Below are 69925 nucleotides of genomic sequence, written 5' to 3' on the forward strand. Positions count from 1 at the left end.
TCCGGGTGGGGCCCACGTGATTTCCCCGTGGGTCCCACGTGATTTCCGGGTGGGGCCCACGTGATTTCCCCGTGGGGCCCACGTGATTTCCGGGTGGGTCCCACGTGATTTCCGGGTGGGCCCCACGTGATTTCCGGGTGGGGCCCACGTGATTTCCGGGTGGGGCCCACGTGATTTCCCCGTGGGGCCCACGTGATTTCCGGGTGGGGCCCACGTGATTTCCCCGTGGGGCCCACGTGATTTCCGGGTGGGGCCCACGTGATTTCCGGGTGGGGCCCACGTGATTTCCGGGTGGGGCCCACGTGATTTCCGGGTGGGGCCCACGTGATTTCCGGGTGGGGCCCATGTGATTTCCGGGTGGGGCCCACGTGATTTCCCCGTGGGGCCCACGTGATTTCCGGGTGGGGCCCACGTGATTTCCGGGTGGGGCCCACGTGATTTCCGGGTGGGGCCCACGTGATTTCCCCGTGGGGCCCACGTGATTTCCGGGTGGGGCCCACGTGATTTCCGGGTGGGGCCCACGTGATTTCCGGGTGGGGCCCACGTGATTTCCGGGTGGGGCCCACGTGATTTCCGGGTGGGGCCCACGTGATTTCCCCGTGGGTCCCACGTGATTTCCGGGTGGGGCCCACGTGATTTCCCCGTGGGGCCCACGTGATTTCCGGGTGGGGCCCACGTGATTTCCGGGTGGGGCCCACGTGATTTCCGGGTGGGGCCCACGTGATTTCCGGGTGGGGCCCACGTGATTTCCGGCTGGGGCCCACGTGATTTCCGGCTGGGGCCCACGTGATTACCGGGTGGGGCCCACGTGATTTCCGGGTAGGGCCCACGTGATTTCCCCGTGGGGCCCACGTGATTTCCGGGTGGGGCCCACGTGATTTCCGGGTGGGGCCCACGTGATTTCCGGGTGGGGCCCACGTGATTTCCCCGTGGGGCCCACGTGATTTCCGGGTGGGGCCCACGTGATTTCCCCGTGGGGCCCACGTGATTTCCGGGTGGGGCCCACGTGATTTCCGGGTGGGGCCCACGTGATTTCCGGGTGGGGCCCACGTGATTTCCGGGTGGGGCCCATGTGATTTCCGGGTGGGGCCCACGTGATTTCCCCGTGGGGCCCACGTGATTTCCGGGTGGGGCCCACGTGATTTCCGGGTGGGGCCCACGTGATTTCCCCGTGGGGCCCACGTGATTTTCGGGTGGGGCCCACTAGATTTCCGGGTGGGGCCCACGTGATTTCCGGGTGGGGCCCACGTGATTTCCGGGTGGGGCCCACGTGATTTCCGGGTGGGGCCCACGTGATTTCCCCGTGGGGCCCACGTGATTTCCGGGTGGGCTCCACGTGATTTCCGGGTGGGGCCCACGTGATTTCCCCGTGGGTCCCACGTGATTTCCGGGTGGGGCCCACGTGATTTCCCCGTGGGTCCCACGTGATTTCCGGCTGGGGCCCACGTGATTTCCGGGTGGGGCCCACGTGATTTCCGGGTGGGGCCCACGTGATTTCCCCGTGGGGCCCACGTGATTTCCGAGTGGGGCCCACGTGATTTCCCCGTGGGGCCCACGTGATTTCCGGGTGGGGCCCACGTGATTTCCCCGTGGGGCCCACGTGATTTCCGGGTGGGGCCCACGTGATTTCCGGGTGGGGCCCACGTGATTTCCGGCTGGGGCCCACGTGATTTCCGGGTGGGGCCCACGTGATTTCCGGGTGGGGCCCACGTGATTTCCGGGTGGGGCCCACGTGATTTCCGGGTGGGGCCCACGTGATTTCCCCGTGGGGCCCACGTGATTTCCCCGTGGGGCCCACGTGATTTCCGGGTGGGCCCCACGTGATTTCCGGGTGGGGCCCACGTGATTTCCCCGTGGGGCCCAAGTGATTTCCGGGTCGGGCCCACGTGATTTCCCCGTGGGTCCCACGTGATTTCCAGGTGGGGCCCACGTGATTTCCGGGTGGGGCCCACGTGAGTTCCGGGTGGGGCCCACGTGATTTCCGGGTGGGCCCCACTTTATTTCCGGGTGGAGCCCACGTGATTTCCCCGTGGGTCCCACGTGATTTCCGGGTGGGGCCCACGTGATTTACGGGTGGGGCCCACGTGATTTCCGGGTGGGGCCCACGTGATTTCCCCGTGGGGCCCACGTGATTTCCGGGTGGTGGCCCACGTGATTTCCCCGTGGGGCCCACGTGATTTCCGGGTGGGGCCCACGTGATTTCCGGGTGGGGCCCACGTGATTTCCGGCTGGGGCCCACGTGATTTCCGGGTGGGGCCCACGTGATTTCCGGGTGGGGCCCACGTGATTTCCGGGTGGGGCCCACGTGATTTCCGGGTGGGGCCCACGTGATTTCCCCGTGGGGCCCACGTGATTTCCGGGTGGGCCCCACGTGATTTCCGGGTGGGGCCCACGTGATTTCCCCGTGGGGCCCACGTGATTTCCGGGTGGGGCCCACGTGATTTCCGGGTGGGGCCCACGTGATTTCCGGGTGGGGCCCACGTGATTTCCGGGTGGGCCCCACATGATTTCCGGGTGGGGCCCACGTGATTTCCCCGTGGGTCCCACGTGATTTCCGGGTGGGGCCCACGTGATTTCCCCGTGTGGCCCACGTGATTTCCCCGTGGGGCCCACGTGATTTCCGGGTGGGGCCCACGTGATTTCCGGGTGGGGCCCACGTGATTTCCGGGTGGGGCCCACGTGATTTCCGGGTTGGGCCCACGTGATTTCCGGGTGGGGCCCACGTGATTTCCCCGTGGGGCCCACGTGATTTCCGGGTGGGCCCCACGTGATTTCCCCGTGGGGCCCACGTGATTTCCCCGTGGGGCCCACGTGATTTCCGGGTGGGGCCCACGTGATTTCCGGGTGGGGCCCACGTGATTTCCGGGTGGGGCCCACGTGATTTCCCCGTGGGGCCCACGTGATTTCCGGGTGGGCCCCACGTGATTTCCGGGTGGGCCCCACGTGATTTCCCCGTGGGTCCCACGTGATTTCCGGGTGGGGCCCACGTGATTTCCGGGTGGGGCCCACGTGATTTCCGGGTGGGGCCCACGTGATTTCCACGTGGGTCCCACGTGATTTCCGGGTGGGGCACACGTGATTTCCGGGTGGGGCCCACGTGATTTCCCCGTGGGGCCCACGTGATTTCCGGGTGGGGCCCACGTGATTTCCGGGTGGGGCCATCGTGATTTCCCCTGGGGGCCCACGTGATTTCCGGGTGGGGTCCACGTGATTTCCGGGTGGGGCCCACGTGATTTCCGGGTGGGGCCCACGTGATTTCCCCGTGGGTCCCACGTGATTTCCGGGTGGGCCCCACGTGATTTCCGGGTGGGGCCCACGTGATTTCCCCTTCGGTCCCACGTAGTTTCCGGGTGGGGCCCACGTGATTTCCCCGTGGGGCCCACGTGATTTCCCCTGGGGGCCCACGTGATTTCCGGGTGGGGCCCACGTGATTTCCGGGTGGGGCCCACGTGATTTCCGGGTGGGGCCCACGTGATTTCCGGGTGGGGCCCACGTGATTTCCCCGTGGGGCCCACGTGATTTCCGGGTGGGCCCCACGTGATTTCCGGGTGGGGCCCACGTGATTTCCCCGTGGGTGCCACGTGATTTCCGGGTGGGGCCCACGTGATTTCCGGGTGGGGCCCACGTGATTTCCGGGTGGGGCCCACGTGATTTCCGGGTGGGGCCCACGTGATTTCCGGGTGGGGCCCACGTGATTTCCCCGTGGGGCCCACGTGATTTCCGGGTGGGGCCCACGTGATTTCCCCGTGGGGCCCACGTGATTTCCGGGTGGGGCCGAGTTGATCCTCGGCGTGAAAGTCGAAGCAGTGCAGGGAAAACAGGTTCCTCTGGAAGGGACTGAGTCATCTGGGGGTCTCTGGGAATGGTGGCACGACCGTGGAGTTCCCCTTACCTTTCCTGTGGAGAGCGCCTCCTTTGAGATGCGACGGGAACTCCTGGAAATCTTTTCCGACCAAGCAGGGAAAGGATCCCTCATCTCGATCTACGAGTTGGAAACAGGGTTCCCCTGGATGTGGTCGGGTACCTCGTGCTATCTCTCGAGTGGAGACGGGTATGTTGGGGAACTTCTTGAGTTACAGCAAGGGTGTGAAGGAACTTTTGGAACTTCCAGAGGTTAGGTGTGATTAGCCTTGAGAAGCCTCAGCGGAAATGGTCCTCATCTCGCCTGGAGGGCAAAGACTCCTGGACATTCCCAAGTTGCGGCAGGTGCTCTCGACTTACGACGGGGACCTCAGTGACCCGCTCTGGTTGCCTCAGGAAAGGCCAGTCCCAATGCGAGTTGCTCGGGGGCCTCTCGGGATTCCTCTCCCTTCAATGTCGGGGCCTAAGACCTTGTGTGGAGTCGGGGCAGGAACCTGAGGATTCCTCTCCAGTGCTGAAATGGTTCTTGGGGTACTTCTGGAGTCTCCCCAGGGGAGTAAGTCCACGTCTCAAATGGGGCATGCACGTGCGCTTTCCTCCAGAAGTGTAGCAGCAGTGTCAGGCTTCCCGTCGCGTGGATCAAGGGATCTGTGGCTTTCCCTCGAGGCTTTCCCACGAGGCTTTCACAAGAGGCTTTCCCACAGGGCTGTCCCACGTGCCACCGTGGTGGGAGTCGATCCTCAGCGTGAAAGTCGAGGCAGTGGTGGGAAAAAAGGTTCCTCTGGAATGGAGTGAGACATCTGGGGGACTCTTGGAATGGTGCCGCGACCCTGTAGTTCCTCTCGCCTTTCCTGTGGAGAGAGCCTCCTCTTGAGATGCGACGGGAACTCCCAGAATTCTTTCCCTACCAAGCAGCGAAAGGTACCCTCATCTCGAGCTATGAGTCAGAAATGGGGCTCCTCTGGATGTGGGTGGGACCCTCGTGCTTCCTCTAGATTGGAGACGGGTATGTCGGGGAACTTCTTGAGTTGCTGCAAGGGTGTGAAGGACTTTTAGAAGTTCCAGAGGTTAGGTGTGCTTAGCCTCGAGAAGCCTCATCGGAAATGGGCCTCATTTCGCCTGGAGGGCCAAACCTCCTGGATTTTCTCGAGTTGCGGCAGGTGCTCTCGTCTTACAACGGGGACCTCAGGGACCCGCTCTGGTGGCCTCAGGACTGGCCAGTCCCCATTCGAATTGCTCGTCGGCCTCTCGGGATTCCTCTTCCGTCGATGCCGGGGCCTAGGACCTTGTGTAGACTCGGGGTTGGACCTGAGGATTCCTCTCCAGTGCTGACATGCATCTTGGGGTACTTCTGGAGTCTCCCGAGGGGAGTGAGTCCTCGTCTCGAGAGGGGGCATGCATGTTCGCTTTCCTTCTGACCTGTAGCAGCAGTGTCACGCTTCCTGTCGCATCTATCACGGGATCTGTGGCTTTTCCTCGAGGATTTCCCATGAAGCTTTCCCACGAGTTATTTCCACAGGGCTGTCCCACGTGCCAACGTGGTGGGAGTCGATCCTCGGCGTGAAAGTCGAGGCAGTGCAGGGAAAACAGGTTCCTCTGGTATGGACTGAGAAATCTGGGGAACTCTGGGAATGGTGGCACGACCCTGGAGTTCCTCTCGCCTTTCCTGTGAAGAGCACCTCCTCTTGAGATGCGACGGGAACGCCTGGAATTCTTTCCAGACCAAGTAGGGAAAGGATCCCTCATCTCGAGCTACGAGGCGGAAACGGGGCTCCTCTGGATGTGGATGGGACCCTCGTGCTTCCTTTAGAGTGGAGACGGGTATGTCGGGGACCTTCTTGAGTTGCAGCAAGGGTGTGAAGGACCTTTTGGAAGTTCCAGAGGTTTGGTGTGATTAGCCTCGAGAAGCCTCAGCGGAAATGGGCCTCATCTCGCCTGGAGGGCAAAATCTCCTGGATTTTCTCGAGTTCCGGCAGGTGCCCTCGACTTATGGCAGGGACCTCAGGGACCCGCTCTGGTGGACTCAGGAAAGGCCAGTCCCTATGCGAGTTGCTCGCGGGCCTCTCGGGATTTCTCTCCCTTCGATGCCCGGTGCTCAGACCTTTTGTGGAGTAGGGCACGGAACGTGAGGATTCCTCTCCAGTTCGGACATGGATATTGGGGTACCTCTGGAGTCTCCACCAGGGGAGTAAGTCGTCGTATCGAATGGGGGCATGCACTTTCGAATTCCACCCAAGCTGTAGCCGCAGTGTCACGCTTCCCATCGCCTGGATCAAGGGATCTGTGGCTTTCCCTCGAGGCTTTCCCACGAGGCTTTCCCACAGGGCTGTCCCACGTGCCACCGTGGTGGGAGTAGATCCTCGGCGTGAATGTCGAGGCAGTGCAGGGAAAACAGGTTCCTCTGGAATGGACTGAGACATCTGCGGGACTCTTGTAATGGTGGCACGATGCTGGAGTTCTTCTCGCCATTCGTGTGGAGACGCCTCCTCTTGAGATGGGACGGGAACGCCGGGAATTCTTTCCCGAACAAGCAGGGAATGGATCCCTCATCTCGAGCTTCGAGGCTCCTCTGGATGTGTTCGGGACCCTCGTGCTTCCTCTAGAGCGGAGACGGGGTTGTCGGGGAACTTCTTGAGTTGCAGCAAGGGTGTGAAGGACCTTTTGGAAGTTCCAGAGCTTAGATGTGATTAGCCTTGAGAAGCCTCAGCAGAAATGGGCCTCATCTCGCCTGGAGGGCAAAACCTCCTGGATTTTCTCGAGTTGCGGCAGGTGTTCTCGACTTACGACGGGGACCTCAGGGACCCGCTCTGGTGGCCTCAGGAAAGGCCAGTCCACATGCGAGTTGCTCGCGGGCCTCTCGGGATTCCTCTCCCTTCGATGCCAGGGCCTAAGACCTTGTGTGGAGTCGGGCCCGGAACCTGAGGATTCCTCTCCAGTGCTGACATGGATCTTGGGGTACGTCTGGAGTCTCCCCAGGGGAGTAAGTCCTCGTCTCGAATGGGGGCATGCACGTGCGCTTTCCTCCATAGCTGTAGCAGCAGTGTCACGCTTTCCATCTCCTGGATCAAGGTATCTGTGGCTTTCCCTGGAGGCTTTCCCACGAGGTTTTCCCACGAGGCTTTCCCACAGGGCTGTCCCACGTGCCAGCGTGGTGGGAGTCGATCCTCCGCGTGAAAGTCGAGGCAGTGCATGGAAAACAGGTTCCTCCGTAATGGACTGAGATATCTTTAGTACTATTGGAATGGTGGCACGACGCTGGAGTTCCTCTCACCTTTCCTGTGGAGAGCGCCTCCTCTTGAGATGCGACGGGAACGCCCAGAATTCTTTCCCGACCAAGCAGCGAAAGGATCCCTCATCTCGAGCTACGAGGCGGAAACGGGGCTCCTCTGGATGTGGGCGGGACCCTCGTGCTTCCTCTAGAGTGGAGACGGGGATGTCGGGGAACTTCTTGAGTTGCAGCAAGGGTGTGAAGGACCTTTTGGAAGTTCCAGAGCTTAGATGGGATTAGACTTGAGAAGCCTAAGCGGAAATGGGACTCATCTCGCCTGGAGGGCAAAATCTCCTGGATTTTTTCGAGTTGCGGCAGGGGCTCTCGAATTACGACGGGGACCTCAGGGACCCACTCTTGTGGCCTCAGGAAAGGCCACTCCCCATGCGAGTTGATTTGGGGCCTCTCAGGATTCCTCTACCTTCTATGTAGGGGCCTAAAACCTTGTGTGGAGTCGGGGCCGGGACCTGAGGATTCCTCTCCAGTGCTGACATGTACCTTGGAGTACTTCGAGAGTCTCCCCAGGGAAGTGAGTCCTCGTCTCCAGAGGAGGCATGCACGTGCGCTTTCCTTCCGAACTGTAGCAGCAGTGTCACGCTTCCCGTCCCGTCGATCATGGGATCTGTGGCTTTCCCTCGAGGATTTCCCACGAGGCTTTCCCCGAGGCTTTCCCACAGTGCTGTCCCACGATCCACCGTGGTGGGAGTCGATCCTCGGCGTGAAAGTCGAGGCAGTGCAGGGAAAAACGGTTCCTCTGGAATGGACTGAGACATCTGGAGGACTCGGAATGGTGGCGCGACCCTGGTGTTCCTCTCGCCTTTCCTTGGAGAGGGCCTCCTCTTGAGATGCAACGGGAACGCTGGGAATTCTTTCTGGACCAAGCAGGGAAAGGATCCCTCATCTCGAGCAACGAGGCAGAAACGGGGCTCCCCTGGATGTGGGCGGGACCTTCGTGCTTCCTCTAGAGTGAGACGGGTATGTCGGGGAACTTCTTGAGTTGCAGCAAGGGTGTGAAGGACCTTTTAGAAGTTCCAGAGTTTAGGTGTGATTAGCCTTGAGAAGACTCAACGGAAATGGGCCTCATCTGGCCTGGAGGGCAAAATCTCCTGGATTTTCTATAATTGTGGCAGGTGCTCACGACTTACGACGGGGACCTCAGGGACCCGCTCTGGTGGTCTCAAGAAAGGCAAGTCCCCATGCGAGTTGATCGGGGGCCTCTCGGGATTCCTCTACCTTCTATCCCGGGGCCTAGGACATTGTGTGGAGTCTGGGCCGGAACCTGAGGATTCCTCTCCAGTGCTGACATGGATCTTGGGGTACTTTTGGAGTCTCCCCAGGGGAGTAAGTCCTCGTCTCGAAAGGGGGCATGCTCGTGCACTTTTCTCCAGAGCGGTAGCAGCAATGTCACGTTTCCCGTCGCGTTGATCAAGGGATCTGTGGCTTTCCCTCGAGTCTTTCCCAGGCGGCTTTCCCACAGGGCTGTCCCACAGGGCTGTCCCACGTGCCACCGTGGTGGGAGTCGATCCTCGGCGTGAAAGTCGAGGCAGTGCAGGGAAAACAGGTTCCTCTGGAATGGACTGAGACATCTGGGGGACTCTGGGAATGGTGGCACGACCCTGGAGTTCCTCTCTCCTTTCCTGTGGAGAGCGCTTCCTCTTGAGATGCGACGGGAACTCCCAGAATTCTTTCCCGAACAAGCAGCAAAGGGATCCCTCATTTCGAGCTATGAGGCGAAAACGGGGCTCCTCTGAACGTGGGGGGACCCTCGTGCTTCCTTTAGAGTGGAGACGGCTATGTCGGGGAACTTCCTGAGTTGCAGCAAGGGTGTAAATGACCTTGTGGAAGTTCCAGAGGTTAGGTGTGAATAATCTCGAGAAGCCTCAGCGGAAATGGGCCTCATCTCGCCTGCAGGGCAAAACCTCCTGGATTTTCTCGAGTTGCGGCAGGTACTCTCGACTTACGACGGGGACCTCAGAGACCCGCTCTGGTGGCCTCAGGAAAGGCCAGTCCCCATGCGAGTTGCTCGGGTTCCTCTCGGGATTCCTCTCCCTTTGATGACGGGGCCTAAGACCTTGAGTGGTGTCAGGTCTGGAAACTGAGGATTCGTCTCCAGTGCTCACATGGATCTTGGAATACTTCTGGAGTCTCCCGATGGGAGTAAGTCCTCGTCTCGAATGGGGGCATGCACGTGTGCTTTCCTCCAGAGCTGTAGCAGCAGTGTCACGCTTCCCGTCGCCTGGATCAAGGGATCTGTGGTTTTCACTCGAGGCGTTCCCTCGAGACTTTCCCAGGAGGCTTTCCCACAGGGCTGTCCCACGTGCCAACGTGGTGTGAGTCGATTCTTGGCGTGAAAGTCGAGGCAGTGCAGGGAAAACAGGTTCCTGTGGAATGAACTGAGACATCAGGGGGACTCTTGGAATGGTGGCACGACGCTGGAGTTCCTCTCTCCTTTCCTGTGGAGAGCGCCTCCTCTTGAGATGGGACTGGAATGCCCAGAATTCTTTCCCGACCAAACAGCGAAAGAATCCCTCATCTCGATCTACGAGGCAGAAACGGGTCTCCTCTGGATGTGGCCGGGACCCTCGTGCTTCCTCTATAGTGGAGACGGGTATGTGAGGCAACTTCTTGAGTAGCAGTAAGGGTGTGAAGGACCTTGTGGAAGTTCCAGAGGTTAGGTGTGATTAGCCTTGAGAAGCCTCAGCGGAAATGGGCCTCATCTCGCCTGGAGGGCAAAACGTCCTGGATTTTCTAGAGTTGCGGCAGGTGCTCTCGACTTACGGCGGTGACATCAGGGACCCGCTCTGGTGGCCTCAGGAAAGGCCAGTCCCCATGCTAGTTGCTTGGGGGCCCCTCTGGGTTCCTCTCCCTTCGATGCTGGGGCCTAAGACCTTGTGTGGAGTCAGATTCGGAACCTGAGGATTCCTCTCCTGTGCTGACATGGATATTGGGGTACTTCTGGTGTCTCGCCAGGGGAGTAAGTCCTCGTCTCCAATGGGGGCATGCACGTGAGCTTTCCTCCAGAGCGGTAGCAGCAGTGTCAAGCTTCCCATCGCCTGAATCAAGGGATCTGTGGCTTTCCCACGAGGCTTTGCCACAGTGCTGTCCCAAGTGCCACCGTGGTGTGAGTCGATCCTCGGCGTGAAAGTCGAGGTAGTGCAGGAAAACAGGTTCCTCTGGAATGGACTGAGACATCTGGGGGACTCTGGGAATGGTGGCACGACCCTGGAGTTCCTCTCGCCTTTCCTGTGGAGAGCGCCTACTCTTGAGATGCGGTGGCTACTCCCAGAAATCTTTCCCGACCAAGCAGCGAAAGGATCCCTCATCTCGAGCTACGAGGCGGAAACGGGGCTCCTCTGGATGTGGACGAGACCCAGGTGCTTCCTCTGGAGTGGAGACGGGTATGTCGGGGAACTTCTTGAGTTGCATCAAGGGTGTGAAGGACCTTTTGGAAGTTCCAGAGGTTAGGTGTGATTAGCCCGAGAAGCCTCAGCGGAAATGGGCCTCATCTCGCCTGGAGGGCCAAACCTCCTGGATTTTCTCGAGTTGCGGCAGGTGCTCTCGACTTACGATGGGGACCTCAGGGACCCGCTCTGGTGGCCTCAGGACTGGCCAGTCCCCATTCGAATTGCTCGTCGGCCTCTCGGGATTCCTCTTCCGTCGATGCCGGGGCCTAGGACCTTGTGTAGACTCGGGGTTGGACCTGAGGATTCCTCTCCAGTGCTGACATGCATCTTGGGGTACTTCTGGAGTCTCCCCAGGGGAGTGAGTCCTCGTCTCGAGAGGGGGCATGCATGTTCGCTTTCCTTCCGACCTGTAGCAGCAGTGTCACGCTTCCTGTCGCGTCGATCATGGGATCTGTGGCTTTTCCTCGAGGATTTCCCATGAAGCTTTCCCACGAGTTATTTCCACAGGGCTGTCCCACGTGCCAACGTGGTGGGAGTCGATCCTCGGCGTGAAAGTCGAGGCAGTGCAGGGAAAACAGGTTCCTCTGGTATGGACTGAGAAATCTGGGGAACTCTGGGAATGGTGGCACGACCCTGGAGTTCCTCTCGCCTTTCCTGTGAAGAGCACCTCCTCTTGAGATGCGACGGGAACGCCTGGAATTCTTTCCAGACCAAGTAGGGAAAGGATCCCTCATCTCGAGCTACGAGGCGGAAACGGGGCTGCTCTGGATGTGGGTGGGAACCTCGTGCTTCCCCTAGAGTGGACATGGGTATGTCGGGGACCTTCTTGAGTTGCAGCAAGGGTGTGAAGGACCTTTTGGAAGTTCCAGAGGTTTGGTGTGATTAGCCTCGAGAAGCCTCAGCGGAAATGGGCCTCATCTCGCCTGGAGGGCAAAATCTCCTGGATTTTCTCGAGTTCCGGCAGGTGCCCTCGACTTATGGCAGGGACCTCAGGGACCCGCTCTGGTGGCCTCAGGAAAGGCCAGTCCCTATGCGAGTTGCTCGCGGGCCTCTCGGGATTTCTCTCCCTTCGATGCCCGGTGCTCAGACCTTTTGTGGAGTAGGGCACGGAACGTGAGGATTCCTCTCCAGTTCGGACATGGATATTGGGGTACCTCTGGAGTCTCCACCAGGGGAGTAAGTCGTCGTATCGAATGGGGGCATGCACTTTCGAATTCCACCCAAGCTGTAGCCGCAGTGTCACGCTTCCCATCGCCTGGATCAAGGGATCTGTGGCTTTCCCTCGAGGCTTTCCCACGAGGCTTTCCCACAGGGCTGTCCCACGTGCCACCGTGGTGGGAGTAGATCCTCGGCGTGAATGTCGAGGCAGTGCAGGGAAAACAGGTTCCTCTGGAATGGACTGAGACATCTGCGGGACTCTTGTAATGGTGGCACGATGCTGGAGTTCTTCTCGCCATTCGTGTGGAGACGCCTCCTCTTGAGATGGGACGGGAACGCCGGGAATTCTTTCCCGAACAAGCAGGGAATGGATCCCTCATCTCGAGCTTCGAGGCTCCTCTGGATGTGTTCGGGACCCTCGTGCTTCCTCTAGAGCGGAGACGGGGTTGTCGGGGAACTTCTTGAGTTGCAGCAAGGGTGTGAAGGACCTTTTGGAAGTTCCAGAGCTTAGATGTGATTAGCCTTGAGAAGCCTCAGCAGAAATGGGCCTCATCTCGCCTGGAGGGCAAAACCTCCTGGATTTTCTCGAGTTGCGGCAGGTGTTCTCGACTTACGACGGGGACCTCAGGGACCCGCTCTGGTGGCCTCAGGAAAGGCCAGTCCACATGCGAGTTGCTCGCGGGCCTCTCGGGATTCCTCTCCCTTCGATGCCAGGGCCTAAGACCTTGTGTGGAGTCGGGCCCGGAACCTGAGGATTCCTCTCCAGTGCTGACATGGATCTTGGGGTACGTCTGGAGTCTCCCCAGGGGAGTAAGTCCTCGTCTCGAATGGGGGCATGCACGTGCGCTTTCCTCCATAGCTGTAGCAGCAGTGTCACGCTTTCCATCTCCTGGATCAAGGTATCTGTGGCTTTCCCTGGAGGCTTTCCCACGAGGTTTTCCCACGAGGCTTTCCCACAGGGCTGTCCCACGTGCCAGCGTGGTGGGAGTCGATCCTCCGCGTGAAAGTCGAGGCAGTGCATGGAAAACAGGTTCCTCCGTAATGGACTGAGATATCTTTAGTACTATTGGAATGGTGGCACGACGCTGGAGTTCCTCTCACCTTTCCTGTGGAGAGCGCCTCCTCTTGAGATGCGACGGGAACGCCCAGAATTCTTTCCCGACCAAGCAGCGAAAGGATCCCTCATCTCGAGCTACGAGGCGGAAACGGGGCTCCTCTGGATGTGGGCGGGACCCTCGTGCTTCCTCTAGAGTGGAGACGGGGATGTCGGGGAACTTCTTGAGTTGCAGCAAGGGTGTGAAGGACCTTTTGGAAGTTCCAGAGCTTAGATGGGATTAGACTTGAGAAGCCTAAGCGGAAATGGGACTCATCTCGCCTGGAGGGCAAAATCTCCTGGATTTTTTCGAGTTGCGGCAGGGGCTCTCGAATTACGACGGGGACCTCAGGGACCCACTCTTGTGGCCTCAGGAAAGGCCACTCCCCATGCGAGTTGATTTGGGGCCTCTCAGGATTCCTCTACCTTCTATGTAGGGGCCTAAAACCTTGTGTGGAGTCGGGGCCGGGACCTGAGGATTCCTCTCCAGTGCTGACATGTACCTTGGAGTACTTCGAGAGTCTCCCCAGGGAAGTGAGTCCTCGTCTCCAGAGGAGGCATGCACGTGCGCTTTCCTTCCGAACTGTAGCAGCAGTGTCACGCTTCCCGTCCCGTCGATCATGGGATCTGTGGCTTTCCCTCGAGGATTTCCCACGAGGCTTTCCCCGAGGCTTTCCCACAGTGCTGTCCCACGATCCACCGTGGTGGGAGTCGATCCTCGGCGTGAAAGTCGAGGCAGTGCAGGGAAAAACGGTTCCTCTGGAATGGACTGAGACATCTGGAGGACTCGGAATGGTGGCGCGACCCTGGTGTTCCTCTCGCCTTTCCTTGGAGAGGGCCTCCTCTTGAGATGCAACGGGAACGCTGGGAATTCTTTCTGGACCAAGCAGGGAAAGGATCCCTCATCTCGAGCAACGAGGCAGAAACGGGGCTCCCCTGGATGTGGGCGGGACCTTCGTGCTTCCTCTAGAGTGAGACGGGTATGTCGGGGAACTTCTTGAGTTGCAGCAAGGGTGTGAAGGACCTTTTAGAAGTTCCAGAGTTTAGGTGTGATTAGCCTTGAGAAGACTCAACGGAAATGGGCCTCATCTGGCCTGGAGGGCAAAATCTCCTGGATTTTCTATAATTGTGGCAGGTGCTCACGACTTACGACGGGGACCTCAGGGACCCGCTCTGGTGGTCTCAAGAAAGGCAAGTCCCCATGCGAGTTGATCGGGGGCCTCTCGGGATTCCTCTACCTTCTATCCCGGGGCCTAGGACATTGTGTGGAGTCTGGGCCGGAACCTGAGGATTCCTCTCCAGTGCTGACATGGATCTTGGGGTACTTTTGGAGTCTCCCCAGGGGAGTAAGTCCTCGTCTCGAAAGGGGGCATGCTCGTGCACTTTTCTCCAGAGCGGTAGCAGCAATGTCACGTTTCCCGTCGCGTTGATCAAGGGATCTGTGGCTTTCCCTCGAGTCTTTCCCAGGCGGCTTTCCCACAGGGCTGTCCCACAGGGCTGTCCCACGTGCCACCGTGGTGGGAGTCGATCCTCGGCGTGAAAGTCGAGGCAGTGCAGGGAAAACAGGTTCCTCTGGAATGGACTGAGACATCTGGGGGACTCTGGGAATGGTGGCACGACCCTGGAGTTCCTCTCTCCTTTCCTGTGGAGAGCGCTTCCTCTTGAGATGCGACGGGAACTCCCAGAATTCTTTCCCGAACAAGCAGCAAAGGGATCCCTCATTTCGAGCTATGAGGCGAAAACGGGGCTCCTCTGAACGTGGGCGGGACCCTCGTGCTTCCTTTAGAGTGGAGACGGCTATGTCGGGGAACTTCCTGAGTTGCAGCAAGGGTGTAAATGACCTTGTGGAAGTTCCAGAGGTTAGGTGTGAATAATCTCGAGAAGCCTCAGCGGAAATGGGCCTCATCTCGCCTGCAGGGCAAAACCTCCTGGATTTTCTCGAGTTGCGGCAGGTACTCTCGACTTACGACGGGGACCTCAGAGACCCGCTCTGGTGGCCTCAGGAAAGGCCAGTCCCCATGCGAGTTGCTCGGGTTCCTCTCGGGATTCCTCTCCCTTTGATGACGGGGCCTAAGACCTTGAGTGGTGTCAGGTCTGGAAACTGAGGATTCGTCTCCAGTGCTCACATGGATCTTGGAATACTTCTGGAGTCTCCCGATGGGAGTAAGTCCTCGTCTCGAATGGGGGCATGCACGTGTGCTTTCCTCCAGAGCTGTAGCAGCAGTGTCACGCTTCCCGTCGCCTGGATCAAGGGATCTGTGGTTTTCACTCGAGGCGTTCCCTCGAGACTTTCCCAGGAGGCTTTCCCACAGGGCTGTCCCACGTGCCAACGTGGTGTGAGTCGATTCTTGGCGTGAAAGTCGAGGCAGTGCAGGGAAAACAGGTTCCTGTGGAACGAACTGAGACATCAGGGGGACTCTTGGAATGGTGGCACGACGCTGGAGTTCCTCTCTCCTTTCCTGTGGAGAGCGCCTCCTCTTGAGATGGGACTGGAATGCCCAGAATTCTTTCCCGACCAAACAGCGAAAGAATCCCTCATCTCGATCTACGAGGCAGAAACGGGTCTCCTCTGGATGTGGCCGGGACCCTCGTGCTTCCTCTATAGTGGAGACGGGTATGTGAGGCAACTTCTTGAGTAGCAGTAAGGGTGTGAAGGACCTTGTGGAAGTTCCAGAGGTTAGGTGTGATTAGCCTTGAGAAGCCTCAGCGGAAATGGGCCTCATCTCGCCTGGAGGGCAAAACGTCCTGGATTTTCTAGAGTTGCGGCAGGTGCTCTCGACTTACGGCGGTGACATCAGGGACCCGCTCTGGTGGCCTCAGGAAAGGCCAGTCCCCATGCTAGTTGCTTGGGGGCCCCTCTGGGTTCCTCTCCCTTCGATGCTGGGGCCTAAGACCTTGTGTGGAGTCAGATTCGGAACCTGAGGATTCCTCTCCTGTGCTGACATGGATATTGGGGTACTTCTGGTGTCTCGCCAGGGGAGTAAGTCCTCGTCTCCAATGGGGGCATGCACGTGAGCTTTCCTCCAGAGCGGTAGCAGCAGTGTCAAGCTTCCCATCGCCTGAATCAAGGGATCTGTGGCTTTCCCACGAGGCTTTGCCACAGTGCTGTCCCAAGTGCCACCGTGGTGTGAGTCGATCCTCGGCGTGAAAGTCGAGGTAGTGCAGGAAAACAGGTTCCTCTGGAATGGACTGAGACATCTGGGGGACTCTGGGAATGGTGGCACGACCCTGGAGTTCCTCTCGCCTTTCCTGTGGAGAGCGCCTACTCTTGAGATGCGGTGGCTACTCCCAGAAATCTTTCCCGACCAAGCAGCGAAAGGATCCCTCATCTCGAGCTACGAGGCGGAAACGGGGCTCCTCTGGATGTGGACGAGACCCAGGTGCTTCCTCTGGAGTGGAGACGGGTATGTCGGGGAACTTCTTGAGTTGCATCAAGGGTGTGAAGGACCTTTTGGAAGTTCCAGAGGTTAGGTGTGATTAGCCCGAGAAGCCTCAGCGGAAATGGGCCTCATCTCGCCTGGAGGGCCAAACCTCCTGGATTTTCTCGAGTTGCGGCAGGTGCTCTCGACTTACGATGGGGACCTCAGGGACCCGCTCTGGTGGCCTCAGGACTGGCCAGTCCCCATTCGAATTGCTCGTCGGCCTCTCGGGATTCCTCTTCCGTCGATGCCGGGGCCTAGGACCTTGTGTAGACTCGGGGTTGGACCTGAGGATTCCTCTCCAGTGCTGACATGCATCTTGGGGTACTTCTGGAGTCTCCCCAGGGGAGTGAGTCCTCGTCTCGAGAGGGGGCATGCATGTTCGCTTTCCTTCCGACCTGTAGCAGCAGTGTCACGCTTCCTGTCGCGTCGATCATGGGATCTGTGGCTTTTCCTCGAGGATTTCCCATGAAGCTTTCCCACGAGTTATTTCCACAGGGCTGTCCCACGTGCCAACGTGGTGGGAGTCGATCCTCGGCGTGAAAGTCGAGGCAGTGCAGGGAAAACAGGTTCCTCTGGTATGGACTGAGAAATCTGGGGAACTCTGGGAATGGTGGCACGACCCTGGAGTTCCTCTCGCCTTTCCTGTGAAGAGCACCTCCTCTTGAGATGCGACGGGAACGCCTGGAATTCTTTCCAGACCAAGTAGGGAAAGGATCCCTCATCTCGAGCTACGAGGCGGAAACGGGGCTGCTCTGGATGTGGGTGGGAACCTCGTGCTTCCCCTAGAGTGGACATGGGTATGTCGGGGACCTTCTTGAGTTGCAGCAAGGGTGTGAAGGACCTTTTGGAAGTTCCAGAGGTTTGGTGTGATTAGCCTCGAGAAGCCTCAGCGGAAATGGGCCTCATCTCGCCTGGAGGGCAAAATCTCCTGGATTTTCTCGAGTTCCGGCAGGTGCCCTCGACTTATGGCAGGGACCTCAGGGACCCGCTCTGGTGGCCTCAGGAAAGGCCAGTCCCTATGCGAGTTGCTCGCGGGCCTCTCGGGATTTCTCTCCCTTCGATGCCCGGTGCTCAGACCTTTTGTGGAGTAGGGCACGGAACGTGAGGATTCCTCTCCAGTTCGGACATGGATATTGGGGTACCTCTGGAGTCTCCACCAGGGGAGTAAGTCGTCGTATCGAATGGGGGCATGCACTTTCGAATTCCACCCAAGCTGTAGCCGCAGTGTCACGCTTCCCATCGCCTGGATCAAGGGATCTGTGGCTTTCCCTCGAGGCTTTCCCACGAGGCTTTCCCACAGGGCTGTCCCACGTGCCACCGTGGTGGGAGTAGATCCTCGGCGTGAATGTCGAGGCAGTGCAGGGAAAACAGGTTCCTCTGGAATGGACTGAGACATCTGCGGGACTCTTGTAATGGTGGCACGATGCTGGAGTTCTTCTCGCCATTCGTGTGGAGACGCCTCCTCTTGAGATGGGACGGGAACGCCGGGAATTCTTTCCCGAACAAGCAGGGAATGGATCCCTCATCTCGAGCTTCGAGGCTCCTCTGGATGTGTTCGGGACCCTCGTGCTTCCTCTAGAGCGGAGACGGGGTTGTCGGGGAACTTCTTGAGTTGCAGCAAGGGTGTGAAGGACCTTTTGGAAGTTCCAGAGCTTAGATGTGATTAGCCTTGAGAAGCCTCAGCAGAAATGGGCCTCATCTCGCCTGGAGGGCAAAACCTCCTGGATTTTCTCGAGTTGCGGCAGGTGTTCTCGACTTACGACGGGGACCTCAGGGACCCGCTCTGGTGGCCTCAGGAAAGGCCAGTCCACATGCGAGTTGCTCGCGGGCCTCTCGGGATTCCTCTCCCTTCGATGCCAGGGCCTAAGACCTTGTGTGGAGTCGGGCCCGGAACCTGAGGATTCCTCTCCAGTGCTGACATGGATCTTGGGGTACGTCTGGAGTCTCCCCAGGGGAGTAAGTCCTCATCTCGAATGGGGGCATGCACGTGCGCTTTCCTCCATAGCTGTAGCAGCAGTGTCACGCTTTCCATCTCCTGGATCAAGGTATCTGTGGCTTTCCCTGGAGGCTTTCCCACGAGGTTTTCCCACGAGGCTTTCCCACAGGGCTGTCCCACGTGCCAGCGTGGTGGGAGTCGATCCTCCGCGTGAAAGTCGAGGCAGTGCATGGAAAACAGGTTCCTCCGTAATGGACTGAGATATCTTTAGTACTATTGGAATGGTGGCACGACGCTGGAGTTCCTCTCACCTTTCCTGTGGAGAGCGCCTCCTCTTGAGATGCGACGGGAACGCCCAGAATTCTTTCCCGACCAAGCAGCGAAAGGATCCCTCATCTCGAGCTACGAGGCGGAAACGGGGCTCCTCTGGATGTGGGCGGGACCCTCGTGCTTCCTCTAGAGTGGAGACGGGGATGTCGGGGAACTTCTTGAGTTGCAGCAAGGGTGTGAAGGACCTTTTGGAAGTTCCAGAGCTTAGATGGGATTAGACTTGAGAAGCCTAAGCGGAAATGGGACTCATCTCGCCTGGAGGGCAAAATCTCCTGGATTTTTTCGAGTTGCGGCAGGGGCTCTCGAATTACGACGGGGACCTCAGGGACCCACTCTTGTGGCCTCAGGAAAGGCCACTCCCCATGCGAGTTGATTTGGGGCCTCTCAGGATTCCTCTACCTTCTATGTAGGGGCCTAAAACCTTGTGTGGAGTCGGGGCCGGGACCTGAGGATTCCTCTCCAGTGCTGACATGTACCTTGGAGTACTTCGAGAGTCTCCCCAGGGAAGTGAGTCCTCGTCTCCAGAGGAGGCATGCACGTGCGCTTTCCTTCCGAACTGTAGCAGCAGTGTCACGCTTCCCGTCCCGTCGATCATGGGATCTGTGGCTTTCCCTCGAGGATTTCCCACGAGGCTTTCCCCGAGGCTTTCCCACAGTGCTGTCCCACGATCCACCGTGGTGGGAGTCGATCCTCGGCGTGAAAGTCGAGGCAGTGCAGGGAAAAACGGTTCCTCTGGAATGGACTGAGACATCTGGAGGACTCGGAATGGTGGCGCGACCCTGGTGTTCCTCTCGCCTTTCCTTGGAGAGGGCCTCCTCTTGAGATGCAACGGGAACGCTGGGAATTCTTTCTGGACCAAGCAGGGAAAGGATCCCTCATCTCGAGCAACGAGGCAGAAACGGGGCTCCCCTGGATGTGGGCGGGACCTTCGTGCTTCCTCTAGAGTGAGACGGGTATGTCGGGGAACTTCTTGAGTTGCAGCAAGGGTGTGAAGGACCTTTTAGAAGTTCCAGAGTTTAGGTGTGATTAGCCTTGAGAAGACTCAACGGAAATGGGCCTCATCTGGCCTGGAGGGCAAAATCTCCTGGATTTTCTATAATTGTGGCAGGTGCTCACGACTTACGACGGGGACCTCAGGGACCCGCTCTGGTGGTCTCAAGAAAGGCAAGTCCCCATGCGAGTTGATCGGGGGCCTCTCGGGATTCCTCTACCTTCTATCCCGGGGCCTAGGACATTGTGTGGAGTCTGGGCCGGAACCTGAGGATTCCTCTCCAGTGCTGACATGGATCTTGGGGTACTTTTGGAGTCTCCCCAGGGGAGTAAGTCCTCGTCTCGAAAGGGGGCATGCTCGTGCACTTTTCTCCAGAGCGGTAGCAGCAATGTCACGTTTCCCGTCGCGTTGATCAAGGGATCTGTGGCTTTCCCTCGAGTCTTTCCCAGGCGGCTTTCCCACAGGGCTGTCCCACAGGGCTGTCCCACGTGCCACCGTGGTGGGAGTCGATCCTCGGCGTGAAAGTCGAGGCAGTGCAGGGAAAACAGGTTCCTCTGGAATGGACTGAGACATCTGGGGGACTCTGGGAATGGTGGCACGACCCTGGAGTTCCTCTCTCCTTTCCTGTGGAGAGCGCTTCCTCTTGAGATGCGACGGGAACTCCCAGAATTCTTTCCCGAACAAGCAGCAAAGGGATCCCTCATTTCGAGCTATGAGGCGAAAACGGGGCTCCTCTGAACGTGGGCGGGACCCTCGTGCTTCCTTTAGAGTGGAGACGGCTATGTCGGGGAACTTCCTGAGTTGCAGCAAGGGTGTAAATGACCTTGTGGAAGTTCCAGAGGTTAGGTGTGAATAATCTCGAGAAGCCTCAGCGGAAATGGGCCTCATCTCGCCTGCAGGGCAAAACCTCCTGGATTTTCTCGAGTTGCGGCAGGTACTCTCGACTTACGACGGGGACCTCAGAGACCCGCTCTGGTGGCCTCAGGAAAGGCCAGTCCCCATGCGAGTTGCTCGGGTTCCTCTCGGGATTCCTCTCCCTTTGATGACGGGGCCTAAGACCTTGAGTGGTGTCAGGTCTGGAAACTGAGGATTCGTCTCCAGTGCTCACATGGATCTTGGAATACTTCTGGAGTCTCCCGATGGGAGTAAGTCCTCGTCTCGAATGGGGGCATGCACGTGTGCTTTCCTCCAGAGCTGTAGCAGCAGTGTCACGCTTCCCGTCGCCTGGATCAAGGGATCTGTGGTTTTCACTCGAGGCGTTCCCTCGAGACTTTCCCAGGAGGCTTTCCCACAGGGCTGTCCCACGTGCCAACGTGGTGTGAGTCGATTCTTGGCGTGAAAGTCGAGGCAGTGCAGGGAAAACAGGTTCCTGTGGAATGAACTGAGACATCAGGGGGACTCTTGGAATGGTGGCACGACGCTGGAGTTCCTCTCTCCTTTCCTGTGGAGAGCGCCTCCTCTTGAGATGGGACTGGAATGCCCAGAATTCTTTCCCGACCAAACAGCGAAAGAATCCCTCATCTCGATCTACGAGGCAGAAACGGGTCTCCTCTGGATGTGGCCGGGACCCTCGTGCTTCCTCTATAGTGGAGACGGGTATGTGAGGCAACTTCTTGAGTAGCAGTAAGGGTGTGAAGGACCTTGTGGAAGTTCCAGAGGTTAGGTGTGATTAGCCTTGAGAAGCCTCAGCGGAAATGGGCCTCATCTCGCCTGGAGGGCAAAACGTCCTGGATTTTCTAGAGTTGCGGCAGGTGCTCTCGACTTACGGCGGTGACATCAGGGACCCGCTCTGGTGGCCTCAGGAAAGGCCAGTCCCCATGCTAGTTGCTTGGGGGCCCCTCTGGGTTCCTCTCCCTTCGATGCTGGGGCCTAAGACCTTGTGTGGAGTCAGATTCGGAACCTGAGGATTCCTCTCCTGTGCTGACATGGATATTGGGGTACTTCTGGTGTCTCGCCAGGGGAGTAAGTCCTCGTCTCCAATGGGGGCATGCACGTGAGCTTTCCTCCAGAGCGGTAGCAGCAGTGTCAAGCTTCCCATCGCCTGAATCAAGGGATCTGTGGCTTTCCCACGAGGCTTTGCCACAGTGCTGTCCCAAGTGCCACCGTGGTGTGAGTCGATCCTCGGCGTGAAAGTCGAGGTAGTGCAGGAAAACAGGTTCCTCTGGAATGGACTGAGACATCTGGGGGACTCTGGGAATGGTGGCACGACCCTGGAGTTCCTCTCGCCTTTCCTGTGGAGAGCGCCTACTCTTGAGATGCGGTGGCTACTCCCAGAAATCTTTCCCGACCAAGCAGCGAAAGGATCCCTCATCTCGAGCTACGAGGCGGAAACGGGGCTCCTCTGGATGTGGACGAGACCCAGGTGCTTCCTCTGGAGTGGAGACGGGTATGTCGGGGAACTTCTTGAGTTGCATCAAGGGTGTGAAGGACCTTTTGGAAGTTCCAGAGGTTAGGTGTGATTAGCCCGAGAAGCCTCAGCGGAAATGGGCCTCATCTCGCCTGGAGGGCCAAACCTCCTGGATTTTCTCGAGTTGCGGCAGGTGCTCTCGACTTACGATGGGGACCTCAGGGACCCGCTCTGGTGGCCTCAGGACTGGCCAGTCCCCATTCGAATTGCTCGTCGGCCTCTCGGGATTCCTCTTCCGTCGATGCCGGGGCCTAGGACCTTGTGTAGACTCGGGGTTGGACCTGAGGATTCCTCTCCAGTGCTGACATGCATCTTGGGGTACTTCTGGAGTCTCCCCAGGGGAGTGAGTCCTCGTCTCGAGAGGGGGCATGCATGTTCGCTTTCCTTCCGACCTGTAGCAGCAGTGTCACGCTTCCTGTCGCGTCGATCATGGGATCTGTGGCTTTTCCTCGAGGATTTCCCATGAAGCTTTCCCACGAGTTATTTCCACAGGGCTGTCCCACGTGCCAACGTGGTGGGAGTCGATCCTCGGCGTGAAAGTCGAGGCAGTGCAGGGAAAACAGGTTCCTCTGGTATGGACTGAGAAATCTGGGGAACTCTGGGAATGGTGGCACGACCCTGGAGTTCCTCTCGCCTTTCCTGTGAAGAGCACCTCCTCTTGAGATGCGACGGGAACGCCTGGAATTCTTTCCAGACCAAGTAGGGAAAGGATCCCTCATCTCGAGCTACGAGGCGGAAACGGGGCTGCTCTGGATGTGGGTGGGAACCTCGTGCTTCCCCTAGAGTGGACATGGGTATGTCGGGGACCTTCTTGAGTTGCAGCAAGGGTGTGAAGGACCTTTTGGAAGTTCCAGAGGTTTGGTGTGATTAGCCTCGAGAAGCCTCAGCGGAAATGGGCCTCATCTCGCCTGGAGGGCAAAATCTCCTGGATTTTCTCGAGTTCCGGCAGGTGCCCTCGACTTATGGCAGGGACCTCAGGGACCCGCTCTGGTGGCCTCAGGAAAGGCCAGTCCCTATGCGAGTTGCTCGCGGGCCTCTCGGGATTTCTCTCCCTTCGATGCCCGGTGCTCAGACCTTTTGTGGAGTAGGGCACGGAACGTGAGGATTCCTCTCCAGTTCGGACATGGATATTGGGGTACCTCTGGAGTCTCCACCAGGGGAGTAAGTCGTCGTATCGAATGGGGGCATGCACTTTCGAATTCCACCCAAGCTGTAGCCGCAGTGTCACGCTTCCCATCGCCTGGATCAAGGGATCTGTGGCTTTCCCTCGAGGCTTTCCCACGAGGCTTTCCCACAGGGCTGTCCCACGTGCCACCGTGGTGGGAGTAGATCCTCGGCGTGAATGTCGAGGCAGTGCAGGGAAAACAGGTTCCTCTGGAATGGACTGAGACATCTGCGGGACTCTTGTAATGGTGGCACGATGCTGGAGTTCTTCTCGCCATTCGTGTGGAGACGCCTCCTCTTGAGATGGGACGGGAACGCCGGGAATTCTTTCCCGAACAAGCAGGGAATGGATCCCTCATCTCGAGCTTCGAGGCTCCTCTGGATGTGTTCGGGACCCTCGTGCTTCCTCTAGAGCGGAGACGGGGTTGTCGGGGAACTTCTTGAGTTGCAGCAAGGGTGTGAAGGACCTTTTGGAAGTTCCAGAGCTTAGATGTGATTAGCCTTGAGAAGCCTCAGCAGAAATGGGCCTCATCTCGCCTGGAGGGCAAAACCTCCTGGATTTTCTCGAGTTGCGGCAGGTGTTCTCGACTTACGACGGGGACCTCAGGGACCCGCTCTGGTGGCCTCAGGAAAGGCCAGTCCACATGCGAGTTGCTCGCGGGCCTCTCGGGATTCCTCTCCCTTCGATGCCAGGGCCTAAGACCTTGTGTGGAGTCGGGCCCGGAACCTGAGGATTCCTCTCCAGTGCTGACATGGATCTTGGGGTACGTCTGGAGTCTCCCCAGGGGAGTAAGTCCTCGTCTCGAATGGGGGCATGCACGTGCGCTTTCCTCCATAGCTGTAGCAGCAGTGTCACGCTTTCCATCTCCTGGATCAAGGTATCTGTGGCTTTCCCTGGAGGCTTTCCCACGAGGTTTTCCCACGAGGCTTTCCCACAGGGCTGTCCCACGTGCCAGCGTGGTGGGAGTCGATCCTCCGCGTGAAAGTCGAGGCAGTGCATGGAAAACAGGTTCCTCCGTAATGGACTGAGATATCTTTAGTACTATTGGAATGGTGGCACGACGCTGGAGTTCCTCTCACCTTTCCTGTGGAGAGCGCCTCCTCTTGAGATGCGACGGGAACGCCCAGAATTCTTTCCCGACCAAGCAGGGAAAGGATCCCTCATCTCGAGCTACGAGGCGGAAACGGGGCTCCTCTGGATGTGGGCGGGACCCTCGTGCTTCCTCTAGAGTGGAGACGGGGATGTCGGGGAACTTCTTGAGTTGCAGCAAGGGTGTGAAGGACCTTTTGGAAGTTCCAGAGCTTAGATGGGATTAGACTTGAGAAGCCTAAGCGGAAATGGGACTCATCTCGCCTGGAGGGCAAAATCTCCTGGATTTTTTCGAGTTGCGGCAGGGGCTCTCGAATTACGACGGGGACCTCAGGGACCCACTCTTGTGGCCTCAGGAAAGGCCACTCCCCATGCGAGTTGATTTGGGGCCTCTCAGGATTCCTCTACCTTCTATGTAGGGGCCTAAAACCTTGTGTGGAGTCGGGGCCGGGACCTGAGGATTCCTCTCCAGTGCTGACATGTACCTTGGAGTACTTCGAGAGTCTCCCCAGGGAAGTGAGTCCTCGTCTCCAGAGGAGGCATGCACGTGCGCTTTCCTTCCGAACTGTAGCAGCAGTGTCACGCTTCCCGTCCCGTCGATCATGGGATCTGTGGCTTTCCCTCGAGGATTTCCCACGAGGCTTTCCCCGAGGCTTTCCCACAGTGCTGTCCCACGATCCACCGTGGTGGGAGTCGATCCTCGGCGTGAAAGTCGAGGCAGTGCAGGGAAAAACGGTTCCTCTGGAATGGACTGAGACATCTGGAGGACTCGGAATGGTGGCGCGACCCTGGTGTTCCTCTCGCCTTTCCTTGGAGAGGGCCTCCTCTTGAGATGCAACGGGAACGCTGGGAATTCTTTCTGGACCAAGCAGGGAAAGGATCCCTCATCTCGAGCAACGAGGCAGAAACGGGGCTCCCCTGGATGTGGGCGGGACCTTCGTGCTTCCTCTAGAGTGAGACGGGTATGTCGGGGAACTTCTTGAGTTGCAGCAAGGGTGTGAAGGACCTTTTAGAAGTTCCAGAGTTTAGGTGTGATTAGCCTTGAGAAGACTCAACGGAAATGGGCCTCATCTGGCCTGGAGGGCAAAATCTCCTGGATTTTCTATAATTGTGGCAGGTGCTCACGACTTACGACGGGGACCTCAGGGACCCGCTCTGGTGGTCTCAAGAAAGGCAAGTCCCCATGCGAGTTGATCGGGGGCCTCTCGGGATTCCTCTACCTTCTATCCCGGGGCCTAGGACATTGTGTGGAGTCTGGGCCGGAACCTGAGGATTCCTCTCCAGTGCTGACATGGATCTTGGGGTACTTTTGGAGTCTCCCCAGGGGAGTAAGTCCTCGTCTCGAAAGGGGGCATGCTCGTGCACTTTTCTCCAGAGCGGTAGCAGCAATGTCACGTTTCCCGTCGCGTTGATCAAGGGATCTGTGGCTTTCCCTCGAGTCTTTCCCAGGCGGCTTTCCCACAGGGCTGTCCCACAGGGCTGTCCCACGTGCCACCGTGGTGGGAGTCGATCCTCGGCGTGAAAGTCGAGGCAGTGCAGGGAAAACAGGTTCCTCTGGAATGGACTGAGACATCTGGGGGACTCTGGGAATGGTGGCACGACCCTGGAGTTCCTCTCTCCTTTCCTGTGGAGAGCGCTTCCTCTTGAGATGCGACGGGAACTCCCAGAATTCTTTCCCGAACAAGCAGCAAAGGGATCCCTCATTTCGAGCTATGAGGCGAAAACGGGGCTCCTCTGAACGTGGGCGGGACCCTCGTGCTTCCTTTAGAGTGGAGACGGCTATGTCGGGGAACTTCCTGAGTTGCAGCAAGGGTGTAAATGACCTTGTGGAAGTTCCAGAGGTTAGGTGTGAATAATCTCGAGAAGCCTCAGCGGAAATGGGCCTCATCTCGCCTGCAGGGCAAAACCTCCTGGATTTTCTCGAGTTGCGGCAGGTACTCTCGACTTACGACGGGGACCTCAGAGACCCGCTCTGGTGGCCTCAGGAAAGGCCAGTCCCCATGCGAGTTGCTCGGGTTCCTCTCGGGATTCCTCTCCCTTTGATGACGGGGCCTAAGACCTTGAGTGGTGTCAGGTCTGGAAACTGAGGATTCGTCTCCAGTGCTCACATGGATCTTGGAATACTTCTGGAGTCTCCCGATGGGAGTAAGTCCTCGTCTCGAATGGGGGCATGCACGTGTGCTTTCCTCCAGAGCTGTAGCAGCAGTGTCACGCTTCCCGTCGCCTGGATCAAGGGATCTGTGGTTTTCACTCGAGGCGTTCCCTCGAGACTTTCCCAGGAGGCTTTCCCACAGGGCTGTCCCACGTGCCAACGTGGTGTGAGTCGATTCTTGGCGTGAAAGTCGAGGCAGTGCAGGGAAAACAGGTTCCTGTGGAATGAACTGAGACATCAGGGGGACTCTTGGAATGGTGGCACGACGCTGGAGTTCCTCTCTCCTTTCCTGTGGAGAGCGCCTCCTCTTGAGATGGGACTGGAATGCCCAGAATTCTTTCCCGACCAAACAGCGAAAGAATCCCTCATCTCGATCTACGAGGCAGAAACGGGTCTCCTCTGGATGTGGCCGGGACCCTCGTGCTTCCTCTATAGTGGAGACGGGTATGTGAGGCAACTTCTTGAGTAGCAGTAAGGGTGTGAAGGACCTTGTGGAAGTTCCAGAGGTTAGGTGTGATTAGCCTTGAGAAGCCTCAGCGGAAATGGGCCTCATCTCGCCTGGAGGGCAAAACGTCCTGGATTTTCTAGAGTTGCGGCAGGTGCTCTCGACTTACGGCGGTGACATCAGGGACCCGCTCTGGTGGCCTCAGGAAAGGCCAGTCCCCATGCTAGTTGCTTGGGGGCCCCTCTGGGTTCCTCTCCCTTCGATGCTGGGGCCTAAGACCTTGTGTGGAGTCAGATTCGGAACCTGAGGATTCCTCTCCTGTGCTGACATGGATATTGGGGTACTTCTGGTGTCTCGCCAGGGGAGTAAGTCCTCGTCTCCAATGGGGGCATGCACGTGAGCTTTCCTCCAGAGCGGTAGCAGCAGTGTCAAGCTTCCCATCGCCTGAATCAAGGGATCTGTGGCTTTCCCACGAGGCTTTGCCACAGTGCTGTCCCAAGTGCCACCGTGGTGTGAGTCGATCCTCGGCGTGAAAGTCGAGGTAGTGCAGGAAAACAGGTTCCTCTGGAATGGACTGAGACATCTGGGGGACTCTGGGAATGGTGGCACGACCCTGGAGTTCCTCTCGCCTTTCCTGTGGAGAGCGCCTACTCTTGAGATGCGGTGGCTACTCCCAGAAATCTTTCCCGACCAAGCAGCGAAAGGATCCCTCATCTCGAGCTACGAGGCGGAAACGGGGCTCCTCTGGATGTGGACGAGACCCAGGTGCTTCCTCTGGAGTGGAGACGGGTATGTCGGGGAACTTCTTGAGTTGCATCAAGGGTGTGAAGGACCTTTTGGAAGTTCCAGAGGTTAGGTGTGATTAGCCCGAGAAGCCTCAGCGGAAATGGGCCTCATCTCGCCTGGAGGGCCAAACCTCCTGGATTTTCTCGAGTTGCGGCAGGTGCTCTCGACTTACGATGGGGACCTCAGGGACCCGCTCTGGTGGCCTCAGGACTGGCCAGTCCCCATTCGAATTGCTCGTCGGCCTCTCGGGATTCCTCTTCCGTCGATGCCGGGGCCTAGGACCTTGTGTAGACTCGGGGTTGGACCTGAGGATTCCTCTCCAGTGCTGACATGCATCTTGGGGTACTTCTGGAGTCTCCCCAGGGGAGTGAGTCCTCGTCTCGAGAGGGGGCATGCATGTTCGCTTTCCTTCCGACCTGTAGCAGCAGTGTCACGCTTCCTGTCGCGTCGATCATGGGATCTGTGGCTTTTCCTCGAGGATTTCCCATGAAGCTTTCCCACGAGTTATTTCCACAGGGCTGTCCCACGTGCCAACGTGGTGGGAGTCGATCCTCGGCGTGAAAGTCGAGGCAGTGCAGGGAAAACAGGTTCCTCTGGTATGGACTGAGAAATCTGGGGAACTCTGGGAATGGTGGCACGACCCTGGAGTTCCTCTCGCCTTTCCTGTGAAGAGCACCTCCTCTTGAGATGCGACGGGAACGCCTGGAATTCTTTCCAGACCAAGTAGGGAAAGGATCCCTCATCTCGAGCTACGAGGCGGAAACGGGGCTGCTCTGGATGTGGGTGGGAACCTCGTGCTTCCCCTAGAGTGGACATGGGTATGTCGGGGACCTTCTTGAGTTGCAGCAAGGGTGTGAAGGACCTTTTGGAAGTTCCAGAGGTTTGGTGTGATTAGCCTCGAGAAGCCTCAGCGGAAATGGGCCTCATCTCGCCTGGAGGGCAAAATCTCCTGGATTTTCTCGAGTTCCGGCAGGTGCCCTCGACTTATGGCAGGGACCTCAGGGACCCGCTCTGGTGGCCTCAGGAAAGGCCAGTCCCTATGCGAGTTGCTCGCGGGCCTCTCGGGATTTCTCTCCCTTCGATGCCCGGTGCTCAGACCTTTTGTGGAGTAGGGCACGGAACGTGAGGATTCCTCTCCAGTTCGGACATGGATATTGGGGTACCTCTGGAGTCTCCACCAGGGGAGTAAGTCGTCGTATCGAATGGGGGCATGCACTTTCGAATTCCACCCAAGCTGTAGCCGCAGTGTCACGCTTCCCATCGCCTGGATCAAGGGATCTGTGGCTTTCCCTCGAGGCTTTCCCACGAGGCTTTCCCACAGGGCTGTCCCACGTGCCACCGTGGTGGGAGTAGATCCTCGGCGTGAATGTCGAGGCAGTGCAGGGAAAACAGGTTCCTCTGGAATGGACTGAGACATCTGCGGGACTCTTGTAATGGTGGCACGATGCTGGAGTTCTTCTCGCCATTCGTGTGGAGACGCCTCCTCTTGAGATGGGACGGGAACGCCGGGAATTCTTTCCCGAACAAGCAGGGAATGGATCCCTCATCTCGAGCTTCGAGGCTCCTCTGGATGTGTTCGGGACCCTCGTGCTTCCTCTAGAGCGGAGACGGGGTTGTCGGGGAACTTCTTGAGTTGCAGCAAGGGTGTGAAGGACCTTTTGGAAGTTCCAGAGCTTAGATGTGATTAGCCTTGAGAAGCCTCAGCAGAAATGGGCCTCATCTCGCCTGGAGGGCAAAACCTCCTGGATTTTCTCGAGTTGCGGCAGGTGTTCTCGACTTACGACGGGGACCTCAGGGACCCGCTCTGGTGGCCTCAGGAAAGGCCAGTCCACATGCGAGTTGCTCGCGGGCCTCTCGGGATTCCTCTCCCTTCGATGCCAGGGCCTAAGACCTTGTGTGGAGTCGGGCCCGGAACCTGAGGATTCCTCTCCAGTGCTGACATGGATCTTGGGGTACGTCTGGAGTCTCCCCAGGGGAGTAAGTCCTCGTCTCGAATGGGGGCATGCACGTGCGCTTTCCTCCATAGCTGTAGCAGCAGTGTCACGCTTTCCATCTCCTGGATCAAGGTATCTGTGGCTTTCCCTGGAGGCTTTCCCACGAGGTTTTCCCACGAGGCTTTCCCACAGGGCTGTCCCACGTGCCAGCGTGGTGGGAGTCGATCCTCCGCGTGAAAGTCGAGGCAGTGCATGGAAAACAGGTTCCTCCGTAATGGACTGAGATATCTTTAGTACTATTGGAATGGTGGCACGACGCTGGAGTTCCTCTCACCTTTCCTGTGGAGAGCGCCTCCTCTGGAGATGCGACGGGAACGCCCAGAATTCTTTCCCGACCAAGCAGCGAAAGGATCCCTCATCTCGAGCTACGAGGCGGAAACGGGGCTCCTCTGGATGTGGGCGGGACCCTCGTGCTTCCTCTAGAGTGGAGACGGGGATGTCGGGGAACTTCTTGAGTTGCAGCAAGGGTGTGAAGGACCTTTTGGAAGTTCCAGAGCTTAGATGGGATTAGACTTGAGAAGCCTAAGCGGAAATGGGACTCATCTCGCCTGGAGGGCAAAATCTCCTGGATTTTTTCGAGTTGCGGCAGGGGCTCTCGAATTACGACGGGGACCTCAGGGACCCACTCTTGTGGCCTCAGGAAAGGCCACTCCCCATGCGAGTTGATTTGGGGCCTCTCAGGATTCCTCTACCTTCTATGTAGGGGCCTAAAACCTTGTGTGGAGTCGGGGCCGGGACCTGAGGATTCCTCTCCAGTGCTGACATGTACCTTGGAGTACTTCGAGAGTCTCCCCAGGGAAGTGAGTCCTCGTCTCCAGAGGAGGCATGCACGTGCGCTTTCCTTCCGAACTGTAGCAGCAGTGTCACGCTTCCCGTCCCGTCGATCATGGGATCTGTGGCTTTCCCTCGAGGATTTCCCACGAGGCTTTCCCCGAGGCTTTCCCACAGTGCTGTCCCACGATCCACCGTGGTGGGAGTCGATCCTCGGCGTGAAAGTCGAGGCAGTGCAGGGAAAAACGGTTCCTCTGGAATGGACTGAGACATCTGGAGGACTCGGAATGGTGGCGCGACCCTGGTGTTCCTCTCGCCTTTCCTTGGAGAGGGCCTCCTCTTGAGATGCAACGGGAACGCTGGGAATTCTTTCTGGACCAAGCAGGGAAAGGATCCCTCATCTCGAGCAACGAGGCAGAAACGGGGCTCCCCTGGATGTGGGCGGGACCTTCGTGCTTCCTCTAGAGTGAGACGGGTATGTCGGGGAACTTCTTGAGTTGCAGCAAGGGTGTGAAGGACCTTTTAGAAGTTCCAGAGTTTAGGTGTGATTAGCCTTGAGAAGACTCAACGGAAATGGGCCTCATCTGGCCTGGAGGGCAAAATCTCCTGGATTTTCTATAATTGTGGCAGGTGCTCACGACTTACGACGGGGACCTCAGGGACCCGCTCTGGTGGTCTCAAGAAAGGCAAGTCCCCATGCGAGTTGATCGGGGGCCTCTCGGGATTCCTCTACCTTCTATCCCGGGGCCTAGGACATTGTGTGGAGTCTGGGCCGGAACCTGAGGATTCCTCTCCAGTGCTGACATGGATCTTGGGGTACTTTTGGAGTCTCCCCAGGGGAGTAAGTCCTCGTCTCGAAAGGGGGCATGCTCGTGCACTTTTCTCCAGAGCGGTAGCAGCAATGTCACGTTTCCCGTCGCGTTGATCAAGGGATCTGTGGCTTTCCCTCGAGTCTTTCCCAGGCGGCTTTCCCACAGGGCTGTCCCACAGGGCTGTCCCACGTGCCACCGTGGTGGGAGTCGATCCTCGGCGTGAAAGTCGAGGCAGTGCAGGGAAAACAGGTTCCTCTGGAATGGACTGAGACATCTGGGGGACTCTGGGAATGGTGGCACGACCCTGGAGTTCCTCTCTCCTTTCCTGTGGAGAGCGCTTCCTCTTGAGATGCGACGGGAACTCCCAGAATTCTTTCCCGAACAAGCAGCAAAGGGATCCCTCATTTCGAGCTATGAGGCGAAAACGGGGCTCCTCTGAACGTGGGCGGGACCCTCGTGCTTCCTTTAGAGTGGAGACGGCTATGTCGGGGAACTTCCTGAGTTGCAGCAAGGGTGTAAATGACCTTGTGGAAGTTCCAGAGGTTAGGTGTGAATAATCTCGAGAAGCCTCAGCGGAAATGGGCCTCATCTCGCCTGCAGGGCAAAACCTCCTGGATTTTCTCGAGTTGCGGCAGGTACTCTCGACTTACGACGGGGACCTCAGAGACCCGCTCTGGTGGCCTCAGGAAAGGCCAGTCCCCATGCGAGTTGCTCGGGTTCCTCTCGGGATTCCTCTCCCTTTGATGACGGGGCCTAAGACCTTGAGTGGTGTCAGGTCTGGAAACTGAGGATTCGTCTCCAGTGCTCACATGGATCTTGGAATACTTCTGGAGTCTCCCGATGGGAGTAAGTCCTCGTCTCGAATGGGGGCATGCACGTGTGCTTTCCTCCAGAGCTGTAGCAGCAGTGTCACGCTTCCCGTCGCCTGGATCAAGGGATCTGTGGTTTTCACTCGAGGCGTTCCCTCGAGACTTTCCCAGGAGGCTTTCCCACAGGGCTGTCCCACGTGCCAACGTGGTGTGAGTCGATTCTTGGCGTGAAAGTCGAGGCAGTGCAGGGAAAACAGGTTCCTGTGGAATGAACTGAGACATCAGGGGGACTCTTGGAATGGTGGCACGACGCTGGAGTTCCTCTCTCCTTTCCTGTGGAGAGCGCCTCCTCTTGAGATGGGACTGGAATGCCCAGAATTCTTTCCCGACCAAACAGCGAAAGAATCCCTCATCTCGATCTACGAGGCAGAAACGGGTCTCCTCTGGATGTGGCCGGGACCCTCGTGCTTCCTCTATAGTGGAGACGGGTATGTGAGGCAACTTCTTGAGTAGCAGTAAGGGTGTGAAGGACCTTGTGGAAGTTCCAGAGGTTAGGTGTGATTAGCCTTGAGAAGCCTCAGCGGAAATGGGCCTCATCTCGCCTGGAGGGCAAAACGTCCTGGATTTTCTAGAGTTGCGGCAGGTGCTCTCGACTTACGGCGGTGACATCAGGGACCCGCTCTGGTGGCCTCAGGAAAGGCCAGTCCCCATGCTAGTTGCTTGGGGGCCCCTCTGGGTTCCTCTCCCTTCGATGCTGGGGCCTAAGACCTTGTGTGGAGTCAGATTCGGAACCTGAGGATTCCTCTCCTGTGCTGACATGGATATTGGGGTACTTCTGGTGTCTCGCCAGGGGAGTAAGTCCTCGTCTCCAATGGGGGCATGCACGTGAGCTTTCCTCCAGAGCGGTAGCAGCAGTGTCAAGCTTCCCATCGCCTGAATCAAGGGATCTGTGGCTTTCCCACGAGGCTTTGCCACAGTGCTGTCCCAAGTGCCACCGTGGTGTGAGTCGATCCTCGGCGTGAAAGTCGAGGTAGTGCAGGAAAACAGGTTCCTCTGGAATGGACTGAGACATCTGGGGGACTCTGGGAATGGTGGCACGACCCTGGAGTTCCTCTCGCCTTTCCTGTGGAGAGCGCCTACTCTTGAGATGCGGTGGCTACTCCCAGAAATCTTTCCCGACCAAGCAGCGAAAGGATCCCTCATCTCGAGCTACGAGGCGGAAACGGGGCTCCTCTGGATGTGGACGAGACCCAGGTGCTTCCTCTGGAGTGGAGACGGGTATGTCGGGGAACTTCTTGAGTTGCATCAAGGGTGTGAAGGACCTTTTGGAAGTTCCAGAGGTTAGGTGTGATTAGCCCGAGAAGCCTCAGCGGAAATGGGCCTCATCTCGCCTGGAGGGCCAAACCTCCTGGATTTTCTCGAGTTGCGGCAGGTGCTCTCGACTTACGATGGGGACCTCAGGGACCCGCTCTGGTGGCCTCAGGACTGGCCAGTCCCCATTCGAATTGCTCGTCGGCCTCTCGGGATTCCTCTTCCGTCGATGCCGGGGCCTAGGACCTTGTGTAGACTCGGGGTTGGACCTGAGGATTCCTCTCCAGTGCTGACATGCATCTTGGGGTACTTCTGGAGTCTCCCCAGGGGAGTGAGTCCTCGTCTCGAGAGGGGGCATGCATGTTCGCTTTCCTTCCGACCTGTAGCAGCAGTGTCACGCTTCCTGTCGCGTCGATCATGGGATCTGTGGCTTTTCCTCGAGGATTTCCCATGAAGCTTTCCCACGAGTTATTTCCACAGGGCTGTCCCACGTGCCAACGTGGTGGGAGTCGATCCTCGGCGTGAAAGTCGAGGCAGTGCAGGGAAAACAGGTTCCTCTGGTATGGACTGAGAAATCTGGGGAACTCTGGGAATGGTGGCACGACCCTGGAGTTCCTCTCGCCTTTCCTGTGAAGAGCACCTCCTCTTGAGATGCGACGGGAACGCCTGGAATTCTTTCCAGACCAAGTAGGGAAAGGATCCCTCATCTCGAGCTACGAGGCGGAAACGGGGCTGCTCTGGATGTGGGTGGGAACCTCGTGCTTCCCCTAGAGTGGACATGGGTATGTCGGGGACCTTCTTGAGTTGCAGCAAGGGTGTGAAGGACCTTTTGGAAGTTCCAGAGGTTTGGTGTGATTAGCCTCGAGAAGCCTCAGCGGAAATGGGCCTCATCTCGCCTGGAGGGCAAAATCTCCTGGATTTTCTCGAGTTCCGGCAGGTGCCCTCGACTTATGGCAGGGACCTCAGGGACCCGCTCTGGTGGCCTCAGGAAAGGCCAGTCCCTATGCGAGTTGCTCGCGGGCCTCTCGGGATTTCTCTCCCTTCGATGCCCGGTGCTCAGACCTTTTGTGGAGTAGGGCACGGAACGTGAGGATTCCTCTCCAGTTCGGACATGGATATTGGGGTACCTCTGGAGTCTCCACCAGGGGAGTAAGTCGTCGTATCGAATGGGGGCATGCACTTTCGAATTCCACCCAAGCTGTAGCCGCAGTGTCACGCTTCCCATCGCCTGGATCAAGGGATCTGTGGCTTTCCCTCGAGGCTTTCCCACGAGGCTTTCCCACAGGGCTGTCCCACGTGCCACCGTGGTGGGAGTAGATCCTCGGCGTGAATGTCGAGGCAGTGCAGGGAAAACAGGTTCCTCTGGAATGGACTGAGACATCTGCGGGACTCTTGTAATGGTGGCACGATGCTGGAGTTCTTCTCGCCATTCGTGTGGAGACGCCTCCTCTTGAGATGGGACGGGAACGCCGGGAATTCTTTCCCGAACAAGCAGGGAATGGATCCCTCATCTCGAGCTTCGAGGCTCCTCTGGATGTGTTCGGGACCCTCGTGCTTCCTCTAGAGCGGAGACGGGGTTGTCGGGGAACTTCTTGAGTTGCAGCAAGGGTGTGAAGGACCTTTTGGAAGTTCCAGAGCTTAGATGTGATTAGCCTTGAGAAGCCTCAGCAGAAATGGGCCTCATCTCGCCTGGAGGGCAAAACCTCCTGGATTTTCTCGAGTTGCGGCAGGTGTTCTCGACTTACGACGGGGACCTCAGGGACCCGCTCTGGTGGCCTCAGGAAAGGCCAGTCCACATGCGAGTTGCTCGCGGGCCTCTCGGGATTCCTCTCCCTTCGATGCCAGGGCCTAAGACCTTGTGTGGAGTCGGGCCCGGAACCTGAGGATTCCTCTCCAGTGCTGACATGGATCTTGGGGTACGTCTGGAGTCTCCCCAGGGGAGTAAGTCCTCATCTCGAATGGGGGCATGCACGTGCGCTTTCCTCCATAGCTGTAGCAGCAGTGTCACGCTTTCCATCTCCTGGATCAAGGTATCTGTGGCTTTCCCTGGAGGCTTTCCCACGAGGTTTTCCCACGAGGCTTTCCCACAGGGCTGTCCCACGTGCCAGCGTGGTGGGAGTCGATCCTCCGCGTGAAAGTCGAGGCAGTGCATGGAAAACAGGTTCCTCCGTAATGGACTGAGATATCTTTAGTACTATTGGAATGGTGGCACGACGCTGGAGTTCCTCTCACCTTTCCTGTGGAGAGCGCCTCCTCTTGAGATGCGACGGGAACGCCCAGAATTCTTTCCCGACCAAGCAGCGAAAGGATCCCTCATCTCGAGCTACGAGGCGGAAACGGGGCTCCTCTGGATGTGGGCGGGACCCTCGTGCTTCCTCTAGAGTGGAGACGGGGATGTCGGGGAACTTCTTGAGTTGCAGCAAGGGTGTGAAGGACCTTTTGGAAGTTCCAGAGCTTAGATGGGATTAGACTTGAGAAGCCTAAGCGGAAATGGGACTCATCTCGCCTGGAGGGCAAAATCTCCTGGATTTTTTCGAGTTGCGGCAGGGGCTCTCGAATTACGACGGGGACCTCAGGGACCCACTCTTGTGGCCTCAGGAAAGGCCACTCCCCATGCGAGTTGATTTGGGGCCTCTCAGGATTCCTCTACCTTCTATGTAGGGGCCTAAAACCTTGTGTGGAGTCGGGGCCGGGACCTGAGGATTCCTCTCCAGTGCTGACATGTACCTTGGAGTACTTCGAGAGTCTCCCCAGGGAAGTGAGTCCTCGTCTCCAGAGGAGGCATGCACGTGCGCTTTCCTTCCGAACTGTAGCAGCAGTGTCACGCTTCCCGTCCCGTCGATCATGGGATCTGTGGCTTTCCCTCGAGGATTTCCCACGAGGCTTTCCCCGAGGCTTTCCCACAGTGCTGTCCCACGATCCACCGTGGTGGGAGTCGATCCTCGGCGTGAAAGTCGAGGCAGTGCAGGGAAAAACGGTTCCTCTGGAATGGACTGAGACATCTGGAGGACTCGGAATGGTGGCGCGACCCTGGTGTTCCTCTCGCCTTTCCTTGGAGAGGGCCTCCTCTTGAGATGCAACGGGAACGCTGGGAATTCTTTCTGGACCAAGCAGGGAAAGGATCCCTCATCTCGAGCAACGAGGCAGAAACGGGGCTCCCCTGGATGTGGGCGGGACCTTCGTGCTTCCTCTAGAGTGAGACGGGTATGTCGGGGAACTTCTTGAGTTGCAGCAAGGGTGTGAAGGACCTTTTAGAAGTTCCAGAGTTTAGGTGTGATTAGCCTTGAGAAGACTCAACGGAAATGGGCCTCATCTGGCCTGGAGGGCAAAATCTCCTGGATTTTCTATAATTGTGGCAGGTGCTCACGACTTACGACGGGGACCTCAGGGACCCGCTCTGGTGGTCTCAAGAAAGGCAAGTCCCCATGCGAGTTGATCGGGGGCCTCTCGGGATTCCTCTACCTTCTATCCCGGGGCCTAGGACATTGTGTGGAGTCTGGGCCGGAACCTGAGGATTCCTCTCCAGTGCTGACATGGATCTTGGGGTACTTTTGGAGTCTCCCCAGGGGAGTAAGTCCTCGTCTCGAAAGGGGGCATGCTCGTGCACTTTTCTCCAGAGCGGTAGCAGCAATGTCACGTTTCCCGTCGCGTTGATCAAGGGATCTGTGGCTTTCCCTCGAGTCTTTCCCAGGCGGCTTTCCCACAGGGCTGTCCCACAGGGCTGTCCCACGTGCCACCGTGGTGGGAGTCGATCCTCGGCGTGAAAGTCGAGGCAGTGCAGGGAAAACAGGTTCCTCTGGAATGGACTGAGACATCTGGGGGACTCTGGGAATGGTGGCACGACCCTGGAGTTCCTCTCTCCTTTCCTGTGGAGAGCGCTTCCTCTTGAGATGCGACGGGAACTCCCAGAATTCTTTCCCGAACAAGCAGCAAAGGGATCCCTCATTTCGAGCTATGAGGCGAAAACGGGGCTCCTCTGAACGTGGGCGGGACCCTCGTGCTTCCTTTAGAGTGGAGACGGCTATGTCGGGGAACTTCCTGAGTTGCAGCAAGGGTGTAAATGACCTTGTGGAAGTTCCAGAGGTTAGGTGTGAATAATCTCGAGAAGCCTCAGCGGAAATGGGCCTCATCTCGCCTGCAGGGCAAAACCTCCTGGATTTTCTCGAGTTGCGGCAGGTACTCTCGACTTACGACGGGGACCTCAGAGACCCGCTCTGGTGGCCTCAGGAAAGGCCAGTCCCCATGCGAGTTGCTCGGGTTCCTCTCGGGATTCCTCTCCCTTTGATGACGGGGCCTAAGACCTTGAGTGGTGTCAGGTCTGGAAACTGAGGATTCGTCTCCAGTGCTCACATGGATCTTGGAATACTTCTGGAGTCTCCCGATGGGAGTAAGTCCTCGTCTCGAATGGGGGCATGCACGTGTGCTTTCCTCCAGAGCTGTAGCAGCAGTGTCACGCTTCCCGTCGCCTGGATCAAGGGATCTGTGGTTTTCACTCGAGGCGTTCCCTCGAGACTTTCCCAGGAGGCTTTCCCACAGGGCTGTCCCACGTGCCAACGTGGTGTGAGTCGATTCTTGGCGTGAAAGTCGAGGCAGTGCAGGGAAAACAGGTTCCTGTGGAATGAACTGAGACATCAGGGGGACTCTTGGAATGGTGGCACGACGCTGGAGTTCCTCTCTCCTTTCCTGTGGAGAGCGCCTCCTCTTGAGATGGGACTGGAATGCCCAGAATTCTTTCCCGACCAAACAGCGAAAGAATCCCTCATCTCGATCTACGAGGCAGAAACGGGTCTCCTCTGGATGTGGCCGGGACCCTCGTGCTTCCTCTATAGTGGAGACGGGTATGTGAGGCAACTTCTTGAGTAGCAGTAAGGGTGTGAAGGACCTTGTGGAAGTTCCAGAGGTTAGGTGTGATTAGCCTTGAGAAGCCTCAGCGGAAATGGGCCTCATCTCGCCTGGAGGGCAAAACGTCCTGGATTTTCTAGAGTTGCGGCAGGTGCTCTCGACTTACGGCGGTGACATCAGGGACCCGCTCTGGTGGCCTCAGGAAAGGCCAGTCCCCATGCTAGTTGCTTGGGGGCCCCTCTGGGTTCCTCTCCCTTCGATGCTGGGGCCTAAGACCTTGTGTGGAGTCAGATTCGGAACCTGAGGATTCCTCTCCTGTGCTGACATGGATATTGGGGTACTTCTGGTGTCTCGCCAGGGGAGTAAGTCCTCGTCTCCAATGGGGGCATGCACGTGAGCTTTCCTCCAGAGCGGTAGCAGCAGTGTCAAGCTTCCCATCGCCTGAATCAAGGGATCTGTGGCTTTCCCACGAGGCTTTGCCACAGTGCTGTCCCAAGTGCCACCGTGGTGTGAGTCGATCCTCGGCGTGAAAGTCGAGGTAGTGCAGGAAAACAGGTTCCTCTGGAATGGACTGAGACATCTGGGGGACTCTGGGAATGGTGGCACGACCCTGGAGTTCCTCTCGCCTTTCCTGTGGAGAGCGCCTACTCTTGAGATGCGGTGGCTACTCCCAGAAATCTTTCCCGACCAAGCAGCGAAAGGATCCCTCATCTCGAGCTACGAGGCGGAAACGGGGCTCCTCTGGATGTGGACGAGACCCAGGTGCTTCCTCTGGAGTGGAGACGGGTATGTCGGGGAACTTCTTGAGTTGCATCAAGGGTGTGAAGGACCTTTTGGAAGTTCCAGAGGTTAGGTGTGATTAGCCCGAGAAGCCTCAGCGGAAATGGGCCTCATCTCGCCTGGAGGGCCAAACCTCCTGGATTTTCTCGAGTTGCGGCAGGTGCTCTCGACTTACGATGGGGACCTCAGGGACCCGCTCTGGTGGCCTCAGGACTGGCCAGTCCCCATTCGAATTGCTCGTCGGCCTCTCGGGATTCCTCTTCCGTCGATGCCGGGGCCTAGGACCTTGTGTAGACTCGGGGTTGGACCTGAGGATTCCTCTCCAGTGCTGACATGCATCTTGGGGTACTTCTGGAGTCTCCCCAGGGGAGTGAGTCCTCGTCTCGAGAGGGGGCATGCATGTTCGCTTTCCTTCCGACCTGTAGCAGCAGTGTCACGCTTCCTGTCGCGTCGATCATGGGATCTGTGGCTTTTCCTCGAGGATTTCCCATGAAGCTTTCCCACGAGTTATTTCCACAGGGCTGTCCCACGTGCCAACGTGGTGGGAGTCGATCCTCGGCGTGAAAGTCGAGGCAGTGCAGGGAAAACAGGTTCCTCTGGTATGGACTGAGAAATCTGGGGAACTCTGGGAATGGTGGCACGACCCTGGAGTTCCTCTCGCCTTTCCTGTGAAGAGCACCTCCTCTTGAGATGCGACGGGAACGCCTGGAATTCTTTCCAGACCAAGTAGGGAAAGGATCCCTCATCTCGAGCTACGAGGCGGAAACGGGGCTGCTCTGGATGTGGGTGGGAACCTCGTGCTTCCCCTAGAGTGGACATGGGTATGTCGGGGACCTTCTTGAGTTGCAGCAAGGGTGTGAAGGACCTTTTGGAAGTTCCAGAGGTTTGGTGTGATTAGCCTCGAGAAGCCTCAGCGGAAATGGGCCTCATCTCGCCTGGAGGGCAAAATCTCCTGGATTTTCTCGAGTTCCGGCAGGTGCCCTCGACTTATGGCAGGGACCTCAGGGACCCGCTCTGGTGGCCTCAGGAAAGGCCAGTCCCTATGCGAGTTGCTCGCGGGCCTCTCGGGATTTCTCTCCCTTCGATGCCCGGTGCTCAGACCTTTTGTGGAGTAGGGCACGGAACGTGAGGATTCCTCTCCAGTTCGGACATGGATATTGGGGTACCTCTGGAGTCTCCACCAGGGGAGTAAGTCGTCGTATCGAATGGGGGCATGCACTTTCGAATTCCACCCAAGCTGTAGCCGCAGTGTCACGCTTCCCATCGCCTGGATCAAGGGATCTGTGGCTTTCCCTCGAGGCTTTCCCACGAGGCTTTCCCACAGGGCTGTCCCACGTGCCACCGTGGTGGGAGTAGATCCTCGGCGTGAATGTCGAGGCAGTGCAGGGAAAACAGGTTCCTCTGGAATGGACTGAGACATCTGCGGGACTCTTGTAATGGTGGCACGATGCTGGAGTTCTTCTCGCCATTCGTGTGGAGACGCCTCCTCTTGAGATGGGACGGGAACGCCGGGAATTCTTTCCCGAACAAGCAGGGAATGGATCCCTCATCTCGAGCTTCGAGGCTCCTCTGGATGTGTTCGGGACCCTCGTGCTTCCTCTAGAGCGGAGACGGGGTTGTCGGGGAACTTCTTGAGTTGCAGCAAGGGTGTGAAGGACCTTTTGGAAGTTCCAGAGCTTAGATGTGATTAGCCTTGAGAAGCCTCAGCAGAAATGGGCCTCATCTCGCCTGGAGGGCAAAACCTCCTGGATTTTCTCGAGTTGCGGCAGGTGTTCTCGACTTACGACGGGGACCTCAGGGACCCGCTCTGGTGGCCTCAGGAAAGGCCAGTCCACATGCGAGTTGCTCGCGGGCCTCTCGGGATTCCTCTCCCTTCGATGCCAGGGCCTAAGACCTTGTGTGGAGTCGGGCCCGGAACCTGAGGATTCCTCTCCAGTGCTGACATGGATCTTGGGGTACGTCTGGAGTCTCCCCAGGGGAGTAAGTCCTCGTCTCGAATGGGGGCATGCACGTGCGCTTTCCTCCATAGCTGTAGCAGCAGTGTCACGCTTTCCATCTCCTGGATCAAGGTATCTGTGGCTTTCCCTGGAGGCTTTCCCACGAGGTTTTCCCACGAGGCTTTCCCACAGGGCTGTCCCACGTGCCAGCGTGGTGGGAGTCGATCCTCCGCGTGAAAGTCGAGGCAGTGCATGGAAAACAGGTTCCTCCGTAATGGACTGAGATATCTTTAGTACTATTGGAATGGTGGCACGACGCTGGAGTTCCTCTCACCTTTCCTGTGGAGAGCGCCTCCTCTTGAGATGCGACGGGAACGCCCAGAATTCTTTCCCGACCAAGCAGGGAAAGGATCCCTCATCTCGAGCTACGAGGCGGAAACGGGGCTCCTCTGGATGTGGGCGGGACCCTCGTGCTTCCTCTAGAGTGGAGACGGGGATGTCGGGGAACTTCTTGAGTTGCAGCAAGGGTGTGAAGGACCTTTTGGAAGTTCCAGAGCTTAGATGGGATTAGACTTGAGAAGCCTAAGCGGAAATGGGACTCATCTCGCCTGGAGGGCAAAATCTCCTGGATTTTTTCGAGTTGCGGCAGGGGCTCTCGAATTACGACGGGGACCTCAGGGACCCACTCTTGTGGCCTCAGGAAAGGCCACTCCCCATGCGAGTTGATTTGGGGCCTCTCAGGATTCCTCTACCTTCTATGTAGGGGCCTAAAACCTTGTGTGGAGTCGGGGCCGGGACCTGAGGATTCCTCTCCAGTGCTGACATGTACCTTGGAGTACTTCGAGAGTCTCCCCAGGGAAGTGAGTCCTCGTCTCCAGAGGAGGCATGCACGTGCGCTTTCCTTCCGAACTGTAGCAGCAGTGTCACGCTTCCCGTCCCGTCGATCATGGGATCTGTGGCTTTCCCTCGAGGATTTCCCACGAGGCTTTCCCCGAGGCTTTCCCACAGTGCTGTCCCACGATCCACCGTGGTGGGAGTCGATCCTCGGCGTGAAAGTCGAGGCAGTGCAGGGAAAAACGGTTCCTCTGGAATGGACTGAGACATCTGGAGGACTCGGAATGGTGGCGCGACCCTGGTGTTCCTCTCGCCTTTCCTTGGAGAGGGCCTCCTCTTGAGATGCAACGGGAACGCTGGGAATTCTTTCTGGACCAAGCAGGGAAAGGATCCCTCATCTCGAGCAACGAGGCAGAAACGGGGCTCCCCTGGATGTGGGCGGGACCTTCGTGCTTCCTCTAGAGTGAGACGGGTATGTCGGGGAACTTCTTGAGTTGCAGCAAGGGTGTGAAGGACCTTTTAGAAGTTCCAGAGTTTAGGTGTGATTAGCCTTGAGAAGACTCAACGGAAATGGGCCTCATCTGGCCTGGAGGGCAAAATCTCCTGGATTTTCTATAATTGTGGCAGGTGCTCACGACTTACGACGGGGACCTCAGGGACCCGCTCTGGTGGTCTCAAGAAAGGCAAGTCCCCATGCGAGTTGATCGGGGGCCTCTCGGGATTCCTCTACCTTCTATCCCGGGGCCTAGGACATTGTGTGGAGTCTGGGCCGGAACCTGAGGATTCCTCTCCAGTGCTGACATGGATCTTGGGGTACTTTTGGAGTCTCCCCAGGGGAGTAAGTCCTCGTCTCGAAAGGGGGCATGCTCGTGCACTTTTCTCCAGAGCGGTAGCAGCAATGTCACGTTTCCCGTCGCGTTGATCAAGGGATCTGTGGCTTTCCCTCGAGTCTTTCCCAGGCGGCTTTCCCACAGGGCTGTCCCACAGGGCTGTCCCACGTGCCACCGTGGTGGGAGTCGATCCTCGGCGTGAAAGTCGAGGCAGTGCAGGGAAAACAGGTTCCTCTGGAATGGACTGAGACATCTGGGGGACTCTGGGAATGGTGGCACGACCCTGGAGTTCCTCTCTCCTTTCCTGTGGAGAGCGCTTCCTCTTGAGATGCGACGGGAACTCCCAGAATTCTTTCCCGAACAAGCAGCAAAGGGATCCCTCATTTCGAGCTATGAGGCGAAAACGGGGCTCCTCTGAACGTGGGCGGGACCCTCGTGCTTCCTTTAGAGTGGAGACGGCTATGTCGGGGAACTTCCTGAGTTGCAGCAAGGGTGTAAATGACCTTGTGGAAGTTCCAGAGGTTAGGTGTGAATAATCTCGAGAAGCCTCAGCGGAAATGGGCCTCATCTCGCCTGCAGGGCAAAACCTCCTGGATTTTCTCGAGTTGCGGCAGGTACTCTCGACTTACGACGGGGACCTCAGAGACCCGCTCTGGTGGCCTCAGGAAAGGCCAGTCCCCATGCGAGTTGCTCGGGTTCCTCTCGGGATTCCTCTCCCTTTGATGACGGGGCCTAAGACCTTGAGTGGTGTCAGGTCTGGAAACTGAGGATTCGTCTCCAGTGCTCACATGGATCTTGGAATACTTCTGGAGTCTCCCGATGGGAGTAAGTCCTCGTCTCGAATGGGGGCATGCACGTGTGCTTTCCTCCAGAGCTGTAGCAGCAGTGTCACGCTTCCCGTCGCCTGGATCAAGGGATCTGTGGTTTTCACTCGAGGCGTTCCCTCGAGACTTTCCCAGGAGGCTTTCCCACAGGGCTGTCCCACGTGCCAACGTGGTGTGAGTCGATTCTTGGCGTGAAAGTCGAGGCAGTGCAGGGAAAACAGGTTCCTGTGGAATGAACTGAGACATCAGGGGGACTCTTGGAATGGTGGCACGACGCTGGAGTTCCTCTCTCCTTTCCTGTGGAGAGCGCCTCCTCTTGAGATGGGACTGGAATGCCCAGAATTCTTTCCCGACCAAACAGCGAAAGAATCCCTCATCTCGATCTACGAGGCAGAAACGGGTCTCCTCTGGATGTGGCCGGGACCCTCGTGCTTCCTCTATAGTGGAGACGGGTATGTGAGGCAACTTCTTGAGTAGCAGTAAGGGTGTGAAGGACCTTGTGGAAGTTCCAGAGGTTAGGTGTGATTAGCCTTGAGAAGCCTCAGCGGAAATGGGCCTCATCTCGCCTGGAGGGCAAAACGTCCTGGATTTTCTAGAGTTGCGGCAGGTGCTCTCGACTTACGGCGGTGACATCAGGGACCCGCTCTGGTGGCCTCAGGAAAGGCCAGTCCCCATGCTAGTTGCTTGGGGGCCCCTCTGGGTTCCTCTCCCTTCGATGCTGGGGCCTAAGACCTTGTGTGGAGTCAGATTCGGAACCTGAGGATTCCTCTCCTGTGCTGACATGGATATTGGGGTACTTCTGGTGTCTCGCCAGGGGAGTAAGTCCTCGTCTCCAATGGGGGCATGCACGTGAGCTTTCCTCCAGAGCGGTAGCAGCAGTGTCAAGCTTCCCATCGCCTGAATCAAGGGATCTGTGGCTTTCCCACGAGGCTTTGCCACAGTGCTGTCCCAAGTGCCACCGTGGTGTGAGTCGATCCTCGGCGTGAAAGTCGAGGTAGTGCAGGAAAACAGGTTCCTCTGGAATGGACTGAGACATCTGGGGGACTCTGGGAATGGTGGCACGACCCTGGAGTTCCTCTCGCCTTTCCTGTGGAGAGCGCCTACTCTTGAGATGCGGTGGCTACTCCCAGAAATCTTTCCCGACCAAGCAGCGAAAGGATCCCTCATCTCGAGCTACGAGGCGGAAACGGGGCTCCTCTGGATGTGGACGAGACCCAGGTGCTTCCTCTGGAGTGGAGACGGGTATGTCGGGGAACTTCTTGAGTTGCATCAAGGGTGTGAAGGACCTTTTGGAAGTTCCAGAGGTTAGGTGTGATTAGCCCGAGAAGCCTCAGCGGAAATGGGCCTCATCTCGCCTGGAGGGCCAAACCTCCTGGATTTTCTCGAGTTGCGGCAGGTGCTCTCGACTTACGATGGGGACCTCAGGGACCCGCTCTGGTGGCCTCAGGACTGGCCAGTCCCCATTCGAATTGCTCGTCGGCCTCTCGGGATTCCTCTTCCGTCGATGCCGGGGCCTAGGACCTTGTGTAGACTCGGGGTTGGACCTGAGGATTCCTCTCCAGTGCTGACATGCATCTTGGGGTACTTCTGGAGTCTCCCCAGGGGAGTGAGTCCTCGTCTCGAGAGGGGGCATGCATGTTCGCTTTCCTTCCGACCTGTAGCAGCAGTGTCACGCTTCCTGTCGCGTCGATCATGGGATCTGTGGCTTTTCCTCGAGGATTTCCCATGAAGCTTTCCCACGAGTTATTTCCACAGGGCTGTCCCACGTGCCAACGTGGTGGGAGTCGATCCTCGGCGTGAAAGTCGAGGCAGTGCAGGGAAAACAGGTTCCTCTGGTATGGACTGAGAAATCTGGGGAACTCTGGGAATGGTGGCACGACCCTGGAGTTCCTCTCGCCTTTCCTGTGAAGAGCACCTCCTCTTGAGATGCGACGGGAACGCCTGGAATTCTTTCCAGACCAAGTAGGGAAAGGATCCCTCATCTCGAGCTACGAGGCGGAAACGGGGCTGCTCTGGATGTGGGTGGGAACCTCGTGCTTCCCCTAGAGTGGACATGGGTATGTCGGGGACCTTCTTGAGTTGCAGCAAGGGTGTGAAGGACCTTTTGGAAGTTCCAGAGGTTTGGTGTGATTAGCCTCGAGAAGCCTCAGCGGAAATGGGCCTCATCTCGCCTGGAGGGCAAAATCTCCTGGATTTTCTCGAGTTCCGGCAGGTGCCCTCGACTTATGGCAGGGACCTCAGGGACCCGCTCTGGTGGCCTCAGGAAAGGCCAGTCCCTATGCGAGTTGCTCGCGGGCCTCTCGGGATTTCTCTCCCTTCGATGCCCGGTGCTCAGACCTTTTGTGGAGTAGGGCACGGAACGTGAGGATTCCTCTCCAGTTCGGACATGGATATTGGGGTACCTCTGGAGTCTCCACCAGGGGAGTAAGTCGTCGTATCGAATGGGGGCATGCACTTTCGAATTCCACCCAAGCTGTAGCCGCAGTGTCACGCTTCCCATCGCCTGGATCAAGGGATCTGTGGCTTTCCCTCGAGGCTTTCCCACGAGGCTTTCCCACAGGGCTGTCCCACGTGCCACCGTGGTGGGAGTAGATCCTCGGCGTGAATGTCGAGGCAGTGCAGGGAAAACAGGTTCCTCTGGAATGGACTGAGACATCTGCGGGACTCTTGTAATGGTGGCACGATGCTGGAGTTCTTCTCGCCATTCGTGTGGAGACGCCTCCTCTTGAGATGGGACGGGAACGCCGGGAATTCTTTCCCGAACAAGCAGGGAATGGATCCCTCATCTCGAGCTTCGAGGCTCCTCTGGATGTGTTCGGGACCCTCGTGCTTCCTCTAGAGCGGAGACGGGGTTGTCGGGGAACTTCTTGAGTTGCAGCAAGGGTGTGAAGGACCTTTTGGAAGTTCCAGAGCTTAGATGTGATTAGCCTTGAGAAGCCTCAGCAGAAATGGGCCTCATCTCGCCTGGAGGGCAAAACCTCCTGGATTTTCTCGAGTTGCGGCAGGTGTTCTCGACTTACGACGGGGACCTCAGGGACCCGCTCTGGTGGCCTCAGGAAAGGCCAGTCCACATGCGAGTTGCTCGCGGGCCTCTCGGGATTCCTCTCCCTTCGATGCCAGGGCCTAAGACCTTGTGTGGAGTCGGGCCCGGAACCTGAGGATTCCTCTCCAGTGCTGACATGGATCTTGGGGTACGTCTGGAGTCTCCCCAGGGGAGTAAGTCCTCGTCTCGAATGGGGGCATGCACGTGCGCTTTCCTCCATAGCTGTAGCAGCAGTGTCACGCTTTCCATCTCCTGGATCAAGGTATCTGTGGCTTTCCCTGGAGGCTTTCCCACGAGGTTTTCCCACGAGGCTTTCCCACAGGGCTGTCCCACGTGCCAGCGTGGTGGGAGTCGATCCTCCGCGTGAAAGTCGAGGCAGTGCATGGAAAACAGGTTCCTCCGTAATGGACTGAGATATCTTTAGTACTATTGGAATGGTGGCACGACGCTGGAGTTCCTCTCACCTTTCCTGTGGAGAGCGCCTCCTCTTGAGATGCGACGGGAACGCCCAGAATTCTTTCCCGACCAAGCAGCGAAAGGATCCCTCATCTCGAGCTACGAGGCGGAAACGGGGCTCCTCTGGATGTGGGCGGGACCCTCGTGCTTCCTCTAGAGTGGAGACGGGGATGTCGGGGAACTTCTTGAGTTGCAGCAAGGGTGTGAAGGACCTTTTGGAAGTTCCAGAGCTTAGATGGGATTAGACTTGAGAAGCCTAAGCGGAAATGGGACTCATCTCGCCTGGAGGGCAAAATCTCCTGGAATTTTTCGAGTTGCGGCAGGGGCTCTCGAATTACGACGGGGACCTCAGGGACCCACTCTTGTGGCCTCAGGAAAGGCCACTCCCCATGCGAGTTGATTTGGGGCCTCTCAGGATTCCTCTACCTTCTATGTAGGGGCCTAAAACCTTGTGTGGAGTCGGGGCCGGGACCTGAGGATTCCTCTCCAGTGCTGACATGTACCTTGGAGTACTTCGAGAGTCTCCCCAGGGAAGTGAGTCCTCGTCTCCAGAGGAGGCATGCACGTGCGCTTTCCTTCCGAACTGTAGCAGCAGTGTCACGCTTCCCGTCCCGTCGATCATGGGATCTGTGGCTTTCCCTCGAGGATTTCCCACGAGGCTTTCCCCGAGGCTTTCCCACAGTGCTGTCCCACGATCCACCGTGGTGGGAGTCGATCCTCGGCGTGAAAGTCGAGGCAGTGCAGGGAAAAACGGTTCCTCTGGAATGGACTGAGACATCTGGAGGACTCGGAATGGTGGCGCGACCCTGGTGTTCCTCTCGCCTTTCCTTGGAGAGGGCCTCCTCTTGAGATGCAACGGGAACGCTGGGAATTCTTTCTGGACCAAGCAGGGAAAGGATCCCTCATCTCGAGCAACGAGGCAGAAACGGGGCTCCCCTGGATGTGGGCGGGACCTTCGTGCTTCCTCTAGAGTGAGACGGGTATGTCGGGGAACTTCTTGAGTTGCAGCAAGGGTGTGAAGGACCTTTTAGAAGTTCCAGAGTTTAGGTGTGATTAGCCTTGAGAAGACTCAACGGAAATGGGCCTCATCTGGCCTGGAGGGCAAAATCTCCTGGATTTTCTATAATTGTGGCAGGTGCTCACGACTTACGACGGGGACCTCAGGGACCCGCTCTGGTGGTCTCAAGAAAGGCAAGTCCCCATGCGAGTTGATCGGGGGCCTCTCGGGATTCCTCTACCTTCTATCCCGGGGCCTAGGACATTGTGTGGAGTCTGGGCCGGAACCTGAGGATTCCTCTCCAGTGCTGACATGGATCTTGGGGTACTTTTGGAGTCTCCCCAGGGGAGTAAGTCCTCGTCTCGAAAGGGGGCATGCTCGTGCACTTTTCTCCAGAGCGGTAGCAGCAATGTCACGTTTCCCGTCGCGTTGATCAAGGGATCTGTGGCTTTCCCTCGAGTCTTTCCCAGGCGGCTTTCCCACAGGGCTGTCCCACAGGGCTGTCCCACGTGCCACCGTGGTGGGAGTCGATCCTCGGCGTGAAAGTCGAGGCAGTGCAGGGAAAACAGGTTCCTCTGGAATGGACTGAGACATCTGGGGGACTCTGGGAATGGTGGCACGACCCTGGAGTTCCTCTCTCCTTTCCTGTGGAGAGCGCTTCCTCTTGAGATGCGACGGGAACTCCCAGAATTCTTTCCCGAACAAGCAGCAAAGGGATCCCTCATTTCGAGCTATGAGGCGAAAACGGGGCTCCTCTGAACGTGGGCGGGACCCTCGTGCTTCCTTTAGAGTGGAGACGGCTATGTCGGGGAACTTCCTGAGTTGCAGCAAGGGTGTAAATGACCTTGTGGAAGTTCCAGAGGTTAGGTGTGAATAATCTCGAGAAGCCTCAGCGGAAATGGGCCTCATCTCGCCTGCAGGGCAAAACCTCCTGGATTTTCTCGAGTTGCGGCAGGTACTCTCGACTTACGACGGGGACCTCAGAGACCCGCTCTGGTGGCCTCAGGAAAGGCCAGTCCCCATGCGAGTTGCTCGGGTTCCTCTCGGGATTCCTCTCCCTTTGATGACGGGGCCTAAGACCTTGAGTGGTGTCAGGTCTGGAAACTGAGGATTCGTCTCCAGTGCTCACATGGATCTTGGAATACTTCTGGAGTCTCCCGATGGGAGTAAGTCCTCGTCTCGAATGGGGGCATGCACGTGTGCTTTCCTCCAGAGCTGTAGCAGCAGTGTCACGCTTCCCGTCGCCTGGATCAAGGGATCTGTGGTTTTCACTCGAGGCGTTCCCTCGAGACTTTCCCAGGAGGCTTTCCCACAGGGCTGTCCCACGTGCCAACGTGGTGTGAGTCGATTCTTGGCGTGAAAGTCGAGGCAGTGCAGGGAAAACAGGTTCCTGTGGAATGAACTGAGACATCAGGGGGACTCTTGGAATGGTGGCACGACGCTGGAGTTCCTCTCTCCTTTCCTGTGGAGAGCGCCTCCTCTTGAGATGGGACTGGAATGCCCAGAATTCTTTCCCGACCAAACAGCGAAAGAATCCCTCATCTCGATCTACGAGGCAGAAACGGGTCTCCTCTGGATGTGGCCGGGACCCTCGTGCTTCCTCTATAGTGGAGACGGGTATGTGAGGCAACTTCTTGAGTAGCAGTAAGGGTGTGAAGGACCTTGTGGAAGTTCCAGAGGTTAGGTGTGATTAGCCTTGAGAAGCCTCAGCGGAAATGGGCCTCATCTCGCCTGGAGGGCAAAACGTCCTGGATTTTCTAGAGTTGCGGCAGGTGCTCTCGACTTACGGCGGTGACATCAGGGACCCGCTCTGGTGGCCTCAGGAAAGGCCAGTCCCCATGCTAGTTGCTTGGGGGCCCCTCTGGGTTCCTCTCCCTTCGATGCTGGGGCCTAAGACCTTGTGTGGAGTCAGATTCGGAACCTGAGGATTCCTCTCCTGTGCTGACATGGATATTGGGGTACTTCTGGTGTCTCGCCAGGGGAGTAAGTCCTCGTCTCCAATGGGGGCATGCACGTGAGCTTTCCTCCAGAGCGGTAGCAGCAGTGTCAAGCTTCCCATCGCCTGAATCAAGGGATCTGTGGCTTTCCCACGAGGCTTTGCCACAGTGCTGTCCCAAGTGCCACCGTGGTGTGAGTCGATCCTCGGCGTGAAAGTCGAGGTAGTGCAGGAAAACAGGTTCCTCTGGAATGGACTGAGACATCTGGGGGACTCTGGGAATGGTGGCACGACCCTGGAGTTCCTCTCGCCTTTCCTGTGGAGAGCGCCTACTCTTGAGATGCGGTGGCTACTCCCAGAAATCTTTCCCGACCAAGCAGCGAAAGGATCCCTCATCTCGAGCTACGAGGCGGAAACGGGGCTCCTCTGGATGTGGACGAGACCCAGGTGCTTCCTCTGGAGTGGAGACGGGTATGTCGGGGAACTTCTTGAGTTGCATCAAGGGTGTGAAGGACCTTTTGGAAGTTCCAGAGGTTAGGTGTGATTAGCCCGAGAAGCCTCAGCGGAAATGGGCCTCATCTCGCCTGGAGGGCCAAACCTCCTGGATTTTCTCGAGTTGCGGCAGGTGCTCTCGACTTACGATGGGGACCTCAGGGACCCGCTCTGGTGGCCTCAGGACTGGCCAGTCCCCATTCGAATTGCTCGTCGGCCTCTCGGGATTCCTCTTCCGTCGATGCCGGGGCCTAGGACCTTGTGTAGACTCGGGGTTGGACCTGAGGATTCCTCTCCAGTGCTGACATGCATCTTGGGGTACTTCTGGAGTCTCCCCAGGGGAGTGAGTCCTCGTCTCGAGAGGGGGCATGCATGTTCGCTTTCCTTCCGACCTGTAGCAGCAGTGTCACGCTTCCTGTCGCGTCGATCATGGGATCTGTGGCTTTTCCTCGAGGATTTCCCATGAAGCTTTCCCACGAGTTATTTCCACAGGGCTGTCCCACGTGCCAACGTGGTGGGAGTCGATCCTCGGCGTGAAAGTCGAGGCAGTGCAGGGAAAACAGGTTCCTCTGGTATGGACTGAGAAATCTGGGGAACTCTGGGAATGGTGGCACGACCCTGGAGTTCCTCTCGCCTTTCCTGTGAAGAGCACCTCCTCTTGAGATGCGACGGGAACGCCTGGAATTCTTTCCAGACCAAGTAGGGAAAGGATCCCTCATCTCGAGCTACGAGGCGGAAACGGGGCTGCTCTGGATGTGGGTGGGAACCTCGTGCTTCCCCTAGAGTGGACATGGGTATGTCGGGGACCTTCTTGAGTTGCAGCAAGGGTGTGAAGGACCTTTTGGAAGTTCCAGAGGTTTGGTGTGATTAGCCTCGAGAAGCCTCAGCGGAAATGGGCCTCATCTCGCCTGGAGGGCAAAATCTCCTGGATTTTCTCGAGTTCCGGCAGGTGCCCTCGACTTATGGCAGGGACCTCAGGGACCCGCTCTGGTGGCCTCAGGAAAGGCCAGTCCCTATGCGAGTTGCTCGCGGGCCTCTCGGGATTTCTCTCCCTTCGATGCCCGGTGCTCAGACCTTTTGTGGAGTAGGGCACGGAACGTGAGGATTCCTCTCCAGTTCGGACATGGATATTGGGGTACCTCTGGAGTCTCCACCAGGGGAGTAAGTCGTCGTATCGAATGGGGGCATGCACTTTCGAATTCCACCCAAGCTGTAGCCGCAGTGTCACGCTTCCCATCGCCTGGATCAAGGGATCTGTGGCTTTCCCTCGAGGCTTTCCCACGAGGCTTTCCCACAGGGCTGTCCCACGTGCCACCGTGGTGGGAGTAGATCCTCGGCGTGAATGTCGAGGCAGTGCAGGGAAAACAGGTTCCTCTGGAATGGACTGAGACATCTGCGGGACTCTTGTAATGGTGGCACGATGCTGGAGTTCTTCTCGCCATTCGTGTGGAGACGCCTCCTCTTGAGATGGGACGGGAACGCCGGGAATTCTTTCCCGAACAAGCAGGGAATGGATCCCTCATCTCGAGCTTCGAGGCTCCTCTGGATGTGTTCGGGACCCTCGTGCTTCCTCTAGAGCGGAGACGGGGTTGTCGGGGAACTTCTTGAGTTGCAGCAAGGGTGTGAAGGACCTTTTGGAAGTTCCAGAGCTTAGATGTGATTAGCCTTGAGAAGCCTCAGCAGAAATGGGCCTCATCTCGCCTGGAGGGCAAAACCTCCTGGATTTTCTCGAGTTGCGGCAGGTGTTCTCGACTTACGACGGGGACCTCAGGGACCCGCTCTGGTGGCCTCAGGAAAGGCCAGTCCACATGCGAGTTGCTCGCGGGCCTCTCGGGATTCCTCTCCCTTCGATGCCAGGGCCTAAGACCTTGTGTGGAGTCGGGCCCGGAACCTGAGGATTCCTCTCCAGTGCTGACATGGATCTTGGGGTACGTCTGGAGTCTCCCCAGGGGAGTAAGTCCTCGTCTCGAATGGGGGCATGCACGTGCGCTTTCCTCCATAGCTGTAGCAGCAGTGTCACGCTTTCCATCTCCTGGATCAAGGTATCTGTGGCTTTCCCTGGAGGCTTTCCCACGAGGTTTTCCCACGAGGCTTTCCCACAGGGCTGTCCCACGTGCCAGCGTGGTGGGAGTCGATCCTCCGCGTGAAAGTCGAGGCAGTGCATGGAAAACAGGTTCCTCCGTAATGGACTGAGATATCTTTAGTACTATTGGAATGGTGGCACGACGCTGGAGTTCCTCTCACCTTTCCTGTGGAGAGCGCCTCCTCTTGAGATGCGACGGGAACGCCCAGAATTCTTTCCCGACCAAGCAGCGAAAGGATCCCTCATCTCGAGCTACGAGGCGGAAACGGGGCTCCTCTGGATGTGGGCGGGACCCTCGTGCTTCCTCTAGAGTGGAGACGGGGATGTCGGGGAACTTCTTGAGTTGCAGCAAGGGTGTGAAGGACCTTTTGGAAGTTCCAGAGCTTAGATGGGATTAGACTTGAGAAGCCTAAGCGGAAATGGGACTCATCTCGCCTGGAGGGCAAAATCTCCTGGATTTTTTCGAGTTGCGGCAGGGGCTCTCGAATTACGACGGGGACCTCAGGGACCCACTCTTGTGGCCTCAGGAAAGGCCACTCCCCATGCGAGTTGATTTGGGGCCTCTCAGGATTCCTCTACCTTCTATGTAGGGGCCTAAAACCTTGTGTGGAGTCGGGGCCGGGACCTGAGGATTCCTCTCCAGTGCTGACATGTACCTTGGAGTACTTCGAGAGTCTCCCCAGGGAAGTGAGTCCTCGTCTCCAGAGGAGGCATGCACGTGCGCTTTCCTTCCGAACTGTAGCAGCAGTGTCACGCTTCCCGTCCCGTCGATCATGGGATCTGTGGCTTTCCCTCGAGGATTTCCCACGAGGCTTTCCCCGAGGCTTTCCCACAGTGCTGTCCCACGATCCACCGTGGTGGGAGTCGATCCTCGGCGTGAAAGTCGAGGCAGTGCAGGGAAAAACGGTTCCTCTGGAATGGACTGAGACATCTGGAGGACTCGGAATGGTGGCGCGACCCTGGTGTTCCTCTCGCCTTTCCTTGGAGAGGGCCTCCTCTTGAGATGCAACGGGAACGCTGGGAATTCTTTCTGGACCAAGCAGGGAAAGGATCCCTCATCTCGAGCAACGAGGCAGAAACGGGGCTCCCCTGGATGTGGGCGGGACCTTCGTGCTTCCTCTAGAGTGAGACGGGTATGTCGGGGAACTTCTTGAGTTGCAGCAAGGGTGTGAAGGACCTTTTAGAAGTTCCAGAGTTTAGGTGTGATTAGCCTTGAGAAGACTCAACGGAAATGGGCCTCATCTGGCCTGGAGGGCAAAATCTCCTGGATTTTCTATAATTGTGGCAGGTGCTCACGACTTACGACGGGGACCTCAGGGACCCGCTCTGGTGGTCTCAAGAAAGGCAAGTCCCCATGCGAGTTGATCGGGGGCCTCTCGGGATTCCTCTACCTTCTATCCCGGGGCCTAGGACATTGTGTGGAGTCTGGGCCGGAACCTGAGGATTCCTCTCCAGTGCTGACATGGATCTTGGGGTACTTTTGGAGTCTCCCCAGGGGAGTAAGTCCTCGTCTCGAAAGGGGGCATGCTCGTGCACTTTTCTCCAGAGCGGTAGCAGCAATGTCACGTTTCCCGTCGCGTTGATCAAGGGATCTGTGGCTTTCCCTCGAGTCTTTCCCAGGCGGCTTTCCCACAGGGCTGTCCCACAGGGCTGTCCCACGTGCCACCGTGGTGGGAGTCGATCCTCGGCGTGAAAGTCGAGGCAGTGCAGGGAAAACAGGTTCCTCTGGAATGGACTGAGACATCTGGGGGACTCTGGGAATGGTGGCACGACCCTGGAGTTCCTCTCTCCTTTCCTGTGGAGAGCGCTTCCTCTTGAGATGCGACGGGAACTCCCAGAATTCTTTCCCGAACAAGCAGCAAAGGGATCCCTCATTTCGAGCTATGAGGCGAAAACGGGGCTCCTCTGAACGTGGGCGGGACCCTCGTGCTTCCTTTAGAGTGGAGACGGCTATGTCGGGGAACTTCCTGAGTTGCAGCAAGGGTGTAAATGACCTTGTGGAAGTTCCAGAGGTTAGGTGTGAATAATCTCGAGAAGCCTCAGCGGAAATGGGCCTCATCTCGCCTGCAGGGCAAAACCTCCTGGATTTTCTCGAGTTGCGGCAGGTACTCTCGACTTACGACGGGGACCTCAGAGACCCGCTCTGGTGGCCTCAGGAAAGGCCAGTCCCCATGCGAGTTGCTCGGGTTCCTCTCGGGATTCCTCTCCCTTTGATGACGGGGCCTAAGACCTTGAGTGGTGTCAGGTCTGGAAACTGAGGATTCGTCTCCAGTGCTCACATGGATCTTGGAATACTTCTGGAGTCTCCCGATGGGAGTAAGTCCTCGTCTCGAATGGGGGCATGCACGTGTGCTTTCCTCCAGAGCTGTAGCAGCAGTGTCACGCTTCCCGTCGCCTGGATCAAGGGATCTGTGGTTTTCACTCGAGGCGTTCCCTCGAGACTTTCCCAGGAGGCTTTCCCACAGGGCTGTCCCACGTGCCAACGTGGTGTGAGTCGATTCTTGGCGTGAAAGTCGAGGCAGTGCAGGGAAAACAGGTTCCTGTGGAATGAACTGAGACATCAGGGGGACTCTTGGAATGGTGGCACGACGCTGGAGTTCCTCTCTCCTTTCCTGTGGAGAGCGCCTCCTCTTGAGATGGGACTGGAATGCCCAGAATTCTTTCCCGACCAAACAGCGAAAGAATCCCTCATCTCGATCTACGAGGCAGAAACGGGTCTCCTCTGGATGTGGCCGGGACCCTCGTGCTTCCTCTATAGTGGAGACGGGTATGTGAGGCAACTTCTTGAGTAGCAGTAAGGGTGTGAAGGACCTTGTGGAAGTTCCAGAGGTTAGGTGTGATTAGCCTTGAGAAGCCTCAGCGGAAATGGGCCTCATCTCGCCTGGAGGGCAAAACGTCCTGGATTTTCTAGAGTTGCGGCAGGTGCTCTCGACTTACGGCGGTGACATCAGGGACCCGCTCTGGTGGCCTCAGGAAAGGCCAGTCCCCATGCTAGTTGCTTGGGGGCCCCTCTGGGTTCCTCTCCCTTCGATGCTGGGGCCTAAGACCTTGTGTGGAGTCAGATTCGGAACCTGAGGATTCCTCTCCTGTGCTGACATGGATATTGGGGTACTTCTGGTGTCTCGCCAGGGGAGTAAGTCCTCGTCTCCAATGGGGGCATGCACGTGAGCTTTCCTCCAGAGCGGTAGCAGCAGTGTCAAGCTTCCCATCGCCTGAATCAAGGGATCTGTGGCTTTCCCACGAGGCTTTGCCACAGTGCTGTCCCAAGTGCCACCGTGGTGTGAGTCGATCCTCGGCGTGAAAGTCGAGGTAGTGCAGGAAAACAGGTTCCTCTGGAATGGACTGAGACATCTGGGGGACTCTGGGAATGGTGGCACGACCCTGGAGTTCCTCTCGCCTTTCCTGTGGAGAGCGCCTACTCTTGAGATGCGGTGGCTACTCCCAGAAATCTTTCCCGACCAAGCAGCGAAAGGATCCCTCATCTCGAGCTACGAGGCGGAAACGGGGCTCCTCTGGATGTGGACGAGACCCAGGTGCTTCCTCTGGAGTGGAGACGGGTATGTCGGGGAACTTCTTGAGTTGCATCAAGGGTGTGAAGGACCTTTTGGAAGTTCCAGAGGTTAGGTGTGATTAGCCCGAGAAGCCTCAGCGGAAATGGGCCTCATCTCGCCTGGAGGGCCAAACCTCCTGGATTTTCTCGAGTTGCGGCAGGTGCTCTCGACTTACGATGGGGACCTCAGGGACCCGCTCTGGTGGCCTCAGGACTGGCCAGTCCCCATTCGAATTGCTCGTCGGCCTCTCGGGATTCCTCTTCCGTCGATGCCGGGGCCTAGGACCTTGTGTAGACTCGGGGTTGGACCTGAGGATTCCTCTCCAGTGCTGACATGCATCTTGGGGTACTTCTGGAGTCTCCCCAGGGGAGTGAGTCCTCGTCTCGAGAGGGGGCATGCATGTTCGCTTTCCTTCCGACCTGTAGCAGCAGTGTCACGCTTCCTGTCGCGTCGATCATGGGATCTGTGGCTTTTCCTCGAGGATTTCCCATGAAGCTTTCCCACGAGTTATTTCCACAGGGCTGTCCCACGTGCCAACGTGGTGGGAGTCGATCCTCGGCGTGAAAGTCGAGGCAGTGCAGGGAAAACAGGTTCCTCTGGTATGGACTGAGAAATCTGGGGAACTCTGGGAATGGTGGCACGACCCTGGAGTTCCTCTCGCCTTTCCTGTGAAGAGCACCTCCTCTTGAGATGCGACGGGAACGCCTGGAATTCTTTCCAGACCAAGTAGGGAAAGGATCCCTCATCTCGAGCTACGAGGCGGAAACGGGGCTGCTCTGGATGTGGGTGGGAACCTCGTGCTTCCCCTAGAGTGGACATGGGTATGTCGGGGACCTTCTTGAGTTGCAGCAAGGGTGTGAAGGACCTTTTGGAAGTTCCAGAGGTTTGGTGTGATTAGCCTCGAGAAGCCTCAGCGGAAATGGGCCTCATCTCGCCTGGAGGGCAAAATCTCCTGGATTTTCTCGAGTTCCGGCAGGTGCCCTCGACTTATGGCAGGGACCTCAGGGACCCGCTCTGGTGGCCTCAGGAAAGGCCAGTCCCTATGCGAGTTGCTCGCGGGCCTCTCGGGATTTCTCTCCCTTCGATGCCCGGTGCTCAGACCTTTTGTGGAGTAGGGCACGGAACGTGAGGATTCCTCTCCAGTTCGGACATGGATATTGGGGTACCTCTGGAGTCTCCACCAGGGGAGTAAGTCGTCGTATCGAATGGGGGCATGCACTTTCGAATTCCACCCAAGCTGTAGCCGCAGTGTCACGCTTCCCATCGCCTGGATCAAGGGATCTGTGGCTTTCCCTCGAGGCTTTCCCACGAGGCTTTCCCACAGGGCTGTCCCACGTGCCACCGTGGTGGGAGTAGATCCTCGGCGTGAATGTCGAGGCAGTGCAGGGAAAACAGGTTCCTCTGGAATGGACTGAGACATCTGCGGGACTCTTGTAATGGTGGCACGATGCTGGAGTTCTTCTCGCCATTCGTGTGGAGACGCCTCCTCTTGAGATGGGACGGGAACGCCGGGAATTCTTTCCCGAACAAGCAGGGAATGGATCCCTCATCTCGAGCTTCGAGGCTCCTCTGGATGTGTTCGGGACCCTCGTGCTTCCTCTAGAGCGGAGACGGGGTTGTCGGGGAACTTCTTGAGTTGCAGCAAGGGTGTGAAGGACCTTTTGGAAGTTCCAGAGCTTAGATGTGATTAGCCTTGAGAAGCCTCAGCAGAAATGGGCCTCATCTCGCCTGGAGGGCAAAACCTCCTGGATTTTCTCGAGTTGCGGCAGGTGTTCTCGACTTACGACGGGGACCTCAGGGACCCGCTCTGGTGGCCTCAGGAAAGGCCAGTCCACATGCGAGTTGCTCGCGGGCCTCTCGGGATTCCTCTCCCTTCGATGCCAGGGCCTAAGACCTTGTGTGGAGTCGGGCCCGGAACCTGAGGATTCCTCTCCAGTGCTGACATGGATCTTGGGGTACGTCTGGAGTCTCCCCAGGGGAGTAAGTCCTCGTCTCGAATGGGGGCATGCACGTGCGCTTTCCTCCATAGCTGTAGCAGCAGTGTCACGCTTTCCATCTCCTGGATCAAGGTATCTGTGGCTTTCCCTGGAGGCTTTCCCACGAGGTTTTCCCACGAGGCTTTCCCACAGGGCTGTCCCACGTGCCAGCGTGGTGGGAGTCGATCCTCCGCGTGAAAGTCGAGGCAGTGCATGGAAAACAGGTTCCTCCGTAATGGACTGAGATATCTTTAGTACTATTGGAATGGTGGCACGACGCTGGAGTTCCTCTCACCTTTCCTGTGGAGAGCGCCTCCTCTTGAGATGCGACGGGAACGCCCAGAATTCTTTCCCGACCAAGCAGCGAAAGGATCCCTCATCTCGAGCTACGAGGCGGAAACGGGGCTCCTCTGGATGTGGGCGGGACCCTCGTGCTTCCTCTAGAGTGGAGACGCGGATGTCGGGGAACTTCTTGAGTTGCAGCAAGGGTGTGAAGGACCTTTTGGAAGTTCCAGAGCTTAGATGGGATTAGACTTGAGAAGCCTAAGCGGAAATGGGACTCATCTCGCCTGGAGGGCAAAATCTCCTGGAATTTTTCGAGTTGCGGCAGGGGCTCTCGAATTACGACGGGGACCTCAGGGACCCACTCTTGTGGCCTCAGGAAAGGCCACTCCCCATGCGAGTTGATTTGGGGCCTCTCAGGATTCCTCTACCTTCTATGTAGGGGCCTAAAACCTTGTGTGGAGTCGGGGCCGGGACCTGAGGATTCCTCTCCAGTGCTGACATGTACCTTGGAGTACTTCGAGAGTCTCCCCAGGGAAGTGAGTCCTCGTCTCCAGAGGAGGCATGCACGTGCGCTTTCCTTCCGAACTGTAGCAGCAGTGTCACGCTTCCCGTCCCGTCGATCATGGGATCTGTGGCTTTCCCTCGAGGATTTCCCACGAGGCTTTCCCCGAGGCTTTCCCACAGTGCTGTCCCACGATCCACCGTGGTGGGAGTCGATCCTCGGCGTGAAAGTCGAGGCAGTGCAGGGAAAAACGGTTCCTCTGGAATGGACTGAGACATCTGGAGGACTCGGAATGGTGGCGCGACCCTGGTGTTCCTCTCGCCTTTCCTTGGAGAGGGCCTCCTCTTGAGATGCAACGGGAACGCTGGGAATTCTTTCTGGACCAAGCAGGGAAAGGATCCCTCATCTCGAGCAACGAGGCAGAAACGGGGCTCCCCTGGATGTGGGCGGGACCTTCGTGCTTCCTCTAGAGTGAGACGGGTATGTCGGGGAACTTCTTGAGTTGCAGCAAGGGTGTGAAGGACCTTTTAGAAGTTCCAGAGTTTAGGTGTGATTAGCCTTGAGAAGACTCAACGGAAATGGGCCTCATCTGGCCTGGAGGGCAAAATCTCCTGGATTTTCTATAATTGTGGCAGGTGCTCACGACTTACGACGGGGACCTCAGGGACCCGCTCTGGTGGTCTCAAGAAAGGCAAGTCCCCATGCGAGTTGATCGGGGGCCTCTCGGGATTCCTCTACCTTCTATCCCGGGGCCTAGGACATTGTGTGGAGTCTGGGCCGGAACCTGAGGATTCCTCTCCAGTGCTGACATGGATCTTGGGGTACTTTTGGAGTCTCCCCAGGGGAGTAAGTCCTCGTCTCGAAAGGGGGCATGCTCGTGCACTTTTCTCCAGAGCGGTAGCAGCAATGTCACGTTTCCCGTCGCGTTGATCAAGGGATCTGTGGCTTTCCCTCGAGTCTTTCCCAGGCGGCTTTCCCACAGGGCTGTCCCACAGGGCTGTCCCACGTGCCACCGTGGTGGGAGTCGATCCTCGGCGTGAAAGTCGAGGCAGTGCAGGGAAAACAGGTTCCTCTGGAATGGACTGAGACATCTGGGGGACTCTGGGAATGGTGGCACGACCCTGGAGTTCCTCTCTCCTTTCCTGTGGAGAGCGCTTCCTCTTGAGATGCGACGGGAACTCCCAGAATTCTTTCCCGAACAAGCAGCAAAGGGATCCCTCATTTCGAGCTATGAGGCGAAAACGGGGCTCCTCTGAACGTGGGCGGGACCCTCGTGCTTCCTTTAGAGTGGAGACGGCTATGTCGGGGAACTTCCTGAGTTGCAGCAAGGGTGTAAATGACCTTGTGGAAGTTCCAGAGGTTAGGTGTGAATAATCTCGAGAAGCCTCAGCGGAAATGGGCCTCATCTCGCCTGCAGGGCAAAACCTCCTGGATTTTCTCGAGTTGCGGCAGGTACTCTCGACTTACGACGGGGACCTCAGAGACCCGCTCTGGTGGCCTCAGGAAAGGCCAGTCCCCATGCGAGTTGCTCGGGTTCCTCTCGGGATTCCTCTCCCTTTGATGACGGGGCCTAAGACCTTGAGTGGTGTCAGGTCTGGAAACTGAGGATTCGTCTCCAGTGCTCACATGGATCTTGGAATACTTCTGGAGTCTCCCGATGGGAGTAAGTCCTCGTCTCGAATGGGGGCATGCACGTGTGCTTTCCTCCAGAGCTGTAGCAGCAGTGTCACGCTTCCCGTCGCCTGGATCAAGGGATCTGTGGTTTTCACTCGAGGCGTTCCCTCGAGACTTTCCCAGGAGGCTTTCCCACAGGGCTGTCCCACGTGCCAACGTGGTGTGAGTCGATTCTTGGCGTGAAAGTCGAGGCAGTGCAGGGAAAACAGGTTCCTGTGGAATGAACTGAGACATCAGGGGGACTCTTGGAATGGTGGCACGACGCTGGAGTTCCTCTCTCCTTTCCTGTGGAGAGCGCCTCCTCTTGAGATGGGACTGGAATGCCCAGAATTCTTTCCCGACCAAACAGCGAAAGAATCCCTCATCTCGATCTACGAGGCAGAAACGGGTCTCCTCTGGATGTGGCCGGGACCCTCGTGCTTCCTCTATAGTGGAGACGGGTATGTGAGGCAACTTCTTGAGTAGCAGTAAGGGTGTGAAGGACCTTGTGGAAGTTCCAGAGATTAGGTGTGATTAGCCTTGAGAAGCCTCAGCGGAAATGGGCCTCATCTCGCCTGGAGGGCAAAACGTCCTGGATTTTCTAGAGTTGCGGCAGGTGCTCTCGACTTACGGCGGTGACATCAGGGACCCGCTCTGGTGGCCTCAGGAAAGGCCAGTCCCCATGCTAGTTGCTTGGGGGCCCCTCTGGGTTCCTCTCCCTTCGATGCTGGGGCCTAAGACCTTGTGTGGAGTCAGATTCGGAACCTGAGGATTCCTCTCCTGTGCTGACATGGATATTGGGGTACTTCTGGTGTCTCGCCAGGGGAGTAAGTCCTCGTCTCCAATGGGGGCATGCACGTGAGCTTTCCTCCAGAGCGGTAGCAGCAGTGTCAAGCTTCCCATCGCCTGAATCAAGGGATCTGTGGCTTTCCCACGAGGCTTTGCCACAGTGCTGTCCCAAGTGCCACCGTGGTGTGAGTCGATCCTCGGCGTGAAAGTCGAGGTAGTGCAGGAAAACAGGTTCCTCTGGAATGGACTGAGACATCTGGGGGACTCTGGGAATGGTGGCACGACCCTGGAGTTCCTCTCGCCTTTCCTGTGGAGAGCGCCTACTCTTGAGATGCGGTGGCTACTCCCAGAAATCTTTCCCGACCAAGCAGCGAAAGGATCCCTCATCTCGAGCTACGAGGCGGAAACGGGGCTCCTCTGGATGTGGACGAGACCCAGGTGCTTCCTCTGGAGTGGAGACGGGTATGTCGGGGAACTTCTTGAGTTGCATCAAGGGTGTGAAGGACCTTTTGGAAGTTCCAGAGGTTAGGTGTGATTAGCCCGAGAAGCCTCAGCGGAAATGGGCCTCATCTCGCCTGGAGGGCCAAACCTCCTGGATTTTCTCGAGTTGCGGCAGGTGCTCTCGACTTACGATGGGGACCTCAGGGACCCGCTCTGGTGGCCTCAGGACTGGCCAGTCCCCATTCGAATTGCTCGTCGGCCTCTCGGGATTCCTCTTCCGTCGATGCCGGGGCCTAGGACCTTGTGTAGACTCGGGGTTGGACCTGAGGATTCCTCTCCAGTGCTGACATGCATCTTGGGGTACTTCTGGAGTCTCCCCAGGGGAGTGAGTCCTCGTCTCGAGAGGGGGCATGCATGTTCGCTTTCCTTCCGACCTGTAGCAGCAGTGTCACGCTTCCTGTCGCGTCGATCATGGGATCTGTGGCTTTTCCTCGAGGATTTCCCATGAAGCTTTCCCACGAGTTATTTCCACAGGGCTGTCCCACGTGCCAACGTGGTGGGAGTCGATCCTCGGCGTGAAAGTCGAGGCAGTGCAGGGAAAACAGGTTCCTCTGGTATGGACTGAGAAATCTGGGGAACTCTGGGAATGGTGGCACGACCCTGGAGTTCCTCTCGCCTTTCCTGTGAAGAGCACCTCCTCTTGAGATGCGACGGGAACGCCTGGAATTCTTTCCAGACCAAGTAGGGAAAGGATCCCTCATCTCGAGCTACGAGGCGGAAACGGGGCTGCTCTGGATGTGGGTGGGAACCTCGTGCTTCCCCTAGAGTGGACATGGGTATGTCGGGGACCTTCTTGAGTTGCAGCAAGGGTGTGAAGGACCTTTTGGAAGTTCCAGAGGTTTGGTGTGATTAGCCTCGAGAAGCCTCAGCGGAAATGGGCCTCATCTCGCCTGGAGGGCAAAATCTCCTGGATTTTCTCGAGTTCCGGCAGGTGCCCTCGACTTATGGCAGGGACCTCAGGGACCCGCTCTGGTGGCCTCAGGAAAGGCCAGTCCCTATGCGAGTTGCTCGCGGGCCTCTCGGGATTTCTCTCCCTTCGATGCCCGGTGCTCAGACCTTTTGTGGAGTAGGGCACGGAACGTGAGGATTCCTCTCCAGTTCGGACATGGATATTGGGGTACCTCTGGAGTCTCCACCAGGGGAGTAAGTCGTCGTATCGAATGGGGGCATGCACTTTCGAATTCCACCCAAGCTGTAGCCGCAGTGTCACGCTTCCCATCGCCTGGATCAAGGGATCTGTGGCTTTCCCTCGAGGCTTTCCCACGAGGCTTTCCCACAGGGCTGTCCCACGTGCCACCGTGGTGGGAGTAGATCCTCGGCGTGAATGTCGAGGCAGTGCAGGGAAAACAGGTTCCTCTGGAATGGACTGAGACATCTGCGGGACTCTTGTAATGGTGGCACGATGCTGGAGTTCTTCTCGCCATTCGTGTGGAGACGCCTCCTCTTGAGATGGGACGGGAACGCCGGGAATTCTTTCCCGAACAAGCAGGGAATGGATCCCTCATCTCGAGCTTCGAGGCTCCTCTGGATGTGTTCGGGACCCTCGTGCTTCCTCTAGAGCGGAGACGGGGTTGTCGGGGAACTTCTTGAGTTGCAGCAAGGGTGTGAAGGACCTTTTGGAAGTTCCAGAGCTTAGATGTGATTAGCCTTGAGAAGCCTCAGCAGAAATGGGCCTCATCTCGCCTGGAGGGCAAAACCTCCTGGATTTTCTCGAGTTGCGGCAGGTGTTCTCGACTTACGACGGGGACCTCAGGGACCCGCTCTGGTGGCCTCAGGAAAGGCCAGTCCACATGCGAGTTGCTCGCGGGCCTCTCGGGATTCCTCTCCCTTCGATGCCAGGGCCTAAGACCTTGTGTGGAGTCGGGCCCGGAACCTGAGGATTCCTCTCCAGTGCTGACATGGATCTTGGGGTACGTCTGGAGTCTCCCCAGGGGAGTAAGTCCTCGTCTCGAATGGGGGCATGCACGTGCGCTTTCCTCCATAGCTGTAGCAGCAGTGTCACGCTTTCCATCTCCTGGATCAAGGTATCTGTGGCTTTCCCTGGAGGCTTTCCCACGAGGTTTTCCCACGAGGCTTTCCCACAGGGCTGTCCCACGTGCCAGCGTGGTGGGAGTCGATCCTCCGCGTGAAAGTCGAGGCAGTGCATGGAAAACAGGTTCCTCCGTAATGGACTGAGATATCTTTAGTACTATTGGAATGGTGGCACGACGCTGGAGTTCCTCTCACCTTTCCTGTGGAGAGCGCCTCCTCTTGAGATGCGACGGGAACGCCCAGAATTCTTTCCCGACCAAGCAGCGAAAGGATCCCTCATCTCGAGCTACGAGGCGGAAACGGGGCTCCTCTGGATGTGGGCGGGACCCTCGTGCTTCCTCTAGAGTGGAGACGGGGATGTCGGGGAACTTCTTGAGTTGCAGCAAGGGTGTGAAGGACCTTTTGGAAGTTCCAGAGCTTAGATGGGATTAGACTTGAGAAGCCTAAGCGGAAATGGGACTCATCTCGCCTGGAGGGCAAAATCTCCTGGAATTTTTCGAGTTGCGGCAGGGGCTCTCGAATTACGACGGGGACCTCAGGGACCCACTCTTGTGGCCTCAGGAAAGGCCACTCCCCATGCGAGTTGATTTGGGGCCTCTCAGGATTCCTCTACCTTCTATGTAGGGGCCTAAAACCTTGTGTGGAGTCGGGGCCGGGACCTGAGGATTCCTCTCCAGTGCTGACATGTACCTTGGAGTACTTCGAGAGTCTCCCCAGGGAAGTGAGTCCTCGTCTCCAGAGGAGGCATGCACGTGCGCTTTCCTTCCGAACTGTAGCAGCAGTGTCACGCTTCCCGTCCCGTCGATCATGGGATCTGTGGCTTTCCCTCGAGGATTTCCCACGAGGCTTTCCCCGAGGCTTTCCCACAGTGCTGTCCCACGATCCACCGTGGTGGGAGTCGATCCTCGGCGTGAAAGTCGAGGCAGTGCAGGGAAAAACGGTTCCTCTGGAATGGACTGAGACATCTGGAGGACTCGGAATGGTGGCGCGACCCTGGTGTTCCTCTCGCCTTTCCTTGGAGAGGGCCTCCTCTTGAGATGCAACGGGAACGCTGGGAATTCTTTCTGGACCAAGCAGGGAAAGGATCCCTCATCTCGAGCAACGAGGCAGAAACGGGGCTCCCCTGGATGTGGGCGGGACCTTCGTGCTTCCTCTAGAGTGAGACGGGTATGTCGGGGAACTTCTTGAGTTGCAGCAAGGGTGTGAAGGACCTTTTAGAAGTTCCAGAGTTTAGGTGTGATTAGCCTTGAGAAGACTCAACGGAAATGGGCCTCATCTGGCCTGGAGGGCAAAATCTCCTGGATTTTCTATAATTGTGGCAGGTGCTCACGACTTACGACGGGGACCTCAGGGACCCGCTCTGGTGGTCTCAAGAAAGGCAAGTCCCCATGCGAGTTGATCGGGGGCCTCTCGGGATTCCTCTACCTTCTATCCCGGGGCCTAGGACATTGTGTGGAGTCTGGGCCGGAACCTGAGGATTCCTCTCCAGTGCTGACATGGATCTTGGGGTACTTTTGGAGTCTCCCCAGGGGAGTAAGTCCTCGTCTCGAAAGGGGGCATGCTCGTGCACTTTTCTCCAGAGCGGTAGCAGCAATGTCACGTTTCCCGTCGCGTTGATCAAGGGATCTGTGGCTTTCCCTCGAGTCTTTCCCAGGCGGCTTTCCCACAGGGCTGTCCCACAGGGCTGTCCCACGTGCCACCGTGGTGGGAGTCGATCCTCGGCGTGAAAGTCGAGGCAGTGCAGGGAAAACAGGTTCCTCTGGAATGGACTGAGACATCTGGGGGACTCTGGGAATGGTGGCACGACCCTGGAGTTCCTCTCTCCTTTCCTGTGGAGAGCGCTTCCTCTTGAGATGCGACGGGAACTCCCAGAATTCTTTCCCGAACAAGCAGCAAAGGGATCCCTCATTTCGAGCTATGAGGCGAAAACGGGGCTCCTCTGAACGTGGGCGGGACCCTCGTGCTTCCTTTAGAGTGGAGACGGCTATGTCGGGGAACTTCCTGAGTTGCAGCAAGGGTGTAAATGACCTTGTGGAAGTTCCAGAGGTTAGGTGTGAATAATCTCGAGAAGCCTCAGCGGAAATGGGCCTCATCTCGCCTGCAGGGCAAAACCTCCTGGATTTTCTCGAGTTGCGGCAGGTACTCTCGACTTACGACGGGGACCTCAGAGACCCGCTCTGGTGGCCTCAGGAAAGGCCAGTCCCCATGCGAGTTGCTCGGGTTCCTCTCGGGATTCCTCTCCCTTTGATGACGGGGCCTAAGACCGTGAGTGGTGTCAGGTCTGGAAACTGAGGATTCGTCTCCAGTGCTCACATGGATCTTGGAATACTTCTGGAGTCTCCCGATGGGAGTAAGTCCTCGTCTCGAATGGGGGCATGCAAGTGTGCTTTCCTCCAGAGCTGTAGCAGCAGTGTCACGCTTCCCGTCGCCTGGATCAAGGGATCTGTGGTTTTCACTCGAGGCGTTCCCTCGAGACTTTCCCAGGAGGCTTTCCCACAGGGCTGTCCCACGTGCCAACGTGGTGTGAGTCGATTCTTGGCGTGAAAGTCGAGGCAGTGCAGGGAAAACAGGTTCCTGTGGAATGAACTGAGACATCAGGGGGACTCTTGGAATGGTGGCACGACGCTGGAGTTCCTCTCTCCTTTCCTGTGGAGAGCGCCTCCTCTTGAGATGGGACTGGAATGCCCAGAATTCTTTCCCGACCAAACAGCGAAAGAATCCCTCATCTCGATCTACGAGGCAGAAACGGGTCTCCTCTGGATGTGGCCGGGACCCTCGTGCTTCCTCTATAGTGGAGACGGGTATGTGAGGCAACTTCTTGAGTAGCAGTAAGGGTGTGAAGGACCTTGTGGAAGTTCCAGAGGTTAGGTGTGATTAGCCTTGAGAAGCCTCAGCGGAAATGGGCCTCATCTCGCCTGGAGGGCAAAACGTCCTGGATTTTCTAGAGTTGCGGCAGGTGCTCTCGACTTACGGCGGTGACATCAGGGACCCGCTCTGGTGGCCTCAGGAAAGGCCAGTCCCCATGCTAGTTGCTTGGGGGCCCCTCTGGGTTCCTCTCCCTTCGATGCTGGGGCCTAAGACCTTGTGTGGAGTCAGATTCGGAACCTGAGGATTCCTCTCCTGTGCTGACATGGATATTGGGGTACTTCTGGTGTCTCGCCAGGGGAGTAAGTCCTCGTCTCCAATGGGGGCATGCACGTGAGCTTTCCTCCAGAGCGGTAGCAGCAGTGTCAAGCTTCCCATCGCCTGAATCAAGGGATCTGTGGCTTTCCCACGAGGCTTTGCCACAGTGCTGTCCCAAGTGCCACCGTGGTGTGAGTCGATCCTCGGCGTGAAAGTCGAGGTAGTGCAGGAAAACAGGTTCCTCTGGAATGGACTCAGACATCTGGGGGACTCTGGGAATGGTGGCACGACCCTGGAGTTCCTCTCGCCTTTCCTGTGGAGAGCGCCTACTCTTGAGATGCGGTGGCTACTCCCAGAAATCTTTCCCGACCAAGCAGCGAAAGGATCCCTCATCTCGAGCTACGAGGCGGAAACGGGGCTCCTCTGGATGTGGACGAGACCCAGGTGCTTCCTCTGGAGTGGAGACGGGTATGTCGGGGAACTTCTTGAGTTGCATCAAGGGTGTGAAGGACCTTTTGGAAGTTCCAGAGGTTAGGTGTGATTACCCTCGAAAAGCCTCAGCGGAAATGGGCCTCATCTCGCCTGGAGGGCAAAACCTCCTGGATTTTCTCGTGTTGCGGCAGGTGCTCTCAACTTACGACGGGGACCTCAGGGACCCGCTCTGGTGGCCTCAAGACTGGCCAGTCCCCATTCGAGTTGCTCGGGGGCCTACCGGGATTCCTCTCCCGTCGATGCCAGGGCCTAAGACCTTGTGTGGAGTCGGGGCCAGAACCTGAGTATTCCTCTCCAGTGCTGACATGTATCTTGGGGTACTTCTGGAGTCTCCCCAGGGGAGTGAGTCCTCATCTCAAGAGGGGGCATGCACGTGCGCTTTCCTTCCGACCTGTAGCAACTGTGTCATGCTTCACGTTGCCAGGGTCAAGGGATCTGTGGCTTTCCCTCGAGGCTTTCCCACAGGGCTGTCCCACGTGCCAACGTGGTGGGAGTCGATCCTCGGCGTGAAAGTCGAGGCAGTGCAGGGAAAACAGGTTCCTCTGGAAAGGATGAGACATCTGGGGGACTCTGGGAATGGTGGCACGACCCTGGAGTTCTCTCGCCTTTCCTGTGGAGAGCGCCTCCTCTTGAGATGCCACGGGAACTCCCAGAATTCTTTCCCGACCGAGCAGCGAAAGGGTCCCTCATCTCGAGCTCTGAGGCGGAAACGGGGCTGCTCTGGATGTGGGTGGGAACCTCGTGCTTCCCCTAGAGTGGACATGGGTATGTCGGGGAACTTCTTGAGTTGCTGCAAGGGTGTGAAGGACTTTTAGAAGTTCCAGAGTTTAGGTGTGCTTAGCCTCGAGAAGCCTCATCGGAAATGGGCCTCATTTCGCCTGGAGGGCCAAACCTCCTGGATTTTCTCGAGTTGCGGCAGGTGCTCTCGTCTTACTACGGGGACCTCAGGGACCCACTCTGGTGGCCTCAGGACTGGCCAGTCCCCATTCGAATTGCTCGTCGGCCTCTCGGGATTCCTCTTCCGTCGATGCCGGGGCCTAGGACCTTGTGTAGACTCGGGGTTGGACCTGAGGATTCCTCTCCAGTGCTGACATGCATCTTGGGGTACTTCTGGAGTCTCCCGAGGGGAGTGAGTCCTCGTCTCGAGAGGGGGCATGCATGTTCGCTTTCCTTCCGACCTGTAGCAGCAGTGTCACGCTTCCTGTCGCATCCATCACGGGATCTGTGGCTTTTCCTCGAGGATTTCCCATGAAGCTTTCCCACGAGTTATTTCCACAGGGCTGTCCCACGTGCCAACGTGGTGGGAGTCGATCCTCGGCGTGAAAGTCGAGGCAGTGCAGGGAAAACAGGTTCCTCTGGTATGGACTGAGAAATCTGGGGAACTCTGGGAATGGTGGCACGACCCTGGAGTTCCTCTCGCCTTTCCTGTGAAGAGCACCTCCTCTTGAGATGCGACGGGAACGCCTGGAATTCTTTCCAGACCAAGTAGGGAAAGGATCCCTCATCTCGAGCTACGAGGCGGAAACGGGGCTCCTCTGGATGTGGATGGGACCCTCGTGCTTCCTTTAGAGTGGAGACGGGTATGTCGGGGACCTTCTTGAGTTGCAGCAAGGGTGTGAAGGACCTTTTGGAAGTTCCAGAGGTTTGGTGTGATTAGCCTCGAGAAGCCTCAGCGGAAATGGGCCTCATCTCGCCTGGAGGGCAAAATCTCCTGGATTTTCTCGAGTTCCGGCAGGTGCCCTCGACTTATGGCAGGGACCTCAGGGACCCGCTCTGGTGGCCTCAGGAAAGGCCAGTCCCTATGCGAGTTGCTCGCGGGCCTCTCGGGATTTCTCTCCCTTCGATGCCCGGTGCTCAGACCTTTTGTGGAGTAGGGCACGGAACGTGAGGATTCCTCTCCAGTTCGGACATGGATATTGGGGTACCTCTGGAGTCTCCACCAGGGGAGTAAGTCGTCGTATCGAATGGGGGCATGCACTTTCGAATTCCACCCAAGCTGTAGCCGCAGTGTCACGCTTCCCATCGCCTGGATCAAGGGATCTGTGGCTTTCCCTCGAGGCTTTCCCACGAGGCTTTCCCACAGGGCTGTCCCACGTGCCACCGTGGTGGGAGTAGATCCTCGGCGTGAATGTCGAGGCAGTGCAGGGAAAACAGGTTCCTCTGGAATGGACTGAGACATCTGCGGGACTCTTGTAATGGTGGCACGATGCTGGAGTTCTTCTCGCCATTCGTGTGGAGACGCCTCCTCTTGAGATGGGACGGGAACGCCGGGAATTCTTTCCCGAACAAGCAGGGAATGGATCCCTCATCTCGAGCTTCGAGGCTCCTCTGGATGTGTTCGGGACCCTCGTGCTTCCTCTAGAGCGGAGACGGGGTTGTCGGGGAACTTCTTGAGTTGCAGCAAGGGTGTGAAGGACCTTTTGGAAGTTCCAGAGCTTAGATGTGATTAGCCTTGAGAAGCCTCAGCAGAAATGGGCCTCATCTCGCCTGGAGGGCAAAACCTCCTGGATTTTCTCGAGTTGCGGCAGGTGTTCTCGACTTACGACGGGGACCTCAGGGACCCGCTCTGGTGGCCTCAGGAAAGGCCAGTCCACATGCGAGTTGCTCGCGGGCCTCTCGGGATTCCTCTCCCTTCGATGCCAGGGCCTAAGACCTTGTGTGGAGTCGGGCCCGGAACCTGAGGATTCCTCTCCAGTGCTGACATGGATCTTGGGGTACGTCTGGAGTCTCCCCAGGGGAGTAAGTCCTCGTCTCGAATGGGGGC

The sequence above is a fragment of the Ovis canadensis genome, chromosome 6 (genome assembly GCF_042477335.2).
Source record: "Ovis canadensis isolate MfBH-ARS-UI-01 breed Bighorn chromosome 6, ARS-UI_OviCan_v2, whole genome shotgun sequence".
Taxonomy (NCBI): Eukaryota; Metazoa; Chordata; class Mammalia; order Artiodactyla; family Bovidae; genus Ovis; species Ovis canadensis.